General features: G+C 39.3%; 1 protein-coding gene across 4 annotated transcripts; it reads left to right on the forward strand.

The window, feature by feature from the left end:
- Positions 1-9,302: 9,302 nt before the first annotated feature.
- On the forward strand, positions 9,303-47,667 carry TAB3 (TGF-beta activated kinase 1 (MAP3K7) binding protein 3). 4 transcript variants are annotated; one of them, XM_048929709.1, is made up of 8 exons: positions 9,303-9,566; positions 33,681-33,869; positions 35,377-36,508; positions 36,653-36,826; positions 39,903-40,063; positions 41,352-41,445; positions 42,133-42,216; positions 46,878-47,667. In XM_048929709.1, exons 2-8 carry the CDS (start codon positions 33,768-33,770, stop codon positions 47,024-47,026), a joined length of 1,896 nt encoding a protein of 631 aa, XP_048785666.1. In that variant the 5' UTR covers positions 9,303-9,566; positions 33,681-33,767; the 3' UTR covers positions 47,027-47,667. The 4 variants fall into 4 exon arrangements, with proteins under 4 accessions (XP_048785666.1, XP_048785672.1, XP_048785673.1 ...); XM_048929715.1 differs by having other exon boundaries at positions 36,689-36,826; XM_048929716.1 differs by having other exon boundaries at positions 36,749-36,826.
- Positions 47,668-72,089: the final 24,422 nt, after the last annotated feature.

Consider the following 72,089-nt stretch of genomic DNA (forward strand, 5'->3'; position numbering starts at 1 on the left):
TGGAAATCTGCACACTGTCATAATTCATGGAAGAGAAAGCACAGAAAGAAGTAATTTAAGGAAGAAAGGTATGCATGTTTATACACTTTCAAGTGAATGTGTCTTGCTCTTGATTCTCAGACAGTAAGAGTCTGTGAGCCTACATACACCTGCTCAGTGGGAAATCATCCAGTTTTGTCAGGTTTAAACGTGCTCTGTAAAAATCTAAAGGCAAACTCATAGGTGGCAGGTGTAAAAGTTAAGTTCTGGAGACTACGATTTTTTTTTTATAGTTACATAAAAAACAAAAATAATCAGCGCTGCTCCCATTTGATTGTTGTCTTAAAATCTGCCTGATCCTTAGACAAATCAAAACAACAAATCCCACAGCTCCTGCAAGTCCTTGCAAGCTCATTGACTCCAGCAGCACTGATGTCTGAGTGAAGCCGCAGGGCTGACAGAATTCAATAGGACAAATTCACTCCTGGATCCATCCCAGCCTCTCTCTGTATACCTTGGCAGGCACATCTGCTGGCCACAAGACTGCAACAAGATAGGAAACAGAAGAGGTAAAAATCAGACCCATCCTCCCCTCCACTGACAGGTCCCAGAAGATTTGTGGTGTTGCTATGAGAGGTCCAGGGCCAGGAGTCCTGCAGAGGCTCAGCTCCAGGGAGACGGGAGGAGTTTTGTCTACACTCTGCAGCTGGCTGCCTTCCCATGCAAATGATGCATGAGGATTAGCTTCTGTGCCAAAGTAAGCACAAATAATTTTGCCTTGACTTGAATGTTAACAAATGTCAGAGCCTCTGTGAGGTTTGAATGGTAATTTTAAAAAGCAGCTATTTAGGAACTTTTGAATGAGACCTACTAAATATGGTCAGCTTCAGAGTTTTCTGTTGTGAAGACAAGAGCATCAGTGCTGATGTCCTCCTTAAAGATTGTTTAATTTAAATCTTTGCCTATCTATCTTCCTTTTAATAGTTATATATTTCAAATTTTCTTTCAACTTCAGTATACTAATTACTGTAAAACTGAATGGCCTCACTCAAAACCAGACCCAGTATATCCTGCTGACTTGTGTGACAGTTTTGGAGCAGGGTGCCAGTTCACAAGAATGAATAACATAGTTGCAGCTATTATATGGCTGGAGGTACATTTCCAAAGTTGTAAGCAGAATGTGAAACAAACAAAACATTTTCTTAGGGACAAGGTAGACAGAAAAGTGATGCTCACAGAATCACAGAATGGCCAGGGTTGGAAGGGACCTCAAGGATCATGAATCTCCAAACCCCCTGACACATGCAGGGCCACCAACCTCCACATTTAATACCAGACCAGGCTGCCCAGGGCCTCATCCAACCTGGCCTTCCATACCTCCAGGGATGGGGCATCCACAGCCTCTCTGGGCAGCCTGTTCCAGCACCTCACCACTGTGTAAAGAACTTCCCCCTGGCATCCAATCTAAATCTTCCCTCCTTCAACTTCAAACCATTTCCCCTTGTCCTGCTGTTATCTACCCTTTCAAAGAGTTGATTCCCCTCCCGTTTGTAGGCTCCCTTTAGGTACTGGAAGGCTGCAATGAGGTCACCCCACAGCCTTCTTTTTTTGCAGGCTGAACAAGCCCAGCTCCCGCAGCCTGTCTTCATAGGGGAGGTGCTCCAGCCCCCTGATCATCTTTGTGGCCCTTCTTTGGACCCTCTCCAACAGCTCCCTGTCTTTCTTGTACTGGGGGCTCCAGACCTGGATGCAGTGCTGTAGATGGGGCCTCACAAGAGCAGAGTGGAGGGGGACAATCACCTCCCTGTCCCTGCTGGCCACCCCTCTTCTGATGGAGCCCAGGATGCCATTTGCTTTCTGAGCTGCAAGAGCACACTGCTGGCTCATGTTCAGTTTTTCATCCATCAGGACCCCCAGGTCCTTCTCTGCAGGGCTGCTCTCAAGGACCGCTCCTTCCAGTCTGTATGGATGCCTGGGATTCCTCCAACTCAAGTGCAAAACCTTGCACTTTGCCATGTTGAACCTCATCAGGTTCACCTGGGCCCACCTTTCCAGCTTGCTGATGTCCTTCTGAATGTTATCCCTTCCTTCCACTGTGTTGTACTCAAAGACCATTTAAACCACTCAATGGTGGTGCCTCAATGGTGGTGCCATCAGCCACTGTCTAAGGTGAAAAGTGTAACCCATGTCTATAATACTGTGTTTTAATGAAATAAAGAAACATGTGTCTCCTCCGTGGCAGTGCATATCAACAATATACAGCCTTCTGTGTTTGGAATAAGTAGCCACCTCATTTCACACAAAATTGAAAGGATGTGTGGAAAAAGCAATTCTAGCAATTCATAACACCAATCCTATCATTAATGACGAGTGAAAAATTTCATTTGTTTACTGTTTCACTTACATTTCTGATATTATTTGTCTGAATACAGAGTATTGACTGGCTTTTTTCTGTGAACTGCAAAGCAATAATGAACATTTTCATACTTCTAATTTGCATTCACTCTGTTTGCTATTGCACTAGCACAGATTTTGACACAAGCAAAAATGCATTGGAAAGAATATTCCAGTTTCCAGTGGAAAGATGCGTGTCAGATTAAAAGGTTATTTAAAAGGTATTCCTTTCCTGAATTATGTCTCAATGATCATCCTCCAATCCTGCCATGCCCATGAATCTTCCTTAGGTTTTGAAACTACTGACATGAAGGAAATCACTTAATTTTGCTCACTTACACAACTGAAGAGAATTGTTAAAATTCTCTTTCTTTTGCTTGTACTTATTTCTGGAGTATGATAGAGGGTTAATCAGAACTATTTTCTACACTCTGATAACTGTTGTAGAGAAAACTACATGAGGCTCAGCTGTGACAGCCTTGAATAGAACATCAGATTTGCATCTAAGCTATGTATTTTAGAAAAGTTGCCCAATTCCATAAAGTCTGACTCTTCCATACCAAACTGTTAGCAGTAAGTTCTCTGTCTTCAACGATTTTGCTTCCTTTCATTAAGGAGAAAAATGGCTACATTTGAGGAGTATTTTGCTTTTTAGAGAGGGAGGAGATAAATATCTTTATTACGAGTGTCTCGGTGAAAAGACTGTGACAGCAGTGTTTGCTTCCATCTTTCATACGCTATCAGGTCCTGCAACCAGCTTTTCCCAAGATAACAGAGGCTCATGGATCATAATACAATCATAATTGCTTGACTCATCAAATGCTTTGAGATTGTGACCAAGAAACATGTAGCAGTTATCAAAAGGAGAAGATGATGTAAGGAGATGAAAGATGGATATAAGGAGAAGTGGAGATGGTTTTTGCAACAGCTGTCTTCACATTCAATTCAATTAGTGTAAGCCATACTAGAAGTGGTGGAAATACTTGCTGCTACTGACCAGCATCAGGAAGAAAGAAGTGACAATACTTCTAAGCTGGCAAGAGATGAAAGGCATCTCACTTGGAAACAAAAGCAACTCAGCAAGCAAGTCTGCTAAGAAGTCAAATGCAATGTGTGATTAGGCATTACTTTGACAAATAGAAGCTACATGCTTTCAGCTCTACATGAGACATGAGGTTGTAAGTGACACTGCAAAACTCCTGCTGTCACATACTAATACCAAGGCCATGGAAAGACACAGAGGTTATACTACTTGCAGTCCTTAAGAATCACCAGTGCTGTCGCGTGCTCTGCTCTTACCTTAGATAGTCATTAGACATTTACAATATTTGCAGCTGTACCAGGCCACTAGGAGTTTGGTGCTTTATTGATGGTTCTCCTGAGGTGGAAGACTGGAATAGGGAACAGTTACAGGTGTCTTTGCAACTGTGAAGTTTTATCTTCTTCGAAATCGAGAGAACAATTTCAGTTAAATATTGCAGCTTCAATTCCTACCAGTAAGTATTCAACTACTCCAGCCTTCACCTACAAGCAGTCCTACTGGTGTACAGAACTACTCTGATTGTAAGGACTTAGTTAGTACTAGAAAGGTAATAATGAACTGAAATCAATGTTGATGACCTTTTTAACTATTCATTTATGGGGGTCTACCTTGAGTTGTCCTTTCCAAGGTCCAAGAATTTATAAACATTGTCCAGTAACTTGAGACAGAAACCTCCATACTACTCAGCAACATATGCAGGTCATAAATTAAATTCACCTCTGTCTATCAACGCAGGCCATGTTCTGACACCATCGCTGCAGCCTCTTCGTGGATGTCTGTACAGCACACTTGGTGGCAGTGCAGTTGGCAATGCTCCCCTTTAAACTAGTTAGAATAGCAACAAGAGTAATGCAGACAGCAGCATACTCTGTGGACTGTACAAACCTGATGAAAATCCTGGATATATATGTGTGTGATGGTTGTGAACCCCCCCACTGAAGCCTATAGTAATATGTTTTTATGACTGCTGAACTGCACACCACTTAGATTAAAGCTAGTTCAGTTATACTCAATCATTTTCATTTACTTTTTTAAAGATAGTGTAAGTGCCAGCTCAAAAGGTTGAATGCTAAATGTGTTTTCCAGATATCTAATGCCCTACGGTATGATATCTGAGCAAGAACAACCCCCCAAAACTGCATGCAAATACTTACATTTTCACTCATATTCTGCAGCATGGTTGCAACTTTCAGTAGTAATACAGAGTATGGTTTAAAAATAATTTATTATAATGGTGTATCTTTCAAGGAATATAGCAACAGATATTAAAAGGAAGCATTTGCATAATAGTCAGAACATACTGTTTCTCCCCTCCAGAACAAACGCAGAGCTCTGATACCCTTTAGGTCTCTCTTGTCTGACAAACACGAGTAGGAAAGCAAGCAAGCAAAAACATACAAAACATCTGATTATCAGAGAGTATGGCTTCCTGCATGTTGCACAGGACTTAGGCATTCCTATAAGGAATACTGTTTCTACAGATTGGGTGTTTTAGACCCAATCACTCTGTCTGCACTTACTAGCAACCGTATCTAATGCGATGTGGTAATCTGCTATCTCCCATATTCTTGTTCACAGGAAAACTGGCATTGAGCAATGACCTGGCCAATGGCAGTATGTGATGATGAGTTCAGACAAGCAGTCAGTGCAATTCAGAGGTACTATCTCCCTTTCAAATGTCACACCCCAGTGAAAAATCTGGGAACTGGAAATACCACTCTGACACAATCAGGTAGCAGCAAAAATATTACTCCCATGTTGAATGAACTAGAAACACATATGCAATCTTCTGCTTTGATGTGTCTTCTATCTGTAGACCTTTCAGAATCCTTTACCAGCCATTTTACGTGCCACATACTCACTAACCTGGGTGTATCTATGTCGTGCAAATCAGTAAAATGAACTTACAGAAGTTGTGTTCTCTGCAGAAGTATAACCACATCTAAGATAAAAAAAAAAAAGACAGCTAAATTTACAGAATGCTCTACTTCTGCACAACAGCACTGGCACAGAACAAGCAAATGACATCGTTAACTTAAATTCCTGCTATTACACTGGGAACTCTACATGTTTAGAAACTGACCAGAGCATCAGAGTTAACTGCGATGAAAAATACCCCTAGAGGAATTACTCCTACATATCACCAAATGGAAAAATATGGTCTTTCTGTAGCTTTAGAGAAAAATATCACCAATTCTCTTTTAAGTGCATCATTAAAGTTTAATATAAAATAAGCACGATCGTAAAGGCATATATACAAGCACAGCTCTTCACTTTTCTCACATTATATGCCATTCAGAGTCAGAAAACACTTTATGACACTGATTTTATATACATTACTGACTTGTCTCTTCCAAGTAGTTTTGGTGCCAAAGATTGTGCCAAAACTGCAGCTATTGCAGAAGACTCTACAAAGGAACACCTGAGTTCTTCATATGCTTTTAAGCATGCTAGCAGAGAATCTGCATTTCTGTACAATCTACTTCTTGCACATCACAGGTTAGAAACTTCAAAAGCAGAAAAACTTACTTAAGGAAATTGCAAAGAGAAAAACTGACAAGAATGTAAGCCAACCCAAAGGTGTGCACTGGCACTAGCTCTAATGCTATTTGCACTGTCACTGTTGTGCTCTATGACAAAAGACTGCTCTCCAAACAGTAGCAGCATTCTGCCCCTTTCTGCTGAGAATCAGCCACAGCACTTGAGAATACTAAGGCACGCCTTGAAAAACTTCCAGTGTAAATGCAATTGTGTTTGTACCTCAAGAGGGGAACAACAGACACTCAGAAATTACCATTGAGGGATAACCCCCCCTTGTCTGTTAGACACGTGCCCATTTGCCCATATACCCAACGCCCATCAGTTCACCAGACCATGTCAGCTATCGCCCTCCAAAGGATATAACTAACAAGTGACAGTTGCTTGGGTTTGTATTTCATAAAGAATTAAAAAAAACAATTTAAGACAAAGTAATACAATTTTTGAGTGCTCTCTCCTCACAAGTTTATTTTGACTTCTCAACTTGAGCATTGCTGTGTTTGCTTTTTAATGCCACAGTACCTTCACTTGGAAATAAAATTCTTCATCCATAATCACTGTGAAAACAAACAGTGAACATTTTATTCTGTTCTCTCAGGGTCACATGAATGACACATCTTTGAAATAAAAAAAGCAACCAGTGTACCTAGCAGAATCAAAACAATCCTTTCTCTACAAAAGGAAAAGCACAAAGGGTGATGCATAGGTCTCAAAAGTTTTAATTAAATTTGGAACCTAGTAGATGAATTTAGTTCTACATACAGTTTTCAGGGGATAGAATTCACTTTAAGATGAGGAAAAACCAAGGATATATTCCTTAAAACATAATGAAAGTGAGAGAAGCAAGGTGATCCTATAAACCAGTGATGTGGGATTTACAGCTAGGTAGTTTGTGACCTTTAAACTGACATATCAGGACCATAATGTTCTATACGTAATTCTGTGGGCGGAAGTAGAATTACTGCAGAAAGGACATTCTCCATTGTGAGCTTTGGTTCTACAGGATTCTAGCTACATTAAATCTGCAACTTTGTGTGTAAGAGTAAACTGTAACAGGAGTCAGCAGGATCTGGCATTAACATGAGGTATTATTACAGATTCCTCTGCTCAGACTTCATCCCAAGCCAACTTCTTTCCACGTGAAAAATGATATGAAAAATGGTACCTCCTTACTCTAGATACAGTTTCTTGGATTTTTTAATAATACTGTCTAGTTCTATGTCTAAAAAGACAGACGTATTACTTCTGTTTGTAAATAAAACTGTGACAGATGGATGCGTGCCTAATGTGTACCTTTCCTTATGCATCTACAATTAAAACCAGTAGCATACTTCAGTGACATTACTGACCACACATAACAGGGAAAAAGAACTCTGCCTTTTTAGATCAAGACTCAAGTTTATAGTGCTTACATTAAAAAATACCACTATTTCAACTTGTAAATGGAACTAATTCAGCATAGAAACAATTCAGACAGAAAAAAATATGGAATATTAGAGGATCACTTTATCACGTTACTTTTTTTGGCTGCAATTCTTAGGCTTTGCAGAATTTTGCCTTATTTGTCTTCAAACTGTAGAAAATTGCCTAATTCCAAAATAAGAAAATTGATCTCCTAGACAGCTGCTCATAAAGAGACAAAGAGGAGCAGAACCAACTATAGTTCCTTTCTGTTTAAAAAGGAATGCAGCACAGTCTTTAAACCCCAACTTGAGGCCTTTTGAAGATGGCTAACAATAAATGCCACAAGCATCAAACAAAATGAAAAATAAATAAAACCCATGAAACAAAGAGACATTTTCATCTACAAGTTACTACAGAAGTGAGTTTAACAATGAATTCCATTCTACTTTGAGTTACGGTTACAGCAGCAAGGATTGAGGTCTATTTTTCATTTTTTTTCATCACACGTAACTCTTTTAACAGTGATGCAGTGGTTCTCACACAGCTGTCTAAGAACGGCACTGATTACTCAGTGCAACTTCTCCTTGTTTCCAGCTGCTAAGCCCCATTAGAAGCAGCTAAAAATACTTTAAATACATTCTTAACAGTATGTTTTTATATAACCAGTTATTGCAGCTGCCACGTGGATAACAGGAGATGAAAGAACTGGATCGGCAATAAAATGAACTTTCACAGATGCGTTCAGCAAAGCTAAAACATGCACAATCTTTGATTTCTTTGGTTTGCAGACTCCTAAGAATCATATGGATATTTTTTTTCTAAATTCTTAAGCATAGTATTGGATCTGCTGAGATTAATTGTGAAGTTACAAAGCTGATTAATTCGCCAGTAATGCAATCCCACTCTGAAATCTAAAGGCTGATGGAAAACACAATACCAAGTCTCCACAGTTTCTGTCAGAACTCTCCTGCTCTCAGAGTGACGCAGGGAAAGATAAATCAAGCAATTGCTAGACGACAGTCTTCTACAACAGTCCATGCAGAGGAAAAATCCTTGTTTTCAAAGAAAAATAAAGGACTGGTGGCTGCTAAGCCGAAGTGGAGCTGCAGAACTTACTCTTTGACTAGCCTGTCTGCATCACAGTGAGCTTATGGACAGAGAGAAACAGCAGCAGGGAGGTTTGACTTACATTTCAAGAAAGTGACACACAATGATTAACTAGGTCCAGAAGCGCTCATTTATATTTATTTATTATGGATTTGGGTTTTGTTTTTTTTTCTTTTCTTTTTTTTCTTTTTTTTTTTTTTTTGCTGAGGAACGTGCACTTCAGGATCTTGAAGTCCAACCAAAGGGAAAGAACAAGTCTCACATACGGTTGCACTGAGATCCTGTTTACTCCTCTGCCTTCTGCCTCCCCCTAAATGCACCGGTCAGATTTGGCTGGTTTCCAACGCAGGAATCAGAACACAGGAATTCCGTAATTAACGTTACACAATCTCTGACACAGGAACAAGGCCTCAAGCCTAAGGAAGATGACGTGAGCAGCGAGTGATGGCAATACAAGGTGCGTGCCCGCTCCTTCCACCGCTTCGCCCTGCTTTTCCAGAGGCTTTTCCAGAGAAACAAGGCACCTCTGTGCCTGCTCCCGTTACTTTCGACTAGAATGGGGCTGTGAACGAGGCCGCCCGGCGGTGAGAACAGTCCTTTTACAGCTCCCGCCGCGCTGCCCTAAGGTTGTGCATAGAGGACGGCGACAACGGCCGGCTGCAGCTCCGAGAGAACCCCGCGCGGTCACCAACCATCCCCACACCCCCGCGTCCGTTTCTCCCCGCGCGCGTTCAAACCCCGGCCCCGCGCCGCCAAATCTCGCGAGAGCGAACGCCATGCCGGAACCGGGCCGGGCCCCTCCCCTCCGCCGCGCGGCCGGCGGCCTCAGCGCCGCGCACTGAGCGTGCGGCGCCGCCCGCATCCCGGAAGCGCTTTACGGCCGCGCTCCAGGCCCCCTCCCCCTCTCCCTCCTTCCCCCCCTTCTCGGAGACCCGGGGCAGACCGGAGAGCGCCCCCGCACCCGCAGCAGGAGCGGGGGGGGTGCCCCCCTCCAACGGCCGCCGTCCCGACTCCAACGGCCGCCGTCCCGGAGGCCCGGGGCAGAGCGAGGGGCCGGGTGGGCATGCAGCCGCCGCTGGAGCCGAGCTCCCAGCGCAACACGGTGAGGAACGGCCGGGAGGGAGGGGAGGCTAGTGAACGGGCCGGGGGCGAGGCCTCCGCGTCGCCTCGCCTCCGCCCCGGCCCGGGGAACGTGGTGAAAGCGGGCCGGAGCGGACGGCTGCCCTCGGCTTGGGTTGGGGTACGGGGAAGTCAGGTCGGGGCCGCTGGGGCGCGGCGTCGGGAGCTGCGGGAGGCGGCGTTGGCTGCCGTGCACCCACGCAGGCGGCGGGGAGAACTTTGTGTTTTGTTTTGGGGGCTCTTCGTGCCGGGGCGAGAGGGTGGGCGGCTTCCAGGAGGGGCTCCTGGTCTGCGTGGGCTGCTCCCGGTGTGAGATATAGGGGGTGTAAATAAATGGGAGCGCGGGTAAAAGGGGGTGCTGCTGTCTCTTGGACGGGCTGACTGCAGCATGATGTTGCTGCTGTGGTGGTTTGGCTCTGGAGGTAGCAGGGCCGTGGTTATGCTTATGGTGGTGTACTCAGCAAGACAAGGGAGGCAACCGTCCCTCCGTACTCAGCACTGGTGAGGCCTCCGTTTGAGTACCGTGTTCAGTTTAGCAGTTTTAGGCCTCTCAGTACAAGAAAGACATTGAGTACCTGGAGCGTGTCCGAAGAAGGGCAGTGAAGCTGTGAGGGATCTGGAGCACAAGTCTAATGGTGAGCAGTTGAGGGAACTGGGATTGTTCAGTGTGGAGAAAAGGAGGCTGAGGGGAGAATCTCTGCAACCACCTTAAAGAAGATTGTAGCGAGGTGTGGGTTGGCCTCTTCTCCCAGGTAACCCTGATAGGATGAGAGGTAATGGTCTGAAGTTGCACCAGGAGAGGTTCAGGTTGGATATGAAGAAAAATTTCTTCTCAGAAAGAGTGATAAGGCATTGATAGAGGTTGCCAAGGGAGATTGTGTGGTCACTGTCCCTGTGGGTGTTTAGGGAAAGGATAGGTGAGGTGCTGAGGGGCACCAATTAGTGAGCATGGTGGCAATGGGTTGACAGTCAGACTAGATGATCTTAGTGGTCTTTTCCAACCATAAATTATTCTATGATTCTTTGCTCTGTCCATAGTCTTCTCTTGAGGTCTACAGCAGTTTTCCTCTTTCCCTCTTTGTCCATTTCACACAGATACTAAAAGTAGATAGACTGACCAATCTTGTTGGTGTGCTGATAGGTGCCCATTATTTTTAGTGCTGATATCTACTATGATTGAAATTGAGTAGTAAGTGTTCATTTGTAGGCTTGTAAGATTCACTTGATCAGGGCTGTTCTCAGATGACTTAATAGAAATATGCGTAAAACTTACCAGGAAAGCCTGAGTGATCAGAGGTTGATAACTGCTTGGATAGCTTTGATATATGTGTATATATATATATATTTTTTTCTTCCAGACCCATGAGAAGAGCACTGCTATCTTCTGCCCCTTGTCCAAGCATATTGTGTGTTAGCATATTTAATGTAAAAAGAAGAAACGTCAAATTCATTTCCTCTTACAATGAGAGAGGAACAACGTTCTTAAAAATTAAGTATTTCACAACACTTTTTAAAGTCAGCCCTTTGTCCTGCCCTGTGAATTAGTGTCGGCTGAGGGCAACGGTGTAAATAATCATCTAACAAAGTGTGTATAGGCTGTCTCATTTCCTCTGTAAAATGTATCAATTTTTACACGTGTTAGTAAAGGAATATGCAACCAGCGTTTGTCTGTCTTTAATCTTAAATCTTTTGTCTTAAGCACGGTGAGATGGATAAGAGTGATAGATGCACTCCATAAGTTGACTGCAGTTTCGGGATTTATTTTCATCTGGCTCACATCATAACTTTTAATACAGGTGACTGCAGATAAACGTGAAGAGGATATTGTGAGATCTGTGTCCATTTTCTTCTTCTTTCCTAGATCTCATTGAGGCTCCTTCTTTCTGTTAGTCATCACCGTGAGAAAGATGAGTTGAATAGCTGTTGTGAAAACCTACCTTCTTTTCCACCTAGTTTTTGCAGTATGTCTGTGCTGATGCCTATCTGATGCCACTGAGTGGTGGAGGAGTAACCCTTTCTAATTGTAAATGATTCTTTTGCATTCTTTCAAAAGGATAATACACAGTTCTTAATGTTGCGTGGTAACAGCTTGCCTCTGTCACCTCTTGAAAGCTACTTATGTAGATCTGAAACAAAAGTAAGTTTTTGTTTGAGCTAAGCTGTAGATGCTTTCTCCTAATTTTGATCCTGTAATGATTTATAGTGTGTATTTGAAATAGGATACGTAGCCCCAAAAATATTCTTGGTTGGATGTAGATTTGCATATTTCTATCATGTCTGCTTAGTCATCCAACTCTACTATAGCATGACACATTTTGCTCTAGGAGTGTCTGCATAACACTCTTTCCACTACTGTGAGCTGAAGCAAGTGCAGTGTCTATTGTGTATGTAGTTGTCTCTACACGCATAAATGTAAGTAAATATATCTACAGAGAAGGACTTTATTTGTTGCATTTGAATGACAGGTGACAAGCTGAAACTAAGAGAGAGTTGTATATAGCCTCAGATTTTTTCAGAAACATCTGTTGGACTGCTTTTGTAGGCAGGTGTTTCAAGTTACAAGGTAGGAATATCTGCTACTTGTGGTTTTGCAGTGTTTTCCTGTCCTTATTATTGTCTTTACGCAAACAGGGAGGTCCAAAGCCTAAACTGGGAATTGGTAGTTATCTATGTAATGTGGATTTTCTGTTTACTTGTTTCTGTGAAGGCATAATATAATAAAATATTGTCTAAAGGGTGATGTTAACTGGCTTGTGAAAGACCAAGTATCATATTGTTGAGATTGCATGTGTGGTAATGTCACAGTGGCAGTTTGCACATGGGAAGCAACTTCTTCTACGTGGAAAGATGAGAGGGAGTTCAGAAATATTTGTTTAGAGTCATTTATGCAAATGTTAAAGGTGTTGATTAAAAAAAAAATTTCCAGAACAGCTTCTTAAGTTCTGCCAAACCTTGAACTCCTTCAGAGTTACCCATGTGAAAGGCTTTCAAATTAAATATGCAGTCTGCAAATTCATCTCCAGTTTAAGGCACAAAATGTTAGACCTGATGCTGCTCTGGTAGGAGGTATTGTGGTACAAAGTATCCTTTATGATCTCCCATTCTGTGAAGGTACATAATCTGTCAGCAAGTCCTGTGCTGTATCAGTCAGTGCTTAAAAGATGGCACTGTAGTATCAGTATCCAGAAGACTCTTGGATGCTGAACCTTTTTTATTGTCATGAGAAGCTGCAATCATCTGGCAAAATTCAGTGTGTAATAAGATGGTGAGACAAACTGTAGTGTTGCTCATAAACGATACAGATCAAGATTGTCAGGGAGTTCTTAATGTTTGTTCTTTTTCTCTCTTGAAGGATAAATTATACTATATAGATCACTCAGGGTGAGTCTCAGTTTCATGTCAGAGTGGACCTAATGTTTCAGTGTTTGTGCATCTCCTTGATTGTGACTTCAAATGTTTCTCCTACTTCAAGTGCTGTTTTGTAGCAGCCAACATATCAGTACAGTATCAAAGTGAAGAATTTCATCCCCAGTAAGTTTTTGTAGCACAGCTTTTTGTTCTTAAGAAGCAATTGTTCTTGGATTCCAGTGGGCTTTATTTTACCAGGGCCTGAATTTGAAGTGATGGTATTTGAAAAACATCATTAATGTGTTACCAGATTCTGCCCTGACATAACTCTTTCATAAGAAAATTACTTCTCCTTTCATTCTTTTCAGAAGTCGTATAAAGCAGTAAGCAAACAGTAAAGCTACAGAGTTAAAGGTCGTTGTGCTATAGCAGTGTTCAGTAGCCTATCACAGCTAGAGTGTATGTTTTGCTACTTAGTGTATGCTTGCTGATGGATAATTGAGAATATTTTCTTAAAAATATTTTTTGGCTGATTACATTCAGTCAATCATGTTCCGCAGTCAATATGCTTTAATTAAATGCTTGCAGTCAAATGAAATTGTATGTCCACTGAAGTGGATATTAATTTGAAAAGTGGATTGGTTTCTGTGAAATCATAGTTAAGGATACTTTTAGAAAAAAGAAAAAATACTAATGCTATCAGCATTTGTCTCATGTATGAGGCAGAAAAAATATGCATGCTTTTCTAAAATGTTTTCAGTGTTGACCGTTCAAATTTGGTGAAAAGATCCCCAGCCATGCTCGTGTTTTAATCTGGTTGTGACTTTAAGCTTTCCTTTTTCCATTCCTTGGTTATATTTGGAGGTATTTGTCCTGAAGTCTCATCTGTTAAAGGCATTTTTACTGGTTTACAATGTCTTAGGCTACTGAAAATAGCTTGTGAAAGGCTTCTCTTATTCTTCATGTGTCATTGAATTTGTCACACTGTGTATAAAACCTTGAGTGTGATTATTTCTGTTCTATGGGGAGCTTGTATTGGCTTAACTCAAGCATGAATGTTTACTCCTAACACTTGGAAGAGTCAGGGATTTGTTTTCTTCTTTTTTTTTTTGTATTGAGCATGCAATAAGTAATAGTGTAAGAGAGCATAGAGGGTTGTTCTTTACCTGGATTTTGTGCAAGTTTTGAAAGGAACTTAAAATTTGGCTTTTGTACGTGTGTTCTTGAAGATGAGCTTGCAGAAGCTGTGGGCTGGGTGCTAGAACATTGCTGTTGTAATGTGCTTGTTTTTCTTTGCTGAAACTCTTTAAGATCGTCTTGATGGAATGGTGATTCTTGCTATTGTCGGATCAAAAGTGACTTATGTAGTTAAGGCAAAGTGGCAATTCTGTACAGTTGTTCAGAATAAGGTTAATAGAGTATATTGTTACTAACTAACATTTCTATGTCAAATATCATCTTTCTTTCCACTGATGCCTTGAAGGCATCAAAACCTCGATTTTTTTTTTTATTTTTTTCCCCTTAGCAATTTTACAAAAATGCCACTTGTACAAAACCAGGTTTTTGCTTCTGGGTGATCTGATGGTGTACAGATGTGACTTTAATAACCTGGGCATTGTTGGCTGCGTTTCAATTGAACTCATAACACCCAGATTTTAAAAAGAAATATTTTAATGCTTTTGTAGATTGATGTGTGTGTTTGTAGCTCGCTATCAAGTGGGCAGTATTGGGCAACTGTTCTTTCAGTGAGGATCTCTGCTTTGTTTCCTGCTGTTATGACAACACTGTGAAAGAAGTGGTCATAGGAATTTTCTTACTTTTTTTTTTTTCCATCAGCAGCAATGATCTGTGCAGTAATTTCAAAACAAATCTCACTGCTTGTCTGCAACTGTTGCATGTGTTCTGAGTTTATGAGCTTTTGAGTAATTCCTTTGGGTTGATGTATCTAGTGTAGTTTCTTTTACTTCTGTGCTGGGGATACTAACCTTCAATGTGTACCTGTTCCACTAGCAGGTAATGACAGTGAGATGAGTCTCCGTTCATGTCTTGATTCCTTTTGTGTTTGAGTTTTTTCTTTTTTTTCTTTTTCTTTCTTGGTGTGTCCAGTTTACAGGAACAGAGGTCTGTGAGAAATAAGTCTCTAAGTTATCTTCTGCAGTGGTATAACTTTTAAAATGTCAGAGTGACCCTCTAACATGAAATCTACCTCTTTGCTTCTGAAGCCCTCGCTAGATAGAGCAAATACTTCTTTTGCTTTAAAGAAAGTTCCAAGTCAAGTAGATGTTCCATCTGCCAATCTTTTTTTAGATTTGGGAGCTAAGGTGAGTGAGGCTGAAGAAAGCCTTCAGCCTAAGAGACCTAAGTAAGGTCAGTTTTTTTATCAGTCTTCAGAAGTGACCTTCTACTATATTGAGGAAAAAAGGAGAGAGAGGAAATTAAAGGGTCAGAAAGTAAGCGAAGCTGTGTTGAAACCAGAGTTTCATCTGTGAAGAAGGGTTCCATGAGAGGGGGAGTTAAAGTTGTCCTTTACAGAAGTCACTAATTCTTCCAGTTTACCAACTACAGAAATGAAACTCGCGCTTAGCAAGTTTGGAGCAATCCTGCTTGATGTTTTTAGCACCACTGAATGGATAACATCTCCCTGTACTGATGTGGACATTGAGGGATCTTCACTGATCTTTCAGAGATCACTGTCTTTCCTCTCATTGCTCAGCAAGACGTTGGAACCAACTGCACAGGCATTGCTAGTAGTGTGACAAAAAGCACTTCTGTTTCTGGAGGAGCCACCCAGTCACTTGAAAGCTGCTTTCCCTAAAACTCAGACCGCTTCCTGTAAAAGTTGTAACAAAAATGCCTGACAGATCTCTGAAGAGCATATGTTACCCAAGCTGTGATCTAGGCAGGGAGAGGACGGCTTGCGGTATGTGTGCAACTGAGGTCTCTGCTCTTCATTTGCAGAAGTCCTGGTGCAGTTTGTTCTCATGAATGGCTGTTAGCAGGAGGTCAAGAATTAGTTAGCATAATTGGCCAGGTTGTTAAGTCTGATGGATGATTTCCCTCTTGGAAGCAACTGAAAAGATAGCAGAAGTGCTCCTACTTTTCTCATATTTTAAGTAATTCGTTTTTTCTCAAAGGGAGCTTTCTGCATGGTATTTCTTTTTCAGGACTGAGAGAAAAAGCTTTTTTATTTTATTTTTTAATTACTAGTCTTGTACGCATTGAAACCGTCCCCATGGGGGTTGCTGTTTATGGACTTACTATTTCTAAGAACTGGATGGAAGGACAGTGGTGTTAAGGAACTGGCAGGAAAGTATCAGAAGAATTTGCAACTCTTATCTTGCATAAATTCTATTTAAAACAAAACTAAATAAGATTTTCTTTCCCCCTCCACTGCATTCCTGTTAAAGTCTACATATTTTTAGTCCTTCTTACTCTTTTTTTTTTTTTTTTTTTTTGGTTTGTTCTGTAATGAAGTCTAACAAATTGCCTTAATATCTCATAGTTTCTGAAAGGCATGAAAGAACTGATAGAATATGAAAGAAAAGATTTAAATATTTATCATTTTTGATTTTGATTGATTGATGGTCTTTGAGGAGGAAGGAAAAGTAGTTCTGACTCAAATGTTTTTTTAGCTCTTGGTCTCATTCTCTCGTTATGTGGTAGGATATAAGACCCAGGGAGTACAGACATGTCTTAACAATGAAAACTGTTCTTTTCTAACAGTGGCAAATTTCTGTTTTGGGGATACTCAGAATAAATTTGCTTGAGTGTGATCGTTGGTGTAGCTTTGATAATCGTATCCTCTTGTCCATTTGCAGAGTATTTGTTTAAGATTCGTCAGTAGCAGTTTATAGTAAATCCCCCGGGAATTTCGAGTTAATTTTTAGATGCTATTTTCTGAACTATGTTTATATACTTTTTTTTTTTTGCCTGTGTTTTTGCTATCAGTAAAAATGCTTATGGTGAGTGCCACGTGCTTATGTAAGCTGCACTCATTTTTAAGTGAAACTATTTATGGCGCAGGCTATTTAGTCTGCTCAGAAAATGAGAATTCCACATGCTTTGGTTGGAGGGGGAATGCATGTAGACTCGCAGAGGGTCTTTTGGTCTTTTTTCCTGTTTATTTTGTTGTTGTTGGGTTGTTTGGGGTTGTTGGTTTTTTTTTTTGTTTTTTTTTTTTAGTCTGGAATCTTTTTCTTCTATCTTTGTTTTTCAATGTTAAATGTTGGGCAAATCATTTCTAAGTATTGTAAAATATGTGAATTAGGTAAACATTATATAATTGTAAATAATCTTAATTATTATTGAACTGTCAGAAGTTGCAGGCAATCAGAAAACTGACCATGATACTTTTGATTATTTATTTGCAAGTTATGTTATCTAGTTAGAATATCCTTGTTGGTGTGTGCATATAGCATGACAGAATGGCTATTCAGTAGACAGGTACTCTGCAATTGCAATTGTTGTGGTTATTTCAGCAATATCTTAAGAAAATGGTGAAACAGTGGAATTGCAATTGTATTAAGCAGTGTTCAACTGGAGTTCCTGTGGATGTTATTTGAGTCAGTGACTATGGAAAAAAAAATAATGCTTAAACATGAAATGAGCTTACTAAGTTGCAAACTTGAAGATTGAATTATAACAGATTATAGCATATGTAATTTTATGAAATATGTTAGACATGATGGATAATTCCTGAATATTTTAAGGTAATTTTAACACTTGCTATTGAATACCTTTTTAACAGTGATATTTGAGGCTCGCAAACATGCTTTTAGGTGTTTAATTCTTTCATGACTCTAGATTAAACTCATTTCACTTCTGTGTATCTCATAAAAATACTGACATTTTCCCAGCAATATAGTTCGTACAGTTTGTCCCCCTGTGTAAATTATCTTCTGTTCTGTGATTCTTGATTACTTCCTTCTCAACTCACCTGGGTAGATAGCTATGACCACAATAAAAATCAAGCTAAGACCTCTTCCTGATTCTTTCAAACAAAAGAAAACGATCACTTGGAACAGAAAGTTTTAAGGGAGCTGGAAGCAATCAGCCCCTCTGCAAGCTTGGCTTCCTGGCTTGGCTGAATGTAGGTCATTTGGATGTCACAGGATACTGACTGCTCTATCACTTAGCCTTGTAAATAAGATTTCTAGTTAACAATTTTCTTCTGTGTCTAAAGCACTAGTATAACCAGTCTGTCACATCACTCTCTTCAAACCTACAGCAACCATGAGGTGACAATTCCAAACAGACAGAAAGCTGCTACAAGGAGTGAGAAATGTGTGGCTTTTGCTGATCTAATAACGAAATAGTCTCATTTGTTGCCCTGCTTTCTGTCTTACCTAAGGGAGGAGTCTGCTTCTGAGATACTCCTGGCCAGATCTCCTCATGATCGCTTTGGTCTGCCTCTTCTCACCCACGGCCGCCTGCCTCTGGCCCAGCGTTTTGTATCTATTCTTGCATAAGGTTTCATGTGCTTTTGAGATGAATGAGGGAGCTGATCCATGTAGTGTTTGGTGTTTGTAAATAAAAGCTTTGCTTTAGTAATCAGTTTTAGAATCAGTTCGCTAGTTGATCTTCAAAATCTGTTCTTGTGCATTGGGAGGAGTAAGCATACGGGAAAAAGGAGAAGCAAATTCTCTTTCCAGAATTGTTGTATTAAAGTTGTTATGAAACAGTCAGACCAGACTTCCTATGTGATAGTTGGCTCTTGTGCAAGCACCTCATCCAGTTGTTAGCTTGTGCTATAGTATTTTGTGCTGATAAATACTTGCTGAGACAAAGGGTTTTTTCACTCCAGAACTGAATTCCTCAAATTAAATATTGTTTTGTAGCAATTGGAGGCTGTGGATGCCCCATGCCTGGAGGCATTCAAGGCCAGGCTGGATGTGGCTCTGAGCAGCCTGGTCTGGTGGTTGGTGACCCTGCACATAGCAGGGGGGTTGAAACTAGGTGATCATTGTGGTCCTTTTCAACCCAGGCCATTCTGTGATTCTATAATGTTTCCAGAGTTCAGCAACAGCAGAAGCCCATCTCCTTTTCTGGGATTTTTCTGGGGTTTTTGCTGTTTGCTTGTTTGTTCATTTTTTGTTCTCAGTTATGATAACACATTCTAGAGAGAAAATAAAAACGTTTGGATGTTCAGTATTCCTTTCATTTAAAAGTTAAACGTAATCATTTGAATTTTAATAGTTGTTTGCTGTATTATGTTATTAAAATTATTCATGTTATTAAAAGTCCCCGTCCTGAGTCCAGTTTAAAAACACATGTTATTCTTGACAGTGTTCAATTTTTGACAGCTGTTATGTAGTAAATATTTTGGTATAAAGGAGTAGTCCATAGTGTGGTGCTTGAGCTTTCTTTGTATGCACTGTGTGGCTTTTTTTCTTTTTGAATCAGTTGGTCTGAGTGCATGTAACTGCATGAAGAAAGTTTTTACTCTTATGCATATTTGGAAGTGTGTTGATTGTTAGGGCAGTGACTCACTAGAATTATTTTTTGTCTCTAGTTTTTATGTATGTGGAAAGTTGTTCTGATTGAAGTGCGTGATTGGTCATGGAAACATGACAATTATCAGGCAAAGTAACTGGTATCCTGTATTTGGGCGTGTATGTACAAAGAGTTCAGCTTATATTTTCTTTGCGAATTTTCACAGTGACTGTGAAATCTGTTGAATTAACTTGAAAATCTGGCAAAATACATAGTAAGAAGGATAAGCTGTTCACTTAACAGAGAAGAGAATTAGTGGCCATGAGTGTCTGAAGAAGTCATCGGGGCTGTTTGGTTAAGTAGGGTGTGTGATTATTCACACTGTGATTTCAGAATCAAAATGGTAGGTTACAACGTTAATTTTATGTATTTTTGCTTTTTCAGCTCTTTTGCTTCTGAAATCTACAAATGTGCAAGTGATAGGATGATAGTTTGCACATGGTGGCAAGCTAAAAGAAAGTAGGTTTAGGTTAGACGTGGGGTGGAAATTCTTTACCTTGCAGGTGGTGAGGCAGTGGAACAGGTGATCCTGAGAAGCTGTGGGTGCCCCATCCCTGGAAGTTCAAGGCTGTGTTGGATGGGGCCCTGGGCAGCCTGATCTCTAGAGAGTGGCAGCTCTGCCCGCAGCAGTGGGGTTGGAACTAGGTGACCTTTCAACCTGAGCTATTACGTGATTCATGCTGCTTGTTTCTGTGGTAGACACTGTTGATTCTTGGCTGCAGGGGAATACTGGTGGCAGTGTGTTTGGCTGATGAGAGGTGACTGCAAATTATTTTAAGCCTTGGATTTTCCTGATGCTTTGGCTTCTGCTGTATACAGGACTACATTAGTCTTGTGGGCAGTTATGACACTGATGTTTTTTCATCTGCGTCCTCAGCAAATGATGCTTTTCTAGGACTCTGGGGAGTTAGACCAAGAGACCTGGCTTTCAGATTCAAATTCTTTGGAGCTGAGTAAACAGCTGGATGTGTTCCATGCTGTTTTGCTCTGGAAAACATGCATGCTGCCACTTTAGAAAAGTAAAGAAATAGGGAGGTTGGTTAAAGAACTACTTAGACACTTAGCATTTAAGTGAAGAAATCACTAAACCACACCAAGTGAAAGACTTAAGCTCTTGTAGCTTGCATCTGCAACTATTCAAACTATTGGTTATCTGTTTCATTCTGGTATTCTTCTGACAGTGAATAGCACTAAGCACAACACAAATTTTAGAGTAGTGTAAGGAATGTTTCAAGCAGTTCTTTTGCTATTGTTTTACTAAGTTATCTGCCAACCTGACATTGAAGAATGGAGAGGTCTGACACAACAGAAACAAGTGTCACATTCAGAGAACACACCTACCTTGAGATGCTGGACAGCACCATATTGTTGTAGCAAAGTGAAATAATCTAAACATCTAGAATGCGTTATAATAGAATGCGTTAGTAACAATTTTAACTTTGAACTGTCTTTGAGCATCCCCCCCCTTTTTTTTCTTTCTTTCTCTAAAGCAGGATTATAGGGATAGCTTCCTCAAAGGGGAATGAAATCAGAGCAGTTTATCCTACCAGCCTTAATGGAGTACAGTAGGGAAGATCAGCATGAAAACAGTCTAGCTTTAGAGATGTACCGATTGCTGTGTTTAACATGCATGTTCAACTCACATTTGGAAGAATATTTTTGATGTAGAATAAATGTAAGATATTATAAAAATTGAAATTATGAATGCAGACTATCCTGATAAGTTACTTATTTTACTACTACTGGAAGTTTCAGAAAATGCACTTTATCCATTTATCTTGTATTAGATTCTTTCCCATAGCTTGATTTGATGAAAGTGAAATTTGCTCATAACTTTTGCCATCAGGCAGCCATGCAAAGTCAACTGCTGAAAGACCGGCTACTAGGAAGGGACCTCTTTCCTTCTGATGTTTTCTTGTAAGCCTAGAGGTGTAGAGTGGCATTTGTTTAAAATTTTCTTGGTAAAACTCATGATTACAGACAGAGGACTCAAGCTGTATCATCACATAATTGGCCTTTTTATACTCAGCTATTCGTAAAAAGTCATGCATCCTCAGCCAGGAATTGTGTTAATCTTATCTTCTGGCTCTGAAATTTTCTGGCCTGGTACCAGCCCAACAGAAACAAACGTGGCCTGACTACTAATAACCTGTCTTTGCATACAGTGTCAGGGAATAATCAAACTATACTGCAAATATAAATTTTCTTGACCTACCAAAGTCATAATGTGTTTTAAATGAGAGGCCAAGCATGGTCTTCAGAATCTCTTCATGCTGGTATGTAGCAGAGTGCCTGAAATTCATAAAGCTTCTAATACAGAGGCTATTGAAATGTCAGAAAAAATTGGTTTCCAATCCTATGCTCTGGCTGGAGCGCACAGAAAAGCACAAAAGTTATTTGCAATGGGAAATTGAATGGGAAAGTTATTTACAATGAGAAATGGGAAACATCATTTGGGAAAAAGTTCAGCATTGGTTGCTGTCCTTTTAGTGCTGACATCTGTGGTCTCTCAGCATGCCTTTTTTTGATATTAAAACACCTGATTTAGTGCCAGTCTCTTTGTATGGAAAAGGATGCTCCAAAGCTTGAATCAGGGAAAGCTGTTGGATACTGTTCAAGTCCTTTGAAGCTGTACAGTAATTTTGTCAGGGATGCATTAGTGCTTTAAGATGAACAATTCTATTCACGGTCTGATCTTTCCATTATCTATATTGGTTTTCCTGTTTATGACCTGTGATTGGGGAACAAGAGTGTCCCAAGTATCTAGACTTCCTTACAGAGATTTGCTACTGAAGCAGTTCCACAAATAAGACACCTGCATCTCTATCTGGGTGTTGATTAGTCAAACGTTATCCTGTACTACCAAGATTTCTTTCTCTGATAACTGGGGTATAGAACTTGCTTAGGAAAACTCTTAAAGCTTTCCATGCACCGGACCTATTTGTATCTTGTTAATATTCATTATAGAGAAGGCTGAAGAGGAGGTAGAATGAAACTGCTGTTTTAGTGAAGGAGTGAAAAAGGAGTGCCTTAGTATTAGATATTTGTTTGTGCAAGACCTTTTTTTTTTTTTTTTTTTTTTTTTTTTCCTGCTATGGTCACATTCATCTGTTATCTTAAGATGAAAATTATCTCAGCTTATCCCCCAACAGACTTTCTGGGGAGATATCTCTGTATACAGACATTTTAAAAGGTTTGATCAGGAGTTTTATATGACAAACATACAACATCTGGTTCTATCTATTTAGGCATATAAACGCTGGAAGACTTGCCTTATTTTAAGGTGTCTTTTCAGTTCCACTAGAAAATTGGGCAGAGCAGGTCCTCATCTGCAACACACACTCAAGCATCTGCATTCCTATACATGTGTATTTATAATCATATCTATACATACACTTATACTTATTATTGTATTATAATCACACAAAAATGAAAATTAATAGGTAAATATAATTAATGCGGTGCTGCATATTATGTAATCTCTGGCATGGCATCTCTTTGTGACACTTTGAGGGTAGTCATGCAAAGAGTTTGGGTGCATCACTGAACGGGCAAAGTCTTTTGGTTTCTTAACCAGTTCTCCTGCAATGATGCAAAAGACAGGCATGCTGAGCGACTTCCCCACTGTAGTTTGTAGCAATTAGATGTGTCAAAGAAATTCCTGCATTTGGGAGGTGGAAACTTAATTAAAAACTTCAAAAATGGACATTTATGTTTTCTGGTGATTAGAGAGTTCGCGTTTCTCTGCACTGTTGTTAATCTTTGAGCAGCTCCGTATAGCCTCTTCTCTTCCATGTTTTTTCTTTGTCTGCCCCCTCCCTATTTCTGTCTTATTTTTTGTTCCTGTTTGTGTGTGCTTCTCCGCTTCCCTCCTCTGTTTCCTCTGTGTAGAGTCATATCCTCCATTAGTGTGTGTTTGCTGTGGCTCCTGAAAGGAGATTTTCTTATCTTCTCACTTGACTGCGTATTTTTCTAATCTAAGATTTTCTTCTACTTTCAAGTGGCCAGAGTGAGACAGGGCTAGAAGCAGGCAGGCCTGAAACAGCATTCCATTAGTGTTTGTAGCACTTTTTTCTCTTTCTGCTTTGTAGTCTTTTAACTGCTCCTCTGGATGTAGGAGTTCTAGCAAATACAGTACATAGGCAGCATTTATAATAGATGTTGCTCTTGACATTATTGTCAGTTATATGAGCTGATTATAAGACAGCTCATTTAAGTTGAAATTAGTGCTAGTTAGTGTCTTGTTTTATCTTTGCATGAAAAGGAATATTCTGCACAAGTATAATACGTTTTTCCATCAGTTTCTTTGCGGTGTGGTGGAATGAAAAAGTTTGAGGGCGGTGCTGTTAAACAAAAGTTGTCTGCATTGTGTCCTGTAGTGTTCTTTTATATGTAGTTTTCCACAGAATAGTCTTTGAGTTCAACTGGTGTACTTAACACAGAATATATTCAAGATTTGTCATATAGAAACCTCTGGGATGCTTATCAGAAGACTTCTGCTCATCTGGTTGTTTTTAACTGTAGTTTATGACATTCTTGCTATTACCTCAGTCAGAATTTTGTTATGGCTATTTCAGAAGCAGTAAACTGATGATTTAGGTGAAACAGTTGACTTAGAACTTTTTTAAGGTAGAAAGAAGAGAAAATGGCTGAAATCTTAACTTCATTGTGAAGCTTTTTGCTGTGAGCCACCCAAATAAATCAAATAACTGACGCTATACCACTGAATGCATGAAGTGCAGCCGTGTGCCTTTGTGGAACTAAAAGCAGTCTCAGACAACTGACCTGATTATGCAGCTTTTACTCTGCAAATGGACAGTAGCTTCTTTCAGATTTCTTGACAGCAGCTCATTTACGTAGAGTGGAGCAAACGTTTTAGTAGGGAGGAGGCCGAGGAACAGTGAAGGTGTAGAAGAATGAGGCATTTAGGTTTATTGTTTGAATATCAATTTGCATGTGAAGCATTTGATTTCTGGATGTGGTTAACTCTAATATATCACTGTTTGTTGTTTGTGGGGCTTTTTTTTGTGAGACAAAGTGATACACCGGTATTTTTCAATTGCGGCTGTTGTCTTCAGTCTTCTTGAAACTTCTGGGTTCGGTGAATGCTTACAATGAGCGCCTGCAGAAAGAACAGTTTTCATTCTGTGGAAGTCTTGTAGGAGGTCTCCTTGTGTTTTGACACGTGTAAATGCATCTTACAACAAAGCCCACTCAGAACGTCTTACAAGCGAATTCAGTGTGGCCATCCATTTGTGATGCAGGAGCAAGAGTTGATCTGAAAATCACTTGTTCTGTGTACGAGCTGTTGAGCATCTCTTTGGCTGGAACAGCATTAAATTCCTCTGGTTGAGAGAAATGCTGAATAGAGTCAAATTGGTAAGCTGTGGGTAATTCTCCTTCTATTGCAGTACTCCAACATATATTCTGTGAGAAAATTTAATGTCACTTTTGAGAAGAAGGCTCACTTTCTGGAGTAATTGTGTATTAAACAATGTTCCAATATTTTTTCAGTTTACTGGCAAAGTTTCAGCATAAATCTTGGCTTTCAGTAGCTGTTAAACTTGGAAGTAGGAATAGCAAGCTACTTCAGTGAACCCATGGATTTGTAATACGCTTTTTTCCATACTCCTTAGTACGTTTGATTTAATATATCCTCTTAAGGGAATATATATATCCTTTCTGACTCATTTTGACTCTCAAAGTAGGATGTAACCGTGCATGTGTTATCAACTGGTTTACCTCAAGGTTTTTTTCAGCCACAGCCAGCCTGCAGTTCACAAATAGTCAGTAATCACAGGTGATATTTCCTTGCAAGATTGTCAGTCTATCATCCTCATGGCTTTTGCTACTAATGTTATAATTATGATCAAGATTATCTTTTTGCCATACATGTTCAGTTGTGCTTACAGCTTTTAGTTTCACCTGATACCCTGCAGAATGCTCCTGGGAAGTTTGTATTTGCTGCTTGGTAGTTCCATTCCTAACTGTATTGGTGCATTAAGAATTTGCTGTGTTACACTTATCATGTGGTGAGCGCTGCATCCAGTTGCTTAGTGGAGCAAGAGAACCATAGATATCTAATAAAGCACTTAGTAATACTTAGTTGTTAATAGAATTAGTAGCCAAGATGTTTGCTTAAAGGATGCTTGCTAAAAAAAGTATCACTTTAACGGTTCTGTAGACTTCTCATTATCATTCAGTTTTTACCATCTCCTACTGCAGTGTTCTGTGGAGTACCAATAAGTATACTCCACTTTGTGGAGATTCTACTTCTATATAGAGAGATTTTTTTATTCCTTTTCTTTCCAAAACAGTGGAACAAGTAAGTTCTCCAGTTGTCAGAAAATGATGCTGCTTTACAGGACAGACATTGATTGTGAGCAAGGCCATAAAATAACTTGTGACTTGTTTTGAAACTGTCGGATCTTTGCAGGAAATACTTTTCTGTACAAACTAAGTCCTTTTCCACCTTGCAATGTGGTGCCTATTGTTTTTGTTTCTTTGTTGCAGACACCATGGCAGGTGTTTTGTGGGTTTTTTTTTTTTTCATGCCTTGTATGGGAGATGGAAGAGGAAGAACAGTAGATAGCATCTAAATGGACTGGTGTTATCTGGTGGTTTACAAGGATGACAGACCATAATAAAGAGCAAATAATAAAGTAAAGCAAATACCAAAGTGCACAGAGCAGCACAAGACGTATCTAAGAGGAAATTGCATTGATTATAGCTCCTGATTTTTTTTGTAGCAACAGATGTTGTTAGCGTGCTTGCCCATGCCTTACGCTTTAGTCCTATTTCGTGGCAGTCCCACTGTTGTGTATAAAAGATCTCCTCTATCCTGGTTTCTCCTGCCTTGAGATTGTATGTTGCCCTTTGTGCGATAAAGGCAAGCTATGTTGCATCTCTGTGTTCCTCATCTACAGAAACTGTTAAAATTATTTTCAGTTGATCATTGCCTACATTTAAGCAAAAGAAAAAAGAAGCACAGAAAGAATGTCTTCATTGTTTTACACTCCTGTTTCATCAGTGTGAGCTAGCAGTATTGTTGTCGTGCTTGCTTTAATGAGTTATGTTCCATCTTGGTATGCATGGCTGTTGTAGGCCATCAGGTGACACACCTGTGTAACTGCACAAGGAAATGGAGCCAAGAAGTTGCAGGTGAACTTGCACAACTTCACCATAGTGTAAGAAACCAAGTGGTCAGCAATTTGTCAGCTCTATTTTTAGTTTTAGTTTGCTATAAACTCCTTTGTATTTCCCACTGCCTTCCTGTTATCCAGCTTTTGAATCTGTTGATCTTTTATACTAGTGAATGAATGTTCATAAGACAGCTTGCCAAACTACTCAGTTGTGGTTTTAGTAACTTAGTCACTTCAGATCAACTGACAGCAGCAAGCTAAGCTCGGCTTTAAACAGACTACTTTTCTTTTGCTTTTGTTGAGCTTAATACATCTTTATGAACTGATGAAATGTCTTGAAGTTGTGCATTATATTTATTTCCAGCTCTGCTTCCAGACTGTGAGGCAACATACTCCAAAAGCTGTGATGTGCCTCACACTGTAAATAAAAAAGCATCTCTGTTACTAATGATCATTGTGATTTGTGAGGCATGAGAGAAACTCTTCGATATACGTAATCCTAAAAATTAATTTAGGTGGACTATTGTGGGGAAAAGTAATTCTTGGCTTTTGTGATGCAGTATGGTTTAACAGTGTGACTTTGTGCCTGGACAAGAAAAAATGCTGTCTTGGCAGTGCTGTAATAGTTTAGTTTTTTTCATTTCTGAGATTTTGAGATATTTAGGCTAGTAAATCTTCATAGTTGTCACATTACCATAAGAGTACTTGCCTTGCTTAGCTAGATTGGTGACAGCTGTGGGATGGGTTACTTGTTTTAGTTCATTAGGATAGTTAAATGGAAATTTAGTGTATAAAATTGTTCATTTTATTATTCCTATTAGTAGTAGTAGTAGTAGTAGTACCAGTATAGTATGACGACTTTAAACCATTTATAGTCAGTTTAATATTCTTCTGCAAACATTTTTGATTTTAAGATAACTGTACTTCCAGAGGCTGCTCAAGGATTAGAGGTGTGGTTACGTGATTGCATTTGCAGCTGGGTCACATGCCAGGCATGTTTACAAGGCCATAATTGAGTACACATGCCTGTTGAACTGTAGGTATGTGTGGGATGGATGCTGTTAAAATACATATTTTTGTAATGTTGATCCTTGGTGTAAAGAAACTCAGTTTGAATGATCTGAAAACTTTATGGTCTTTTCTTATGCAAAGCGTATTACTTATTGGAAAAAAAAATTGTTGTTACTTGACAGCTTTTCTACGGTATGTCATTGTTGGAAGCACCACTGTAATTATATACCTCAGCATCGCCTTCAATGCTTGAGTAATGAAATACAGAAGTGGAATAGGGATGTGATCACATGCCATTGTAGAATTCACTTGCCAAAACCACATTTGTTTCTTAACACCATTAATTTGTTAGGTAAAAACCAAGATGTATTAATTCGTTGTCTAATTCACTGCTTTCTAAATCTGTGAGCTGAGCTAATTCCTTTCTTGTCTTCTCATGATTTACTATTGGCATGCAGTGTCTGGAGAGTATTCTAGTCTTTGAAAGCAAGTAACCAGTGGCATAACAGAGATGAAGAAAGTATAATCATGGCAGTAGTACAGAGCTAGCAGCCTGTGATCAGCTGTTCCTTTGTCATTTTCAGAAAGACTGCTTGTGCAGAATAATACTGAGAGGACCATGGGGTGGTGACTTGGAGTTGGAAGCAGAGTTTCTTTGGTTCTGACCTCTTGCTTATAGTGTACCTTATGAGCTGAGCTGCCCGTCAGCTGTCTTGCAGCACCACAACCATGTTCTCTAATTCCAGTATGGTCAGAAAGCTGTTGTGAATGAGTTGTAACATAGTGCAGTGAGACTGATCTCACTGCTTTTTCATGCTGCCTTGCAAACAGTAAATCTTGGCAAACTTAGAGGATGGAAACCAAAGCTGCAGATGACTCTGAGGTCCAGTGATTTGCCTATAGCTATTCTGGAAGCTAAGTTGATATCCACCAGTAAGCACTCTACATGTAGGGTGACTTCTTTCAAGAAACTGTAACAAATGTGTAATTCACTGAAGAGTTTTCAATTTAGTTATGCGTCTGCAAATAAAAGCTTTACAATTCTTTGCTAGCAACACAGTCTCTGGGAACTTGCCCATGTTTTTTATTCCCAAATAATAAAAAAAATGCACTAAATGCTGAATTTGAGTGCTGAAGATGGTGATGTTTTACTATTACAAGATGTTGGAAGTTTTTCGCCTGGGACGTCTTCACCGTCTTTCTTCTGACTTAGGTTTTAATAAAGAAACTTCTAGTAAGTAGGTTAATCTCTTTAGTGCACCTTAAATATCTTTGTTTATGGTAATAAGTCTCGCAGTGTTGGGAAAATGATAGATGATTTAGAAAATCTGTTATGCACTGAAACTGTTGAAGGTGATCTCCACAGTTCAGTACCCGGATGACTTTTGGGTAGGTTTATTGCCATACATCAGACATCTTGAATTTAGGCAGCTAGAAAGAAATAGTCATGAAACAAGAATGTAGATGTTTTTTATAAGCAGCTGTTGTTTCTAGTTTTGAATGCTTTTATCTATATTAAATATATATATTTTTTATTCCTAAGCACTCTGTGTGCTAGAAGCTTGCCATGTACTTTAGTAATACTACTTTCATGTAGATTAAGTGTAATAATCCTATTTTTTCGTGTGTGCTAGGGTTAAGAATACTGAGTTCCTCTAAAAGGCATTTCAGATTAGAGCAGGGTTGGTTGATTTTTTTTTTTTTTTTTTCTCTTTTTAAGATGGAATAAAATAAGTAAGGAAAATGCAACAACAAAAATAATTTCAAGAACTGTTCTTCATTTATCATGACCTAACAGAGAAACATGGTTTGAAATTATCTCACAGGTTGAAATCATCTCAAGAAGAGGGAATGTGATACATAACATATGCTCAGAACTTCTTTCCATTTAACAAACTGTGGTGAGTTGAAGGACTACATGCCATGTTCCCACCCTGCTGCTCTGTCACTCCTCAGGAGTGGGGAGAGAATACAGTGGAGGAGCTTGTGGGTTGGGGTAAGGACAGGAAGATCACTCAACAGTTAGCATCACGGGCAAAACAAACTTGGCTTGGAGAAGATTAATTTATTGCAAATTAATAATAGATAGCAGTGAGAGTTAGAAGCGAATTAAAAACACTCTTCCTCTCATCCGCCCTTGTCTGCCTCCTCCCTCTGAGCACGTCAGGGGAACAGGTCAGTCTATAATGTTTTGTCTCTGCTGCTCCTCTGTGGTCACACTGCCCCTGTTCCATGTGAGGTGCCTCTCATGGGATGCCATCCTTCCTGAACTGATCCCCTCTGGGCTTCTGATATGCTGAAGCTCTCCCAGCACAGCTCCATGGCCCATTCTTTGGGCACTGCTTCACACAGATCCCCAAGGGTGGCAGATCCTCCAGCCTTGAGCTGCTCTGGATGGGTCACTGTTCCCTGCCAGAGACCTGCTCCTGTGGGGGCATCCATGGGCTGTGCCTCCTTCAGGCCTTATCCACTGCTGCCTCATGGGCTCTTCCATGGCTATATGTAGAGATCTGTTTCACACAGTGTCTGTGGGCTGCAGGGGGATGGCCTCTCCTCTGTGCTCCTCTCCTGCTCTACAGGGAGCTGCTACTGTGTGCCTGGAGCACCGCCTGTACAGCCCTTGGTGCCTGAAGGGCTGCTTCTCTCTCATTTCTTACTCCTCTCCCAGCTGCTCTTGTGCAGCAGTTGTTCCCTTTACTACTCTCCCAGTGCATACCCAGCGTTGTTCATGGCTCAGCTCTCACAGTGGTGAGTCTCGTTGGAGCCCCTGGAATGGCTCTGCTCTCACATGGGGCTCTGGGCTCTGCTCATAGAGGCAACTGGGCAGCCCCCACACTGCCATGTAAGTACAATACATAAATGCATAAGTACAACAGATTTTAAGTGTCACTCAGATTTTTATAATTCAAACTAGCACAACTCATTGTGTAAAGTCGATCTAGCATAGCTTTGAAAAAAAAAGTGCATTTTAGTGAAGTCGTTACAAATGAGTGTGAAACTTTGCTGTTTTTCATTTAAAGATAACTATATTTTTCTTTTCAACATAATCCCATTTTTCTTTTTACTTCCATTTTCTTTTTGTGTAAAAATAAACTCCTGTACTAATCTAAATTAATGAAACTTCGTTCTAGAATTTGATATCTTATTTTGCTCCATCAGTCCCTGTTTTATCTTTTCAGTTCTCTATCTGTCCAACATAAAAAGATGTTGGACAATGCTGAAGATGTTATGTATGCTTATTTTCTTTTTGAATAGCGATCTGTATCAAATACTAATTTTTTATCTGATATTAATCTAATATGAATTTTGTTCTAAAGTTTCTGTAGTTTAAGAATTTGGTGTTTTGCTGTTGTGTCCACTGAAATTTCATGGTCCGTACTCAGGTTCTAGCAACGTTCAGATAAAATACAGCATTCAGCTTTGCTCACTTTCTCTGAATCCTCTTCTGTAGCCTGGTTAAGAGCCTCTCAGTCTGGTGCAGGTGTTTGAAAGAAGTGCACCATGAACACTTAAGTAGAAAAATACATGTATGTATTACAGTCAGTACACACTGCATTCATGCATTTGGAATGTATACGAATCTTATCTTTGATGCTTTGAGCAACAGTGGTGAAAAAAGGAAGAAAAACAGATTACATTTACAAATATTGGGTTAAATGTATATAAATGCCATTCAACAAATCTGATTTTTAACTGTCAGCCTGCCTTTGATTAGAAGTCAGAAAAGAGGAAAAATCAACCTACCCAACTGTAATTAATCTTGTTTTCTCATGATGTCTTTAAATGGTTAATTTTTTATAAACTCGTTTGTTCACTATTGTGTTTTGGTTTGGATGTAGTTTTCTTCAAGGCCCGACTGCTATTCCAAATGTTGAAACAATTCATTTTAAACTGATGAGTCCTGCCTGAGAAACTGTCCCAGATAACCTTTTTTCTGGAATTTCACTCAGTCATGATTTCAATTGCTACACATATTGGAGCTGTGCAGTGCAATTGCATTGGAAGTGCTGGCCATCACGTAATTTATTAACTTTAACACTGTATGCATATACCTAATCTATTTTGCAATTGGATCTCGTTAGTGATGTTTCATTTATTTTTATTTCAGGTGATTTAGTTTATAACAGTAGTAATATAGATCTCCTTCTAAATGTATTTTGAACACGTCGTGGGGTGCAATGGGACTGGAAATGTTGGGTTTTTTTCATTCCTTCTTTCAGAGGAGATGCGTCAGTTGACTGACAGAACTGTGGACTTCAGTTCATTTTCTCAGCTTATAAGACACACAACTCAACTTTAGGGAAAAAGATTTAAGATTCTGTCTTCCTGTGCATAAAACTTGATCATATAATATGTGTTAAAAACTGATTGGTGAAATTGCATAGGATGGGAATGGTGCTTTGCAAGATCCCCAGTTTTACTTTTGGCTGCCAAGGTCATTTATGTCTTACCACAGCAGGGCCAGTTCTGCAACATCCTTTGATGTCATTGCTGTTGTAACTGCTGTGTACATGGCTGAAAGTAAATTCACATTGCTAGGATTCGAGTATCCTCAACTTACTTTTGGAAGTTGTAGGTGAAGTGACTTGCTTTCATTGTGTCTTTTGAACTGCTCTGTGAACTTTTGGTAATTACAGGGCTGGTAGTGTAGTGTACCTCAGCGTGTTCCCAGTCTGTGCTTGCTATGAAGGAGATGGTTTGGAGAATTGCTTTTCTAATCTCTTGTGACTCAGCAGCAGCTTGTTGTATCCATTCATGTCTTAGCTCCATTGTCTGCACCATGATGTTAGCCACTGGCTCTCAGCTCCACTTGCTTTTGCATTTGAAGAGAGACATGATGCTCTGATGATACAGTGTACGTTTATTGCTGTGTATCTTAAATCAACAAGATAATTGAGATATCTCACTGTTTTTCAAATTGGAGATGTATGATGTAACAGGTGTAACACTGGATACTAGGATGGATTGGATATAACAGCAGCCCAACCATGCATGTCGTTCAGTAAATGACAACGTCATTTAAGAGCTGACGACATACATACTAGCTGAATGGTGGAGTGGGCTTCTATTTCATGTTCCTGATGCTGTTTTGCTCCTTTTCAGTACAGGGAAGTAATATTCCAAAAGAGCTGGGGGGAAAAAAAGAAAGGTGTGAGTGTTGAATATTCAAAATACAACACACACACCCCTCTCTCCCCCAAAAAAAGGTATTTTTACCCTGAACCCGACATTCTGTATTTCTATGAAGATGTATGTTTTATCTTCTTGTTTGTGAGACTTTCTTAGTAAAGATGCAGGGAAGTGTTGGGAATTATTATGTAAAGGTGGACATATGTTTCTGACTTCAGCTATCTGATGATTGCTTCTGTGATGGTGAGCCATGAATGAGAAAAGCATTTACTGACTCAGATGATTTTTGCCTTCCTTTGGTATTCAAGTTCAGATGGTATCTTTTTGCTCTACAGTACGAGAATCCTAAAAAAGAAAGAGGTTGGCTTTTGTCACTAATTGTGTTAGTAATTAATATAGTAACTGCTTTACAAAAAAACTTAAATGGATTATCATAGTCCTAAAAAGGATTTATTGAATTATGTTTAACTCCTTTTGTGTTTTGCAAAAAATGCTCCCAACTCTTTATATTTGTAGTGATGCAGAAGTGTTTAAGTCCCATTACTAAAAAAATATTTTTGGATTATTATGCTACTTAATTTTTCAGCCTTATTTTTCTGACCTATTGTAAAGAACAAAGGCATGCATGCTTTGTGACCTCAAATGTTCTGCAGCCTCTCCAGATTTTCACTGGGAATAAATTTGTGACAGTTCTGTTTTGTACAGGTCAGATTAATTTAAGCCATGTCTATGTGGTACTGCAAGGGAACTGTACAAAGAGCCAGCACATTTCAGTGAAATGTCATGTCGGCAAACCTGTGCTAACTGTTTAGTGATTAGAATTTGAGAAATGATGATTCTTACTGTTATGTTTAAGCCGTTCTCTCCCTATATATATCTGAACCTATAAAAGTCATTTATTTATACGTGCAACTGGAGAAAGGAAGGAAAATTGTTGGCAGTAGCTTAAAAATGTATATACTTTTTTCTTACAGAAAATGCCAGAAGCCTCAGAAGATCATAATCATTGGAAAGTCTGTTGACTTCCATTTTTTGATAATCTGGAACATCACCTGTCTGGCATGGCTCAGGGCAGTCAACAACTCGATGTGCAGGTACTCCATGATCTCCGACAACGTTTCCCTGAGATCCCTGAAGGGGTGGTATCTCAGTGCATGCTACAGGTATGATGCAGAGTTTTAAAGAGTGTGTAGTTCATTATTGTAGTTTGAAAACTTTCTACTAGTCTACTTAGAGCATCAGTTTTCATTCTTCTGGTTGTATTTTGAAGGGATGGGAGACTCTGCTTCTTGCATTTTTTACAAACAAAGATGTTACCATTTTTCTTTGCATTTATGGTTTTATTTTTCTGCTGATTATTCATCCTTGCCTATGTGATACTTGATTGTATGCACACAGGAATAAGGCTAATAGGGTGTTCTTTGATGGTAGCATCAATAGGAGATTTAGCACAATGGCACCTTTTCTCCATAATAAGGAACTGGGTTTACCTAGAAGTCTTAAGGTGTTTTTTTGTCTACATGGCATAGATGAAGTCCTCTCTTTATGAAGTCTTTCAGATGGCATGGAGCTGATGGTAACAGCTGACTTTTTTTTTTGAGGCTGTTTTGACACTGTGGTGCCAATTGTTACTACATTTCCAAATGTTCTGTTTTTAAACGTGTGTGATACATCTGGGTATTCCCATCAACCATTGGAGTCTGGCAGGGTAGCTTAGCATGGAGGAGAAAGGAGCTAGTATAAGTATCTGCACAGTGAATGTAATAAAAATTAAAAGCAGGACTGTTCTCTCTTGTTGTACTCAACGGTATGTTTTCATCTGAATAGATGCTGAATGTCTGTGTTAGTCACTCAAAACTTCACAGAATTTCACTGTCATCTTCACTGTAGGTTAGAAGATGAAGCTAAAATGAGTAGAGAGGGCAGGAAGGGGAAGGGAGTGTTCCATTTTATATTTGCTTTGATTTGTGATTTCATGTCTGTATATTCAATTGCTGGCACCACAGAACAAATCAAGCCCTTACAAGGGTTATTTAGTTTCCTCACTGATTAAAACGAATAAACCATTTTTAGCTTTGAGCCTGGAATTCATCAAACTGTTGAAATTTAGGTCATAATTGTAAGGGGCCTTTGGGAATTGCCAGTCTGCTTTCAAGCAACGCTAATTCTGGCTTGATGTAGTTCATTTTAAGGTGCTAAATTCTATCTCGAGAAGCTGACTGAAAATGTTGGAGTTCTAAACTTTCAAGTTAAGAAATATACTTAGGTAAACAGTAAAATGTTATCTGTGTCCTTGTTTGGACTATCCAGAGTTTGCAGAGTTTTAGTCTAATTTAATGTTGTGTTGTTAAAAATAGTTAATTGTACATTCCTGTTCTTTGCCTTCTCCCAAACTAGACTTGATTTGATATTTAAGTGTCATATTGTAGGCAGTGTTACTGCGTCTAGTCTTTTGCTAGATGTAATTGTGGGCTATATACTACTTGCAGACTATGACCTGGTTGGTATTATCTTTATTTGAAAATTCTTATCTGTGTCATCTACAATGAGATATTATGTCCATATTAGACTTGATTGCAGCTCCAGTTGAATGTATGTTGAACTTTGAACAGTTTTTTGTTTTTGTTTTTTCCTTGCTATTAAATTGTAATAAGTGTCTCTTATTTGTAGAACAACAACAACCTGGATGCCTGTTGTCGAGCCCTCGCACAAGAGAGCAACAAATACTTATACATGGAGTACCATAGCCCTGATGACACCAGAATGAATAGAAATAGCCTTTTGCACATTAATCTGGGTATTCATCCTCATACCAGCTATCATGCAGGGGATGGAGCTCAACTTAATGGTGGTCGTACACTGGTACATAGTTCAAGTGATGGACATATTGATCCACAACGCACAGCAGGTAAACAGCTGATTTGCTTAGTTCAAGAACCACATTCTGCTCCCGCTGTTGTGGCAGCTTCTCCTAATTACAATCCATTTTTCATGAATGACCAGAATAGAAATGCAGCTACTCCTCCTCCACAGCCACCTCCACAGCCATCTTCCATACAACCAGGAATGAACACGTCTGCTATGCAAGGCCCTCCTCCCACGTTTATGCACATACCTCGGTACAGTACAAATCCCATTACTGTTACAGTATCACAAAACCTCCCCTCTGGACAGAGTGTACCCAGAGCTCTACAAATTCTTCCACAGATTCCAAGCAATCTTTATGGGACTCCTGGCTCTATTTATATTAGGCAAACATCTCAAAGTTCTTCAGGACGACAGACTCCTCAGAATACACCGTGGCATTCATCGCCACAGGGCCCAGTTCCACATTATACTCCCCGTCCTCTACCTGTGTATCCACATCAACAGAACTACCAACCTTCTCAGTATTCTCCTAAACAACCCCAGATCCCTCAATCAGCCTTTAGATCACCACCGGCATCCCAGTGCCCCTCTCCCTTTGGCTCTCCTCAACACCAGGTTCAGCCTCAGCTGAGTCATCAGAGTTCACATGTTTTTATGCCTCCTAGTCCTTCAAATGTCCCTCCTCATCCATATCAGCAAGCATCACAGACTTTTCAAAAGCAAGGCAGTCACTCTGTATCGTATCTTCCTCCTTTTGCTGGACCTAGTTTATCCAAAGGTTCCATGAATAAAATAGAAATTACAGTTGAACCACCACAAAGACCTGGGACTGCAATGAACAGAAGTCCTTCACCGATAAGTAATCAACCATCTCAACGAAACCAGCACCCACTGTATGCAGCCACTACTCCTCCTTCAAGCTCTCCATCAAGAGGTATGTCGGGTCAACCCAAACCTCCATTTAGTGTTAATCCAGTATATATTACCTACACTCAACCAACTGGACCTACAGGTGCACCAACACAGTCTCCTCGGGTAATGGTATCTCAGCCAAACCCAACTATTTTTAAAATCACAGTAGGTCGAGCACCGACTGAGAATCTTTTAAATTTAGTGGACCAAGAAGAGCGTACTGCAGCACCAGAACCTATTCAGCCTATTTCTGTAATCCCAGGATCTGGAGGAGAAAAAGGAAGCCATAAGTATCAGAGAAGTTCTAGTTCTGGGTCGGATGACTATGCTTACACTCAAGGTAATTGTTCTACTCTGCACATTGTTTTCTGTGAAATGCATTTTCAGCTTGATTTTTGCCTCTTACTAAGTGGGAAATACTGAACCAATACAGAGAAAAACACAAATCACAACAAAAATAATCTATAATCAGCTTACGTTCTGTTTTTAAAAAATGGTACCAAGTATTGATCTGATGCATAAAGAAATTCTGAAGCTTGGTAAATTGCTATGCTTTTGACAAAATAGGTTTCCTTAAGAGAATGTTACGGCGGACATATGCCACATGTCTGGTTGGTAACTTCTGCATTGAAAAACTATGTTATAGTTTTATTATTTATTACATAGTTTATATATTTTTGTTTGTTTGAAGAACTTTGCAGCACATAGATTTGTTTGGTACTGCGTCCATCATAAAAGGTGAAACACAAACTTCTGTAAGGAATTTTAATCCAATTTATCTGGTTTAGGTTGAAGAGTATGAAATGAAAGAGGAAGAATTGCAATTAAAATTACTTCTCAGGACAAAACAAATCCTTTTTTTTAATGGACATGTAATTGTTTTGATGAACTTCTTGCACTTAGAAATCTCAAAGAAAAGCTAAGCAGACAGGCTTTAGGATGTGTATTCTGCTGCATAGGGACAAAATGTAGTTAGCTTTAATGCCATATATAGATAGAGAATTAAAGAAAAGTAGTTGAAAATAAACAGTAATAACACTTTTAACCTTTAGCTGAAAGTCACTTTTCTCAAGGTAACTTGCTTTTGAGATTTGAAACATTTAAAATGGAATTAAGTGAATCAGACTGCAAGCATTCAAACCAATCAGTTGGGTTAATGACACAGTGATTATCAGCAACAAATATTTGAAGAATGCTTTGTTTCTAAATCTGTGTTTGAAAAAGAATCTATTCCTATATTGCTCCTTTTAGCCTTCTCAATTTGGGAGATCTGAAGCAATGCATAAAATCCGGTGCTTTAGTTGTTGATTTGTTTTTTTGCTTTGTGCCTGTTGAGCTATTTTATCTTAGCAGAGCTGTCCTGTACCTGGTTAGACCCAATTAGAAGTGTTACTTAGAGAAAACACTGGCAGCTCTGTACCTCATAGTTTGTATGCTTTCTTTGGTAATTTTTGTATTGCAACTTCATTGAAGGCAGTCAATTGTGTAAGAAAACTGTAAGTAGCTTCATGTAATTGAAGGTAAAAAATGTTCTGAAATAGAGAGATCTGTTTTTGACTTTTGAAGCTTTAGTCTAGATTTCTGTATTTTGTAAAAACAATGAGATTTGCTGGTATGTACTCTTTGGGCTATCTGCTTTTGTGGTAATGCCACTGCCAGGTTTTCATTAGCGTTTGGTGTTGATGCACTGTGAACTCTTAATAGAAATAAACTGTAGAAGAATAAACATTATACTTTTTGCTACCACAAAGAGACTTAGAGAGGACTATCCTTGAAAGCTTACTATAGGGAGCAAGACTTAATTTCCTTCTGAATATGAACCATTGTGAAAACAGTTACCAAAGAACAGTTCTGGTGTCTGTTCCTCCAGTGTTTCTTTGCAGCAGGAGTCAAGTTTGATCAGTTGTATCAAGGCATCATGCCACTCTATGAAATGCATATCACTACTGAATTGGAAAAGTCATGGAAAAACAGGATTTCATTCTGACATTGGCAAATCATACAGCTGATACCTGTTTTTCTTTTTGTATCTGTTATCTCTCGAACTCTCTTTTGAATGACTAACATACATTTGACTTCAAGGAGATGATGATTTTGTTCAGTAATTTTGGAGCATGTGTTATAAAAATATCTGATGTTATGCTTCAAGATTTAGTTTATTCTTTGAATTGGTGGATCCATACAAGTCAAAAGTAAGGTGCTGTTGTTTTGCAGAGTACTGACATCTGATAAAAGTACTGTTTTTTTTTTGCCCCTGCTTTTTTATCCTCCTCTAGTAAGCTGCATCCATACTATTGTTTATTTTTTATTTTTTTATTTCTTGCTTTTTTTCCCCCTAATATGCAAGTACTTTTTTTTTTTTAATTGCTTGGATAGAAGTGAAGAAAAGGACAAATGCTGGCTGGTACATAATATGAAATAGTGTTTTTCAGATTCTGTGGTGTCTTCGTGTAATGAATGAGATTGCTGAAAGATTGTTACTTTACTAGCCTGCTGGTCTGAATACTGGCAGCAAATTGATCTTATTTTTCTTTGTTTTGGTAGGCTTTCATCAGGTAAAAATACATGGGTCAGAAAGTGCTAAGCACAATAATTAACTTAGCTAATTTTGCATCATGATGGAATGCTGAGAAATATTTTCCTGCAAAAAAATGAATATCATTTTCTAGGTAGTAAAAATTTGTTTATTTCAGCAGAGAGAGATGAAAGGGCAGCAAACTATAGAATTAACGACTTTGAAGGACCTGAGCTCTTCCCCAGCTATGGTTTTTTGTTTGTTTCCCCTTCAGGATTCACATGTCTAGTTTCTTTCATTGACATTCTGCAGTTCTGCCTTTGAGCAGTGGTGAACTTTGTAGTATTGAGAAATTTTGTACACTTTAAAAAGCTAAAAATACTTAAAAATATTATTGTATGATCTGTTAAAAAAAAAAATAAAATATCAGCTATTGAGGACTGCCATTTGGCTGATGTCTTAAGGCTACTCTGTCAGACACTGCTGAACACTGGCTATGAAGTGTGTGTTATCTTCTGATCTTACATCTGGTATTTAGTTTCCTGTCAGTATAGTATTAACATAACTAGATTGCTGTTTCATTCCTGAGAAGCTGTCTCCTTGTACAGGTGCCTTTCTATTTTTGAGAAGAGAAAGACCAAAAAAAGAAGCGTTGACCAAAATGGTAATATCAACTTCAAGTTACTAAAATGAATTTTTATTCTGGAAGAATCTTGTCCAAACCTGTAGTTCATTTGGCATGAAAGCATCTTCACACTGGTATTTGGTTGCATGTTTATGATCACATTATCTTTTTTTTTCCAGAAAGGTCACTTGTGAATATTACATATAAACTAGAAGTTCAGTGTTCCAAGTTGTTTGTTTTTTTTAATGTTACTATTTCTTCCATGTGAAAAATTAGCCTTGCTATTACATCAACGAGCAAGGATGGAGAGATTAGCAAAGGAACTGAAGCTTGAGAAAGAAGAGCTTGAACGCCTGAAAGCTGAAGTCAATGGTATGGAGCATGATCTAATGCAGAGGCGACTTCGAAGAGTTAGCTGTACAACTGCAATTCCAACAGTAAGCAATTTGTTAGTATTTTAATTCAAGGTACAAATTTATTTCTTATCCTTTCATAAGCTAACGTATAAGATACTCCCAAAATCTTCAATATTTGGAAATGGTTTTTTCTGTAAGTTCTTGGCTTGTAGGAAACCAGTTCTGATGATTTAAGAAATCTGTGTCTGGCTTTTTCAGGTTTCACAACAGAATTTGTGAGAATCGTTTGTGTGCTTTTTTGGGCCATGGAACAGTTAGTTACTTTCTTAACAACCTATGGAAATGTACATCCAAATCTGTTTATTATAGAGTCTGAGTCGTATCCAGCTTGACATAGCAGAGCTTCATGGTTGTTTTTTCTTTTTTAAACAGTATTTCACTGTATCAAGGTATTTTGCTGTTTGGGTAGCTGCATCTCTTAGACATTCCATTTCCCGTTTGGCATGTGTGTGATGTGCCAAGTAACGGTTCAGTAGTGGTGTTGACTGAAATAGCTGCTACCTCACTCCTCTTTTGCTCTGTTATTTCTTCCTATCTCTGTGACTTCTAACTACTAGTGGCTCTAGCCCAGATGTCTGTATGACTCTGATAAGAGAGCTCATCTGACTGAAAAATAGCTTTCAGTGTATGCAGTTGTTAGCCAAATCACTTCAGTCTTGTTCACTGTGCTCTCATAAACAATGCAGACAGATGTAGGCAGGAAAGCATACTATGCTTGAGTAACAGGCTGTTAGCTGCTGAAGTATGTAGCTGCTGTGTGTCTCATCTGTCTTGGATATTCAGAGAGGTATCGGGTATGGTGCAGGCAGGATTACAGAAGACACTGTCTGAGCATGCAGAAATGAGGTTAGGGAAACCAAAGCCCAGCCTGCCCAGAATTGAATCTGGCCAGGGGTGTCAAAGATCAGAAGTTTAAGTGAATTGCAGTTGATACTCCTTTTCCAAATACTTGTGATGTAAACTGATGTAGCAAATCATAATTTTATATGGATTTTTGTAAGGTGTGTGATTATTTTAGACTTGTGTCCACAAGACTAGTGTTTTACAAATGGATTTTAGTATTGTTCATCTTCTCTGGATTGGTTGGTTTGTTTCTCTTATTACCTCTTCAAATGCCAGTAGGAGAATGTTTCTTGAAGAAAAAAATTGAGTGGCAGGGAGGGGTCGACAGTGTAATCTTGGTTGTTCTGTTCAATGCCTTCTCTATACTCAGTTTCCAATAAAGCTGTTCACATAGATATAGCGATGTTATTTATACATTGGATAAGTTGCTGACTCTCCTACAATTGCTGTGGTTATTTCTTCCTAGCCTGAGGAAATGACCAAATTGAGAAGCCTCAACAGACAGCTCCAGATAAATGTTGACTGTACACTGAAAGAAGTTGACCTCCTTCAGTCCAGAGGTACAGAACTGATAATTTTTGAGAAACATAATTTAAATATGGTGTATATTTAAATAAGGTTATCCTTGGACTCTTTAATTAAAATAGAACTTTGTATTTTTATTTATTTATTTTCCAGTAACCTGGTAAACTTGAATTGCAAATTTTTCTGTTGGCCGAATTTAATTACATTCCCAACTAAACAGTGATTTTGTCAAGAGTGAATCTAAAAATAATCCTTACTTAGTGAAGGTTCTTTACTTAATTTGTTTGCTTTACCTCTGGTAAAGTGATATAAATCAGAAATACTGGTGGCCGCCAGGAAGTTGGCAATTCTGTTCAGGTATTTAAAATTCTTTCTGTGACCAAAACTTGACATAAATACAGTCAAATAGAACAAAAATGCACATTCCTCCTTTTTTTTTTCTCCTCTCTTTTTAACTAAGACTATCATACAGAAGACTTGAGATTTCCCAGGTTTTTAAAACATTGCAGAATGTTGAACAGGAGTTGATTGTTCAGTATGGAATGAGCTAAAAATTAGTAGAATCAACACAAAACTGAAGATATGTGACAAAGGGGAAAAGGCTGAAATAAAGTGTAATAGTGAAAAGATGTGTAAAATCTGAAGACTCTAGATGTTCATGTCACTGGTTAGGCGTGTAAGTGACATTTACCTTATGCTTTCATACTTATCTTTTCTGACAGGCAACTTTGATCCGAAAGCCACGTGTAACTTCTATGATAACATAGAGCCTGGTCCTGTTGTGCCACCAAAGCCATATAAAAAGGGTAGGCAAAAAAAAAACAAGCATCAACTTGCCCTATCTGCATTGAGAAATGTGTTTTAATTTTTCTTCTTTGTATAAAACAAACCATACCTTGTTTATATAACTGCAGTCATCAGGCAGGTTGTTTCCATTGTGAGTTCTGTTACTGTGTTTGTGAAGACTGATATTCACTATTAGAAAAGACATTGTAAGTACACAAACTCTAGCTTTAGCTAGAGCTTCCTAATTACATTTTTTTTATACTTTTTAGATTAAAACTTCTACACAAGAAGTTCTTTCTAGCTGACTTCTAATACATGCTGTAGGATTTAATAGTTTAACTCCTTAAAATTTGCATTTTTACTTTTATTTAATTTTCCTGGCTATGCTTTAACTTCATGTTTAGAATATGAGTTTCACAGTAGTAGCCCTGAAGTTTGTGCTTTTTAGTGCAGCAAAGAGCTTCACATAATGTAAGGACTGTGATGAAGTAAGTTTTCGTACATGGGTCTGCAGTGTCCCACTTACACAGGTTCATTATTGGTCTCAGAAATTTTCTGTACAGTTTGAATAGCATATAGAATTTCTATCTAGCTTAGGAGTTGAGTTTTATGTGCACACAGGAGCTACATATTTAGTCTTAGTTTTGTGGAGATTCAATCAGTACATCAGTGATTCAGCTCACACTAAGTAGACACCTAGTGGCTGCATAGCTCAGTAGCACTCTGGACGTGAGTGTATGCAGAGGTGGTTTTGGAGCAGAATCCTACCTTTTGTTTCAGTTATATTTTGCTCAGTGTTTGTCTGCTTTTGTTTTTTTCTGTTGAAAGAATTAATTTCAGGTGTTAGCAAATGTTTTTATATGCCTTATATTACCGCCAAAACAGCTTATCCAGGATGCTGTGCTCTGTGCTCTTTTCTCTGAAAATGTTGTGTGATGAGCTTATAATACAGTCTTCTCCTGATGCAAGTAGTGTGTACTAAAATTACTAGTGGAAAAACTTACTTTTCTGATACAGTAGTTATGTACTCTGCTTGAAAATCCAAATTTTATTTTTAATAATAATGATAACAGTAAGTAATCTAGTTGCAAGTAAGCAGTCCTTTCCCTGTATCTTCCAAACCAAATATTTTTCCCTTTCATGTTTTAAAATGTCTGTGGAAATTTAAAAGATAGGCCTAGAACTACTGCTCACCTGTATATCAGCTTAAAAAAAAAATAATAAAAAATTGGGATATGGTCCCTGTACAAGTGCTAGTGCACAGTAAAGACAGGTGGAGCATTAGGTGAGCAGTGGCACAAAAGCAACTACTTGAATTCATGTTAAATTGTAGTAACCATATGATTGATTCGAGGTACTTAGTGATGTTTAGCAAGATGCTCTTAATTACACTAGTCTATTTAATTTGTTCTAAGCAAAATAATGTGCAGGACTTGCACGAAATGCATGATTTTACTGACAATTAGAAACAGCATTATGTGATATTTGTATGACTTAAGACTAGCTTCGAGGTTTTGTCTGTCAACATGACAGGTGTGTTAGGGTCAGTATTTTGTATTTTGAGCTCAGCTTTTAACGTAGATCTGCCAAGTTCATTTCTCTCCTAGAAAAATGCATTTCCTTAATACTCAGTTATTAAGGTATAGATATACAAGGTTCTACTCTGTGCTTCAGGGTGGCTAGTTAACAAGAATGAAGGCTTGTGCCTGCGCAACTTGCTTGCTTAGCAAGAATCTGTTTAGGCCACACTGCTAATGTGATTATACTGTATCTGGACTGGATATTTATACTGTATCTGGACTGGATATTTAAGCAAGGAAGATACTTTTTTTTTTTCTTTCCTCTTTAAGTATGTCTTTGAAAACAAACTTAGGTGTTATTTGCACTAACATTATTGTCAACCATCTGTTAGATTTCTGAGCAGAACATATTGATCAGTGTTTGTGTTTTGAACCACAAATCGCTGTTTGTTTTTTTTTTTTTTTAGCAACATAAGTTGATTTTGTTTGCTTTAAATCTGTTGATTTCTTTTTAGCAGACGGATATCTTAACCTTTACCTTCTAAGTAATTCTAACATTGTTAGATTAATATTAATGTTTTGTAAAATGTTGGGTTTTCCCATCTTAGAAAGTTTGGTCATTTTTTCACCTGAGATATCCTGAGGTCTTGGAGAGTTGATAGGGTACATCTTGGTTCCTTCCATGGGTTAACATCTAATGCATAATCATACATGTATTAATATGTACTGATGTTTATGAATGAAAACAGATTTAAGTACTGCTTAGTACATGCACATGGCTGCTGGTAAGCTGTAAGAGAGCCATTTGGCCTTTTCAAGGATCTACTTGGTGGAATCCTGTGGGATAAGGCCTTGGAGTCCAAGAAACCTAGTTTAATGTTCAATTATCACCTCTCCCAAATTCATGAGCGATGCTTTCCAATAAAGAGGAATTCAAGCAAAATTGCCTGGAGGCCTGCCTGAGTGAGCAAGGAGCTAGCCAAACTCACACACAAAATGTTTTCATTCAGAGGATGGAAGCAAGGACTGGTAACCATGGAGGAATAGAGACACTGTCAGAGCCTCTAGGGATGAAGTTAGTGAAGCTAAAGCCCAGATGGAATTGAATTTGACCAGGGATGCCAAGGGCAACAAGAAGGGCTTCTGCATGTACTTGATAGAATGAATGCTTTTGATTGGAAGGGAACTTAAATATTGTCTAGCTCCAAACTTATGTCATGGCCAGGGGCTTCTTGCACTAGACCAGATTGCTCAAGGTCCCATCCAATCTGGCCTTGGAAAAGTCTATATCAGTGACAGAAGGAAGACTGTGGGAAATACGGACTCTCCTGAATGAAATAAGAGAACCAATTACAGAAGATGGGGAAAATGCTGAGGTACTGAATGTGCTCTGTGTCTCAGTCTTTACCAGCAAGACCAACATTCAAGAGTGCCAGGCGGCAGAGACCGGGAGGAAAGGCTGGAGCAATGAAGCATGTACTGTTGATGGAATGGGCCAGGTCACAGAGTACTTAAGCATGCTAAACATTCATAAGTGATAAAATTCACCAGTTTATTTGATTGTGAGGCTGCTCTGTATGATCTTTGATGGATCGTGGCAACTTGTAAAAGTGCCCAACAAGTGGGGGAAGACAAATGTCATTCCCGTCTTCGTGAGGGAAAAGAAGGAAGACCCAGGGAACTACAGGCCTCAATTCTTGAGGAGGTGATGGAAAAACTCATCTTGGAGACCCTTTTCAGGCTCTTGAAAGACAAGAAAATAATCAGAAGTAGTTAGCGTGGATTTACTAAGGGGGAGTGATGCCTGTCCAATCTGATAAGCTTCTGTAATACCATGACTAGCCTGATAAGTGATGTGAGAGCAGTGAATATTGTCTTCCTGGATTTAATAAGGCCTTTTGCAATGCCCCCCCATAACATACTCAAAATAGAGTAGCTGATGAAGTATGGGCTGGCTGAGGAAATAGTGGAGTAGATTGAAAACTAGCTAAAGGGCCAGGGCAAGAGGCTGGTTATCAGTTCCAGCAATGTGCCCATGGCTCTAAGAAAGCTAACAGTACTCTTGGCTGTATTAGACAAAGTTTTACCAGCAAGTCAAGACAGATGATCCTTCACCTCTACTCAGCATTAATGAAGTTGTACCTGGAGTGCTGGGACCAGTTCTAGACTCCCCAGTAGAAGAGAAACTTAAAAATACTAGGAGTGCAATGTAAGACTGAATATTATCAAAGGACTGGAGCACCTGTCCTGCAAGGAGAGGTAGACACAGCTGAGTTTGTTCAGCACAGAGAAGAGGAGGCTCAGGAGGATCTCAATGTGTATAAATATCTGAAAGGAGGGTGCAAAGAAAGCGGAGCTAGGCTTAATGGTGCCAAGACAAGAGGCAGTGTTCCATCTAAACATTAGGAAACAGTTTGTCACTGTGACTGAATACTGGCATAGATTGCGCAGAGAGAGGCTGTGGAGTCTCCTTCCTCAAAAGTCTTCAAAAGCTGCCTGGACATGGTCTTGAGCAACCTGTTCTAGATGTCCATTCTTGAGCACAGGGTTGGACCAGATGATGTCTAGAGTTCCCTTCCAGACTCAACTGCTCTGTGATTCTGTGAATAAAGAGTAATCACCCTGTTTTGATGTAGGCCTGTCATTTTATCAGGCGAGTTGGACTCAATGCTCTCTTGAGGTCCCTTCTAACCCCCACGATTCTGTGATTCTTCCTCCTGGATAAATGCTAGAAAATACATAGAAAGTATATTGTTTGTCAAGCTATTTGAAGGAACTGATTTTAAAGTCATCTTTCACTTTGGATAAAAGTAAGATTATTGGAATTTAAAATGTGGTAGGAGATTTATATAGATATCGGGTCACTCTTAACAGGATGATATTGGAGTGCTAGTAAGAAATTTAGTCTATTATGTTTTCAGCTATTAAAGCTTCAGCAGTATCTGGGGCCTAACAGAAATGGCTTGTTTTTGTTTTTAATTTAGTATGGTTAAAGTGACTCTTTACAGAAGTAAAATACTTAAACCAGTTTGTGAAATTTGATTATTTTAGATGTGCTATATGAAAAAAAAAAAAGTGTTGTCTATGTAGGAAAATTACCCATCCCCCTTCTCTTCTAAAATAAGAAAAAATAATTTTCCCCTTTTTTTTCTTTTTTTTAGAACATCCAAACAATTCCAAACAGACTGCACGGACTCAGCCAAGAGATGAAGACTTTGAAGGAGCTCCATGGAATTGTGATAGCTGCACCTTTCTAAATCACCCAGCACTAAATCGCTGTGAGCAGTGTGAAATGCCACGATACACTTGAAAATCAAGAAGGGGCTTCATTGGGTTGAAAACAGGCTCTCAAGCCAACAGCTGTAGGAGAAGGAAACATGGGGAACCTTTCAGTCCATTTGCCCAGCCTTTGCTAGTCTCCAATCTTCATAGTGCAAAGGGGTGGGGGAAATGTGTTAAGATGTTTCTGCTTTGTGACACACTAAGAAAGAAATAAAGATGAAATTCTTTCTTATCCTATTACAGTGAGCAAAGCAGAAAACAAAACCTGAAAATGTAAAAGGATTAATTTCAGGAGGAATGTATGCAGGAAAGCAAATAACGACTGGTGTTTAGTCCTGTGGTTGCAGTTACTGCTTAGTAGCTCTTAAAAAAAAAAAATATAATAATAATAATTTAAAAAAAAATCAAGTTATAGGACTCTTAGTAATGGTGTGAAATGTTACACTGATCACAAAAAACTGAAGAGCCAGAGTTAATTTAACCTGGCTTTACAGCTAGCTGGAAAACAAAGGCTCCCTGTGCTTCTAGATTGTAAGCTAATGAAAAAGAAGACAGGTAAATGCAAACATAAATTTTTCAATGTATAGAAAGAGAAGGGTAAAAACAAGACATAAAAATACCCCTCTCCTTGTTGTGTTTTTTTTTTTTGTTTTGTTTTTTTGTTTTTTTGTAATTGCTGCTGCTTTCAGGGTAATTTATGTCTACAAAAAATTACTGTTTGAAATAGTGACCTAAGGTGACTAAACGAGATACTGTGTGAGTGTTACAGAGAGTTCAAATCAGAGGTAATTTTTTACAATCCCTTTTGCTTGTACAGTGCTCACCTGGCTGTGTCAACACTGGTAATAAACAAAGAATGAATTCTACCATATTATGAATGAAAATGCTACTGCATGCTTTCATTAGACCATTGTGTTTAAAAGCGAAAAGTATGCTTTTATATACAACAATTTTGTAAGACTGTGTTGTAGCAGCACAGTGACATGCCAAACACAGACTACTCCAGATTTGGTTTCAATGACTTGAGCTCAGCCATGATGATGTATGAGAAGTGTTTGTACCCAGTTTCTTAGGCTTTTTCAGCTTCCAATCTATGAGGAATTCATGATGTTTACAGCACAGAAGGTACCTTCTGTCCCAGTTCAAAGTTAGCTGAAAAATTAATTAATCAATTAGCTCTTCAGTTCAGGTTTATTTGCACATTGTTAATAAACCAGCCTGTATAAAGTAGCAGATGGCGGATCTTGGGGAAAAAAAAATTACACACTGCATTCTTTTTATTTTGATCAGGAAATATTTGCCGTAGGTTGAATCACACAAGACTTGCAGCTGAAAATCATACTGGTACTTTCATGCATACGATCTACTGTATTATAAAGGTGATCTTCAATTTGTCTGAATGCTTCAGATTGCTGTAATAAAGCACTCATTATTTTTGGAATTGAACTTGGTTTTGGGCAGCTGAATTGATTGTGTTTCAAAACTGCGACTGAATAGGATGTTTTGTGTACCATTCAGAAGCCAGAAGAGTGCATTGGAGTTTTTATGGTGTAACTTCTTCAAGAATCAGAGATGAAACCAAGCATGTCAACAGAGTTCTGGTAATTGACTTCACAACTGTGAGGCAAAACATGCTAGCTGAACCTCACCAGGAGAGATTCAAACTATTTAATTGTAAATTCTTCATGGCAATCCTATCCATGTGATTAATTACCACAATTAATTTGATGTGTGATAACATTTTAAACTGTGGTAGGACAATCATGTCTGAATCCTTATTTAAAAGCAGGCAGCACTTGTAACAGGCGAGTGGAGGAAAATTTATCTTGACTTGCTCAATTTGGTGTCTACTCTCCCCGCAGTTTATAAAGATGATGGTAAAAAAATAAACTGTGACCTTACATGAGGAACCAGTATTTGGCATTTTTCAGTATGTTCTTGCACTGATTAAATCTTCAGCATAATTTTAAATAAGCTAAAAGAACTCCAGCAATCAGTGTGCACTGCTGATGAGCAAAACAAAGTCAAAGGCATCAGAGATAGTTTCTCTCTGCTCCCTTCTTCTGTTTTATGCTACATGAGGAGCTCATCACGTGAGGGGGAATCAAAAACAACTATTAATTGTGTTCATGTAAATGGACATGTTGACAGTACTGATAACTAGAAAACAGATGAGCAGAAGCATTATATCTAGGATAAGCAATACCACTGCTGTTACTGACTGTATAATGAATTACTCAGAACAATACCAGTAACTTCATGACTTTTCTATCATGATGCCTTTGCCTTTGTATTACTTCAGTTTTCTATTCATTTGTACTTCTGTTGAAATTCTAGAAGCATTTGTTTGCTGGAATACAAAATGACAGCAATTAAAATGGCAGTCAGCAAATGAGAGTAGGTGTTGTGCATCATTATGGTTGTCATTTTCAGACAGAGTAGATGCTACTTTTGGTTAAAAATAAAAATGCGTGCAGCCCAGTAATTCCCTGAACTGAAATAACTATAAGTGCACAGTGTCTGGTGTTAACAGAGACGTCTTAAGTCTTAGCCATAGCTGCACCAGAAGGAAAAGAAGGCTGCTTTGACACCAAGATACTTTTTGGAAGACTGAGTGAGTGCCATTAAAATGCAAGTGAATTCCATTGTACCAACAGTTTTATTCCAGTCATTTACTTCTCTCATTTGTTGTTTGTACAAAAAACAAAAACAAAACGAAACAAACCCCTCCATTGTTTTCCTTCACTTGTAAATGCCCTTGCAGGGACGTTAATAGTGAAAACTTTTCATGGTGCTTAAATATTTTTGATTTCTTAGAATGTAAATTGTATTTTGAATGATGATTCATTTTCCTTCTGAAAGCAGGTGATGCAGGTGATTTCACACCCGAAATGAATTGTAGATTATGCCAAAAAAAAAGAAGGTTGGTTTGTGTAATATTTATTGAATGCACATAAAACCCTGATGTCGGCTGGCATATAAAAATGCACTGTATTGTATAAAACTTCTGTGTGTGTGTGTGAATGGTGGGATGCTGATGCCATTGTGTTAATGCACTACTTGTTTTTTCTTTGTTTTCCTTCATGACAGAGTTCTCCCTCAAACATGTTACTAGATGGATAGAGTTTGTAACTGACTGGGACATTTGAATATTCAAAGTGATTTCATTGTTCACTGAAATTTTATAAAGCTAATTTTATATTTACTGTGCTATTAAGATGAAATCCCTATAAGTATAGAATACTACTGTAGTTCCTTAAAAATTTATTTAGAGTGGGGCTTGTGGAAAATGATTCAGAGTATAGTAAACCAAAAACAAAACAAAAAAGAATTCTGAACTTTCAGTCTACTTTTAATTTGATGTAATTATTAGTCTTGTTTGGCTGAAGAGGAAAGGGGTGGGAAGTCAAGCAAAAGGAAGTACTTTGTAAAATGTAGTCTTAGATCAGATTGAACTGTGTATCTGTGTGTCTGTGGTATGTGTGTGTTCCTCTTGAAACCTGGGAGGTGTGGTGAAAAGGTGTAATAATTCTTAAAAGAGCTGGTCTCAGTACTATGTTATGCTACTAAGTCACATTTTTAAAAATACCCCTTTGGTTACCTTATCTCTCCCAGTTATACATCTCTCATTTCAATTTCCAAATACTTTTACATTTTAAATCGATTGTAAAAACCCTTTGAAACTGAAATAAAAATACTTGAGTTGAAATGGAGACAAGAAAAAATGAAAACAAAAAAGAATGTTTTTTTTAAAAAAAAAGAATGTGAGAATATTGTCATCGGGATGATAGTTACTGTTTAAAATTCAGTGATACACCCTAGAATGTGAAAATGACTATCCTTACAAGAAGTGGACCGTTGGACATAAGCAATTCATCAGCTTCTTTGGCACAATAGAACTTATGTGCTCTATACTACAACGACTCTCCATCCCGTGAAGAAAGAAGACGTGCACAACTACACATCTCATAGTCAGTACTGTTCCTATGTGCTGCTGCATTTGTTTTGTTTCAAAATGTCAGCGTTATTTGAAGCTGGCCATGACTGAATTTTGCCAGATCCTTCAGTTTCGGGCTTTCATTGCTGTTTATGTCCATCAATATTAATGCGACTATTTTCTTGGATTTGAATAATCATGAGTCGGTGGAGTTAATGCAATATTATAATCCTGGACTTTCAGTACCTTTGAAACAATTTTAAAAAATTGTGTTCTTGGAATTTATTTATTTATGGTGGCACCAGTGTATCTAATCCATATTTCCTGCTGTGTGAAACCCTGTTAAATTTTTTTCATTAAAACAAGAAGACACAATCTTGTTTAATCCTGTATATATGGTGTCTACATTCTAGATTTGTGTATGCTGTGAATGAACTTATTACTAAGAGATGAAATTGTATAAAGGCATTCAGAGGCTATGCATGCATGGTACCTCCAGAAAGTGCATACTCCGAGTTGCAGATTCCTGCAAAATAAATTAATAAAACTAAGCAAACATCACATCCTGCATTTGTTCTTGTATATAATAGGGAAGATTAAAAAATACAGCCTTTTTGCTTTCATCATCAAATTGTCTCTAGTCTTCTGCTTGATCCCGCAGCTGTGGCAAATTTCTTTCAGGGGGTGGGGATTTTCTTCTTGTGGTCAACGTGATTCTCATGAGGCAATGGCTGAATATTGAACTGAGATTCAAATCCTGTTTCTCTGAATATCAGGTTGTCCTAGCAGGTGTCCCACTGAGATGGTGAGTATGCTGTGCAGTTAATGGTGTAGAAACAGGGCTCAGCATCTTCTGTGTTGGTAACTTTTTTCTTATTTCTGAATGGAACATTGTTATTGGAGAATAGCTTTGTACACCTACAGCAGCTTTTGTTTGCAGTTGTGATTACAGGCATTCTGGCTTATCCTCGGCAGTACGGAGTATATGGTAACAAAAGTCTGTCTTCAGCTACAGTCTCTAAGACAGAGGCTTTGTGGCAGAGCGGAGAAGTTGTGTAGCATAAAAAAGAATTGTCTGCATACCAATTTATTAGTATATACTCTTAATAACCTTGATGGTAACAGTTCACTGTACCATAAAGCTTGAAAGCTCTATAGCTGTATTACAGCTGTATTTTTATTCACGTTATGATTTCAGTCATAAAACACATTCTGATCTAACAAAACCACTTTTACATGTAATTTTTTGTCAACAAGTGTGTAAGAATGTAGTTGTGCATTCCTTTTGCTAAACTGAATTCTGTATAAATTCCAGGTTAGGTTTGTATTTGAATCAAGCATTCAATTCTTTCATTTTAGAAATCGCTGCAATTGAAAGATTCTTTTTTTTTATTATTTATTTGGAAGTAGGCTTTAAAATGTTAAGGTTCCTTTTAAAGTATGCTGTATTAACAGAGAGAAGTCCAAACTGAAAGGCATACATCTAACAACAGATTCTGACAGCTAATTGTTTTCCACTGAAGTATCTATATCTTTACATAAAGCTGTGTCATTCATAAACTTTGCTTGGTTTTGACCTGTGAAGTTTTGAGAGACAATTTCTACTGTTACGTGGTACATCTTCCAGGAATTACATTCCAGTTCTTCTAACTTGTCAAGGTGATCCATAGTGCTGGGTAAGTAGTGCTTTTTTTTTCTTTGTACATGGAGGTTGGTGGCTCTGCATGTGGCAGGGGGGTTGGAGATTCATGATCCTTGAGGTCCCTTCCAACCCTGGCCATTCTGTGATTCTGTGTAATTTGCACACTGTGGTTGTCAGTACACTGTTTAGAAGGAGGAAGCTTGGATGAACAGTTTCATCTAACAACTGGTCTCAAAATACATGAAATGGGTTGGCTAAAACTTTGTAGAAACCCTGTGAAGTTGTTTGAGAAGGGGCTGTGCTAATTTTTAGATTGATAGTAAAAAAATGCTCTTGCAGAAGTGCCATTGATTTTACACCATATTCTTCCTTGGAAATAGTAGTTGTTCATCAAAACACTCCGTAGATAATTTATTTCCAGATAATTTATTTTGCAACTTAAAACATTTGAGATACTTGGCAATTTCTCAAATTCAGCTTTGAAGATTTTGACAGTTTAATTATCCCTTATTTTCACACCATAATAACCTTGTTGATGTCAGCAAAGTCTACCTTGATAGGTTTGCTTTTAAAAACAAGTAAATACATGACTGCTTTTAGAAACAAAGCCAAAAGCTCTTTAAAACTTGCAGTACAGGTGACACATGATTTTTGATTAAAAGCTCAGTAGTTTTCAAAAGTGTTTTGAGAAAAGTTGAGGGATGCGGGTGGGTGTTTCTTTGTGTATGTATTGCTGTTACCAATATGCTGTTAACAATTGGTACCAAATTCTGATGTGAAGTTGCAAAGGTGTGGGATAGCAGTCCCTGCAGCTGCTGGTGCCTGATTTGGCTGAAATGACATACACGGTGCCTTTGGGAAGCATTGAGCAGCCATGTACGTAGGTCACTCCAGAAGTAATACCTCCGTCCAAACTAGAAGAAAGAGCACAATAGCACAGTTTGACAGAGCAAATTCTGAGCTACAAAACGCTTTGCTTCCTCACCCTTGAAGAAGGGACAGTTTTGGAGCTGCCTGGGAGTCAAGGACTTGGATCAGCCAAAGCTGCCCTACGTCAAGGCATAAATCACAGCCTGGGGAATGTTCATCATAAGCTTTCATGGCCTCATTTACTGATTTGTTCTGAAGTGTCCTGAACCAGCCTTGCAAATTGCTGTTATTAGGGAATATTAGGGAATATATATCCCCTTAAATTTTCTTCTCTAATTATGAGTCCATTCAATTGATTTTTAGCAAAGCTGAAGTTACCTTTGGCAGTAATGTAAATGTACAGTGTGCTTGGGAGAGTGCCTCACTGCTAATGAGAGCGACTCTGCCTGAGGTCTGGATCCATGGGTTTGTAGCCCTCTAACCCATCCTGCATGTAGGGGATAACACTCAGACAGATGCATAGCTTTGGAGTAAGCAAAGTCTTTATGATGTATCTTTATGATGATTTGTGAGTTCTTTCCTCTAAATAGATGTCTGTATAGACTTTGCTTTCATCAGGATGAGCAGCTGTTCAGTGAAAGGCATCGGTCATCTTTTGTCACCACAGGCATGGAGGCCTTACTGATTGGTTTAGTTGCTGCTCCAGTTGTTCTTAAGCCAAATGGATATTCTTGTTCTTTCCTTTTTTCTTTTTTATTATGACCAATAATGGAATATGACCATGATTCTGTTGCTGATCATGAACTTTTACAAACTGAAAACTCAAAGCTATTGAGCGTTGGTAATAAGTTACCTCAACAGGCTGGAATGGTGGGCCCAGGTGAACCTGATGAGGTTCAACACGGCAAAGTGCAAGGTTTTGCACTTGGGCCAGAGGAATCCCAGGCATCCATACAGACTGGAAGGAGCGGTCCTTGAGAGCAGCCCTGCACAGAAGGACCTGGGGGTCCTGATGGATGAAAAACTGAACATGAGCCAGCAGTGGGCTCTTGCAGCTCAGAAAGCAAATGGCATCCTGGGCTCCATCACAAGAGGGGTGGCCAGCAGGGACAGGGAGGTGATTTTCCCCATCTACTCTGCTCTTGTGAGGCCCCATCTGGAGTACTGTGTCCAGGTCTGGAGCCCCCAGTGCAAGAAAGACAGGGAGCTGTTGGAGAGGGTCCAGAGCAGAGCCATGAAGATGATCAGGGGGCTGGCGCACCTCCTCTATGAAGACAGGCTGCGAGAGCTGGGCTTGTTCAGCCTGGAGAAGAGAAGGCTGCGGGGTGACCTCATTGCAGCCTTCCAGTACCTAAAGGAAGCCTACAAACGGGAGGGGAATCAACTCTTTGAAAGGGTAGATAACTGCAGGACAAGGGGAAATGGTTTGAAGTTGAAGGAGGGAAGATTTAGATTGGATGTCAGGGGGAAGTTCTTTACAGAGTGGTGAGGTGCTGGAACAGGCTGCCCAGAGAGGTTGTGGATGCCCCATCCCTGGAGGCGTTCAAGGCCAGGTTGGATGGGGCCCTGGGCAGCCTGGTCTGGTATTGAATGGGGAGGTTGGTGGCCATGCCTGTGTCAGGGGGTTGGAGCTTAATGATCCTTGAGGTCCCTTCCAACCCTGGCTGTTCTGTGATTCTGTAAGTGTACACTGATACTCTTTGCAGTTACTGATACCTCAGGTCACTGTTGTACCACACAGAACGATCAAGAAAAATAAGTTACAAACTCACAAGGCAAATCCTTATAAGTATGTTTTTGAAACTTGCTTCAGGCTTTACCATTACTTAAGTGAAACTATTTGAGAAGCAGACTGACTGGCCATGCTGTAGCCTTTGTAAAGAACTCAGATCAATGCTACTAGTAAGAATTGGCATCGTAGGTACAACACTAGCTGCCAAACAAAATTTGCTTATCTTGTAGAACTGACATTAAATACATAAAATAATGTGTATTTTAAAAAACCAACTAATGATCTTGTCACAATTTGATTAAATAGAATCCTGTGTAATCTGCCTGCACAATGTCCTCATCTATTTGTTCATGCATTAATTACAGTATTAAAACAGACAACCATCAGATTTTTCAAGAGACTGATAACAAGATCCTTTTTATTTTAAATTGTAGCAATAATGAGCTTACCAAACATGATGCTATGTTCATAGCAGTGTTCCATCATGTTTTCCTGGCTCACTGCCCTCTAGTTCTACTCCAAGCTGAAATATATCCTTTGACGAAGCAGTTTCCCCAGGTATTTGATGGTTCCTTGACTGATCTTGTTTTCTGGATTTCAAAAATCTTCCAAATTTCCACTTTTCAAGTCTGTAACACTTCTTAGTGCAAATGATCACCTTGTGAGCAATGCTTCTGTAACTGAAGCAGATTGGGAAGAGAAACAGTCCAGCTAGATCAACTGTGAACTTCTGTTGCCCTTATCTGCTAACTCTGCATTTGAGCACTTAACAGCTGCACGCATACAGGATTTGTCATGAAGAATACTCTTCACCATTGAAATGTTATGCTTGTGACATTATTCCATCGGTGGTAACGCTTGAGGCAGCTTGTAGTTTTGTGCATAAGCATCTATCTGGATGAGCATCTATCTTCTCATCTAGGTCACGTGTGGTTCCCTCTCCCAGTTAAATCCTTTAGAAAAGCAGAGTAGTTTAGCAGCATCACTGTGCTTTTTTTTTTGACTGTATCCTTTTTAGGTGGCTAGTGAGTTCCTCGGTTTGAAAGATTCCATTCTTCAAGCAGTGAGAATGTGGTGCAAACTTCTGGCATTTAAGATTCTTTACAGTATCTATTACTTTTTTTCTAATAAATCCTTAGTAGGAATTCTGTTTTTGTGAGGTTGTTTCAAACACCAGCTGCATGTTTTCAATAAAGAATTGAGAATCATGGTATAGAATTGTTTGAGTTGGAAGAGACCCTTAAAGATTACTGGTCCAAGTCCCCTTGCAGTGAACAGGGACACCTACATCAGGCTGCCCGGAGCTCCCTCCAGCCTGGCCTTGAATGTCTCCAGGGTAAGGGCTTCTACCACCTCTTTGGGAAACCTGTGCCAGTGCCTCACCAGCCTTACTGTTATAAAAACAACCTTTTCCTTATATCTAATCTCAATCTCTTTTCTTTTAGTTTGAAACCATTTTTCCTTGCCCTGTCACCACAGACCCTCATAAATAGTCTGTCCCGTTTCTTCTTATAGCCCCCTTTTAATACTGAATAGCGACTCTCAGGTCTCTCCAGAGCCTACTCCAGGCTGAACAGCCCCAGTTCTTTCAGCCTGTCCTCATACAAGAGTTGTTCCATCCCTTTGATCATTTTTGTGGCTGTCATCTGGATGCACTCCAACAGGTCCATGTCTCTCCTGTACTGAGGACTCCGCATCTGGATGCAGTACTCCAGGTGATGCCTCACTGGTACAGAGTAGAGGGGCAGGATCACCTCCCTTACCTCCTGGCCATGCTTCTTTGGACTCAGCTCAGAGTACAGAGGGCTCACTGCTGGTTCGTGTCCAGCTTGCCTTCCACCAGCACTCTTGGGTTCTTTTTGACAGGTCTGTGCTCCATCTTTACATCCCCCAACTTATAGTGGGGATTGCCACAATCCAGGTGCAAGACCACACTTAGATTTGCTGAACCTCATGAGGTTTACCTGGGCCCGCTGCTCAAGCCTGTCTAGGTCTCTTGACATGAGAGCCAGGGTGCCTGCACCCATCAGAAAGGATGCAGAAACACTGACGGAACTCCTAGGCAAATGTGCAGCTGTCCTGGCCTCCTGCTGCAGAATGTCTGAGCCTTTCATGGGCAGATCTGGGGCACGGAAGCACTGCACCTCATCTCTGCCAGGCTGTGGGTCTGGCAGCACCAGGGGGCTGCTGGTAACAAAGCAGTGAAAATGCACATCAGAAGATACAGTACCTCAGGAAGAGCACTGCAAATAAAACTTGGGAAAGAGGCATAATGATAACATTGACCACAGAGTAATAGCACAACATTACATTAAATATGGCTAAGCTATTTAAGAGTATTCTGGTTGTGACAGAAATTACCTAACCGCCAAAGGAGGAAATACAGATGTTTTCATGAACTATAAAAATCACCAAGGGTGTGAAATTCCCACATGCTGTTGCCTGGCTTTGAAAATGAAACTGGGTTTATTGCAGCAGTGAATGTGGGGAATATAAATGTTTCCCAGTGGTTTTCAAAGCTGTTCCTTAAAGCTGGAAGTGAAAGATAACTGTGTTGCTCTTTCTCTGGCTCACAAATTCTGCTGACATCAAATTTGTTCAGTGAGAGAAACCACTTTGAAAGAAGTTCTCTATCCAGGGACCTGTGTCTTACCCCAAGGAAATAACTTATCGTCTCCTATTTTATATGACAACACGCACGCACACAAACACACACACACACACAAAGTTTTCAACAAATGTACATCTAAAGGCATACAAAAAACATAATCCTAACTCTTCAGTCATAACAGCAAATAACATGCTGAACACTTTGTGCAAGTGCATTTAAAATTCTCTCTTTTCATTGTTTTCCCAAATTCTGGGAGTAGAGAGGTAGAGGTTCCGTTTCTTCAGTGACCAGAGTCATCATTGTGGTGGTGTCAGAGAGAAAGGGCCGATATAGGACCTTTCACAAGAGATGGTTAACGCACCCAAGTCTGTGATTCACATATGAATTCAGCTACCTCAAAGCTCATCATACTTTTAATGTTACATCTCCCTGATGTATTTCTTTTTCTTTTTGACGTCGAGACTTTGTGCTTAACTTCTTAATAAAAACACACCTCTCAAAAAGAAGAGCAAGGAGCCTACAGGAAAGCTGGGGAGGGACTCTCTTCAGAGAATGTAGCAACAAAGAGTAATGACTTTAAGTTAAAAAATAGTAGATTTGGATTAAACACAAGGAGGAAATTCTTTCCTTAGTGGGCGGTGAGGCACTGGCACAGCTGCTCAGAGAATCTGTGGTGCCCCATCTCTGAAGGCGCTCAAGGCCAGGTTGGATGGGGCCCTGAGCAGCCTGAGCTGGTGGGGGGCAGCCCTGCCCATGGCAGGGGTTGGGATAGGTGGGCTTTGAGCTCCCTTTCAACCCAAAGCATTCTATGAATGTTCCTTATATTATGGAAGAAATGTTTTTGTTTTTGAAATATTTACTATTCATTTATTTATTTTTATTTATGTTGTTTGTTTCCTCCTAATTTTCTCACTTTGCCTGGTAGAACTGCATGGCTGTTCCCCGTCTTTGTACCAAAGACCAAATGCACAGCTTGACAGATAAAAGAGTTTTTATCTCACGTTTTCCTAATCTTGTCATCTGTCTGAAGAACTCAAATTATCTGCCCTCTAAAGTGTTTCTCTGCACTATGTCAGGTTTATGTGAATGGCCAACAAACCTCTACAATGGAGAATCTTCAGGATATGGGCAAGGAAAATGTGCTTTTCCTTGTGTAAATTATAGGGAGTGACCACATCTATTGTAAAGGAAGACGAACTTAGCACCATGGGGTCTGGAAGGTGGCTTGTTTTTTCTGTGTAGATAAGTATCTCTGTCAGTTGAGTTATTCAAGGGCTGTGAATAACCTCACTTGAGTTCACCAGAAGAACATGAATGTCTATGTGACAGCCAGACCAGCATGGGCCAAGTGGCTACGTGGTTCAGCCCAACACTGAGTGCAAAAGCCAAGCAATCTGCAAAATTAGCTTGGAAAAAAGCAACAGGCTTGAGCTGGCTTCAAGCAACTTGCTCCTTCCTGGCAATTAGGATGCCTGACATCCTGACAATGAGTGCATAGAGGTCAGTAATGGGAATCATGTTTTTACTGTCACTCATCCGTACTACAATTGCTATACTGAGTTGTGATTACAGTAAGTTTATCTGCTACGTGAAGATCCTCTGCTTCATCAAATACCTTCAATCAGGTAAAATGAGTATTGAAACATTAAGCCCTCCACGTGTGGACTATCTGAAAAGGCCTGGCCAGAGAGTGCTGGGCTCTGGCAGCTTGCCACTCCTCTCCCCATAGGGCTGCTAGCTGTGGGGCTGTTTGTTGCCTCAGCACTAACAAATCCCACTCCTGATCAGAGCTGACGGGTTACTTACTAAACAAAAATACAGGGAAGGAGAGATCAGCTGAAAGAATTAGAGTTGACTGTTGCTGCACACAACAGAATTTTTGGATCTGCTTTTAATATTAATTTGCAATAAATAGCAATTTAAATACCTTATTTTGACTCTCTCTTTCATCACTTGACCATAGTTTCTTTATTTTTCCCCCCTACCTAAGTGGGTACAGACTGCAACCAAATTAGTTTTCTAATAGTTTAGGGTTTATGTTTCTCAGGCACTGACAACATAAACATTCTACAAAGAGGTAAAATGGATTTCAGATGTGCAAAGTGGTGATGAAGGTGCAGTGCATACCTTCTAGTCTCCACAGGATCTACAGAATCACTGATATTGGAAAAGACCATCACAATCATCTAGTCTAACCACTGATCCATCATCACTGTGCCCACTAACCATGGCCTTATGTTTGTGAATGCATTGGTTCATGTGTAAGGGCTCAATTACCGGTAAAAGGAGGACCAGAACAGAACCAGGAACAACTGGCAGAAAAACTCTGTTTGGACAGGTGCTGCAGCACTGTCCCAGCTTTGGCTCTTTGATGCATCTGAGGTTACTGCCCCCACAGCTGGCAGGGAGTCCAGATAAGGTCAGCCTACAGTACTGCTGAAGAAACAAAGCGTTTGCCAAGTCCTGTCACTTCTGAAATGGCCATCTGAGCACGCGTTCCCCAGATCACCGAGAGGCAGGAGACTGTGCTGGTCTCTGCAGGAAGCGCTTTGCTTTCCTATGGATGGAAACAGTTGGAAGACTGAAAAAATGAAAAGCAACAGGTAAGGAAAGGACGCGCAGATGAAGAAATGGGGGATGGCATTGCTTGTTTTATTACATTAAGGGTATCATTTATCTCACCTGAGCTTGGATAGCTGCACAACTGATGTCTACATCAGAGCTACTCATTTTGGGTCCTCTTTAAAATGGAGAGCAGCAGGCACAGGAATGGGATCCATCTAGCCTGTGTTAGCAGCCTCCTGTAAAACAACACTTATTTCACCCCAAGAGCACCTCTTTCCCTTTGCAAGCAGAAAAACAAGCCACCTTCTAACAAGATGAAGAATTCTACCTTATGACCAAATTTATATTCCAGCTACTGTAGGCTGCTTCTTCAAAGACTGTAGCAGAGAAATGTTGTGATCGATTGCACTCAATGCAGGGCTGTGAATGGGGAGCAGAGTGAGATGGAAATACTGGGAGCATTTGGTTAATTTCTGGTGCTGAGTTTGTGTTTGTAGTCACCTGAATCTTAAATTCAGGCACTTCTTATGGATGTGGCTTAGTTTACATCTAATGATGCTTAGTTTACCCCTGAACGTGTCAGAGCAAAGAAATAACAGCATAATACCAAACTCATTTACTTGCCATTGCTCTGCTGTATGAACAATCACCTCAAGCAAGATATTTCTTTCTGTGCTCAATTCAAACATAGATTTACTGTGAAAAATGAGAGAAATAAGTTTAGAAACTGCTATCTTTCTGTTTTGTTATCTCTTCTGGAAAAATGAAAAGTAGTTATCTGCCTGCCTCTTATTTGTAAGCAATATTGAAGAAAGAGCACTCTTCACTGCCTCTTCCCTGTCACTCCAGACCCGCTATATGCTGGAGACACAAAAAGGACCTGTCAGAAATACATCCTGCTTTGTTCTCCTTCAGGGGCACTGCATTCTGCAAGCTAATTATTCTACATGGTTAACACAGGCTTTGTAAATGTTAAAAAATAAATAAATAAAAGAGGAGGGGCATGAAGATGATCAGAGGGCTGGAGCACCTCCCCTACAAGGACAGGTTGAGGGAAATGGGGCTCTTCAGTCTGCAGAAGAGAAGGCTCTGGAGGACCTTATAGCAGCCTTCCAGTACCTGAGGGGGGACTACAGAAAAGCTGGGGAGGGACCTTTTTATTAAGGGCACGTAGTGACAGGATGAGAGAAAGCTTTTAAACTGGAAGATGTAGACTTAGACTAGATATTAGGAAGAAATTCTTTACTGTGAGAATGGTGAGACACTGGAACAGGCTGCTCAGTGAGGGTGTGGATGCCCCTTCTCTGGAAGCATTCAAGCCCAGGCTGGGGCTTTGAGCAACCTGGTCTAGAGGGAAGTGTCCCTTCTACAGCAAGTGGCTGGAACTAGATGATCTTAAAGGTGCCTTCCAACCCAAACCATTCTATGATTCTACGAAATGGCAGACAAGCTGATCTCGTAGCGAGAGGAGAGCGGCTCCTCTGTCTTGATCTGTAGACTGTAGACTATGATCTTTAGCTTTCCACTAGCTGAAAAAATCAGAAATGGAAAGTCCATGTCAGATGAAGACACAATGTATGCTGTCCAAAGAGATATAGGCCATAAATTTCACAGCATTGCTGGAAACCTCATGAAATTTTGGTGACCAAACGTGCAACGCTTATCACTGCCAACAGGTGTGCTAATTGCATTAGCCCTGCATGACTCAGTTTTGCCTCTCAGCCCTGAGTGGGCTAAAGTGCTGATGAAAGCCCAGATAATCCTTTGATATGTACCTCTTAGTGATCATGTTACATTTGTTCTCACCTTGCGGTAGTACAGAATTTCTAACAGGTTCATCTCAAGGCCCTCTTCAAGGATTTCAACCATGTCCTACAAAGCAGATGTATTATCACGTGTGGGAATGATGGCCCTCACCTTCCAGGAGCAGGAGAACAAGGAGAACAAGCTGAGAGTACGATTCCTGCGGATATGGGAGCAATTATAACCTAATGTATATTCGTCTTTATCGCCACAACAGCTTGTGTAAGCAACAACAGTAGAAATTAATCTGTAGTGATGATGGTGCAGGGCACTTCTTGCAGCACATAACGTTTTGGTATTGTTTTTTGCCTTCCAATTTTCATAATTATTGCGTTTTTGTTAAACTGCAGTTAATTTAGTGAATTCAAAAAGAAAAGCTACCTATAAGGAAAAATTCATGGTACAACCCACAAGATGGATAATCACAGCTGTTCAGTTTTCATCTGACAGCACCATACGGATAAGCAGGCTGTTTGGCATGGCAGAGGGCTGTGTGTGTATGCACAGACACAACAGATAACTAACTTATGGCAAGCTTGTAGCTCATCCCTGGGGAGCCGCACACTCACATACTTACATGTGTTAAAACAATAAGAAATGCATTACGGTGGTGAACCTACCAACAGCCATAGTCACATATTGCATTATAACCACAATTACTCTTGCTTTGTATGCTTGACCAAACATACTACAGTGTATATTTTCATCTACTTTTGCATGGAACAAAATTAAGGATTATTTATACTTGCTTTTTTAATGTTATCTTTATGTCAAATCTTATAGCTATGTAATTCGCTGCATTGTGGTGAAGCTCTTAAAAACTGCAAACTGGCCCTAAGTAATTGAGAAACAGTTAGAAGAAAGATCCCAGAGCAGTAAGAAGGCTTTTAACACAAAATTAGAAACAATTCCTGTGTTTCCTCTGTAACAGTCTCTTCTGTTCAGTAAAAAAGTGTCTGGCCTTCTGGATCTGAAGGTAACCTCCTTTGTTTCCACCCATGTTTGAATGCTAAGAGCTCCAAGGCAGTGGGTGGTCAGCTCCAGCTTAATGACAAAATCCCTCAGGGAATGAATGAAGTTATCATCAGTTTGCGCATTACCATCTGCTCTAACTTTTCCAAGTGCCCAGACACATGCTAAAACATCCAGAAAACCACACTGCTCCAGAATACCAGGAAAGCTTTCCTTTCCCTTTCCCTTTCCCACAGCTCAGCCTTCCAGCAGTCCTGAGGTAGGAGAACAATTACTTTTCTAATAAAACAAGAGAATAGCTTTTGAGAAGCTATAGAGCTGGCCTCCACCAGAGTGGCACAGAAGCCATCAGCCCTCTCAGCCAGCTGAGCACAACTGCTCTTTCCACATAAGGGGCACAACCACAGAAGCCCCTTTTGAGCAGTTTTGGTGGAACACCAGCCTAGGCACCATGGAGGGAAACATCATCATTGTTTTCTTAATTGGTCCTACAAAGCAAAACCAAACTGACAATAAAATACAATCTTCACTATTAGTACTAATAATTAAAAAACTGGTGAGGGATGTAATTGTAAACAAGTCACAGTATTAATGTTAGTAAATTACTACATCAGTTAGGAAAAGCTATTCTGCTGAGAGCCAGCACAATGAGAATCAGATACTTTGCACTGTACATGTTAACTTACTAAATGAAGTGTTCACTGTAGGTAACAAAAGCCTTGGAAACTAGATTGAAAGTATAAAAAAGCTTTTTGAATGTTGTACCAATGCCAAAAAAAAAAAATCCTCCGTGTGGGCAGATAGAATATGCTGGCTGGTCTTTGCCAGTCTGAAAGAAATTTAGATAGGTAAATGGGAAGTCCTAAACACTGCTGAAGAGCCATGTAAAAGTTGTTTGCCATCAGTAAATTTGAGCTGAGTTCATTGCAGCTCTGTGGCTGCAGCTTCAGCACCAAGCCCACATCGACGTTTTTCATGCTGGAAAATAACCTCCTGCACAGAACTTTCTTTTGCTTTCAGTAAAAGTTCTCTGAATGAGTTACAAGGACAGCATTTCAAAGCCCAAATACAATGAAAAAAAGCTACCTTCTTCCAAAATATCTGCCGGACATACCCTCAGTGCTGCTGCCCCAAATCAGAGTGTCTGGGGAAACGAACAGCGATCTCTTTTCATGTTTATGAAACTGGGAGGTATAGATAACGACTTCATAGCTAACACGTACCTCAGAAACCTCAAATGTTATTATATCCCCTGATTTCTCTACACCCACTGTAAATGTAAACCATGTCTGCAATGAAATCTACATTGAAGAGAGTACCAACTCCAGATGTGAAACTAAGAACTCTGTATGATGTTCCATTGGAGAAGGCAGCTCTAGAGCATGGGGTTGTACCCAGGCCATTTCTCACTGTGAAGAGGCAGGAAGTTGCTCTCATAGCCTTGATTCAGCCAAGCACCTGAGCGTCCACCTGTGCAGGCACAAGCACCCCATAAGAAGGCCAAGTTTGGGTAGACACACATGAGCTCAATGGCAGAGCCCACAGCTAGCCAGCAGCACCAGCAACTGTGTGCCAGCAGTTACAGATAGGCACTGCCATAAGGAACTGACCTTGAGCTGTTTGATATGTTGGAGAAGCTGGAGACAAACACTGGAAGGTCTCTGGTGCTGGAGACAAGCTCTGACTGGTTTATCAAGTCATCCGATGATACCTGAATTTGTCACTTTATTGTAACTGTGCAAAACAGTGCAAATCAACTTAATGAATTTAGAATACTTATCAGCTACTATTGCTGACCTATGACAGTCCTTAATATACTTTACAGGAATACTTATGAGAACCCACTAACTGCAGCATTCAGAGGGGGCCCAACATGGCTCCTTAAACCTGCATATTATAGTGTTTGAAGAGATTTCAGTGTACAGGAGAAAAAGATATTTGATTGGAAAACATAGCTTTAAGTTGAGAAGTTAGTTTGATTTTACAGCAACGTATGGAATAAATCAGCCCCAACACTAGAGAGCAATTTCTTATTTCCAATTCTAAGTTACTTTTAGAAAATCAGTGAAGAGTGCTAAAGGAATGATCTTTTAGAGTTCATGTACACCCTTCAGATGCCTTTCAGTGAGAAAAAGCATTTCCATGTCTGCATCTTCCAGAGATACATACTTTTAAATCTATTTGTGATTTCTGGTGACTGTAAGCTTTGAGAAAGGTATTATACACACAAATCCTGACACAACAGAGTAGAAGCAGCAAATTCTTGTGCTGAAACACGGAGGTGACTTTATCTAGTAAACGTAATGACAAAGCATTTAGAACAAGATTGAACATCACAAAAGCAAATAGACAATACTTAGTGATCCACCTATTTTCTTCTTCCCATCCAAAATAATAACTGTTTAAACAGTCCTAACTGAAGGCCTAGTATTTCTAGGAAAGATAAACAGAAATGATCACATCTTTCAAAAATCATCAGAAATCAACCTGTAAAGATAAACATATCTCCATGTTTTTGGGGGGAGAACGGGGGAGGGGGAAGACAGTCGTATGAGACACCAAGTAGTTGTCTAAACTACTGATTAAAGGAGAAGTATAATTACTTTCCCAAGAAAGAAAGAAGAAAGATCTTCATGACAGGTCCTATGTAAAAAAAAGAAAATAGACAATAGAAGAACATAAAAGATGCTCTGGTTGCCTTCCAAGTTTGCTGTAACCCTTCCTCTTCTGCTGCTGTCCATGGAATTATTAAAGCAGATGCTCAGCATGGCCTCTTTTTATATTTTCCTATCTTCAGAGAATGTTCAAGTGCAATTAACTTATTTTTCCTCAAATGAAGCCTCCAAGCCACATTCCATTTCCATTAACTAGGACACCAAAAACTGAAATAAAAACAACAGAATAAATCATAGGTCCAATACTATTTTAAAAATTCTCATCTTTTACCTGGTAAAAAGAAGGAAATTGGAGCAAACCAGCAGTGGCAGTTTTATTTTTTGTCTTAATCTCCGTGAATCTCCAAAATAACAGAAAACTAATTCAGCTGATTTGGGCTTGCTCTAGTCCCAGGATGCAGCTGGAGCCACTCAATGGCACCTTCCCAGGCATAGCTGGGACTGGTGGGGTTTGGCACTCTATTATCCTCTCCTAGCACATTCCAATTAACTATATTCATGCACCCAGAATTTCTAGTAAATATAATATAGAACATAAAGGCTTACACTTTAAATTCCCTTAAGAATGCTTTTTTTTATCTTTTTTTTTTCCCAGCACAGGCATTTAACCCACACTGGGGAAAAGAAGAGTTATCTGGAGAAAGTAATCCTAATGTTGGTAGGCTGCTAAAACTGAAAGGAAATGAAGTTGTAAAGTAGCACTACACAGAAGGATTAATTTGGGGATTTCTTTATTCTTTATGTTCTACTGTATATTTAATATTTAGAGAAGATACCCTCTTCTGCATGAAGCAACAGATAATGTAAGCGAAAATAAGAAAAAATGAAGAAAAACTGAAGAAACTGAAGAAAAAAGATGCAGAAAGGGCAATGAAGAACTGGCACCAACATGAATTTGAGCTGCTGAAGGAGAGATGAAAAATAACCTGTGTATTCTAACAAAAACTTAAACTGTAAGGCTGGCAGGCAATATGATATAAGTGAGAAGCCAAATGAATCTTGTACTGTGGTGCAGTAAGTGTTTTGGCTTAGCCAATTGGATAGATGGAATAAAAACAACGTCCCAAATTCAGCCTTCTTCCTCAACATCACACAAAATGAAGATGCATCTGAATTGCCAATGCCAGCAGGAATAAAGTAGTTATTCAGACTCTTGTCCACCCAGAGGCTGGCCTAACCACCTACTAAGTTTTTTCCTTACTAAACACTACACTACTGCTTGTGTTTATTTATACCAGACTCCTACATATATATGCCATGGCTTTAACATCAGATGGTAAAAATGATGCTCACAAGTCAGCTGACAGTAGGATGTTAGTTAATAATCAGCTGAAAAGCTAAAATAAGCTAAGACAGAAGATAATGAAGTATTATTTTATGGTAGAAATAAAATTCTTTAGAAGAGTTGTGCATAAACACTCACAGGCAGTAATACAAACTTCAGATTTTTTTGCTAGGCACTTGAAACTGTTCTTTCTTATGAACAATGTGGAACTAATGGCTTTCCAAAAATAAACAGCTGCAGTGACCGTGAGTAACAAATGCCTCGCTTCTGAGGATGGCAACCCTGAGGATCTTCAGGGTGGCTCCATCTAATTCAGTAATGACCTGCAAGTGCCTTTGGAAGGAGGTATAAAAATCAATACCGAGTCACAGAAACTTTCTGGTACCTTTCCCATTATTGATGAAACTCTTTTTAGAATTTAAGGCAATTTATTACTTTTTCAAACTTTCTTTTTCCTGAAAAGTGCTTACTCCTTTTTTTTTGCAGTCCTACATTTACAGTTGCTAATTGCACTTTATTTCAAGGCGTTCCATATTTCAAAGAGTCTGTGGTGTATACATAGGAAGATCTTCCCTACTAAATATTTTATTGAGGCTTCTGAAAAGCCCATCACTTAAAAGATTACCACACCAGCTCTGCATATTCATCATTCTCAGTCATCAGGGAACCCAGACCTTCTTCCTCTATTGGCAAGGATTAAGCATGCAAATTGATTGGAATTGTTTTCTTAGTGTGGAAACACACCACTACATCTTTCTCACTGAAGTCTCATTGAGCATTAGAATACAGTTGAACACTTTTTCTAAATGGAAACATTTTTCTGATCAGAGCTATTACATTCAGCACTTTGTTCTGGGTATTATCTTTTTTTACACTTGCCTGCCCTGAAAAGATGAAGAAGAAATGGACATCATCAGTGGAAACTAAAATCTCATCTTTCAAGCTAAGACTCAGAGGTGGGAGAAGGACAAGAGAAAATAAACCTAATGACCAGAGAGAGTGTTATCCTCACAGACCAAGAAGACAGCTTTCAATGTATGGATATTTTGGTCAGATACTGGAACGCACTGCCCAGGAAGGTGGTGTAGTCACCGCCCCAGTTCAAGAAGTGTTTGATGTTGTACTGAGGGACATGGTTTAGTGGGGAAATACTGGTGGCAGGTGGATGTTTGGGCTGGATGATCTTGAAGGTCTTTTCAACCTTGGTGATTCTTTGATTTATTAAGTTGTACTTAAATTACAAATAAAACAGTGATAAACAGCTCCTTTCATTGCACTTCTATGAAGCTTTTATGCTCAAAAACAACAACATAGAGTGATAGTTTTGTGGAGTTGCAAAGTTGAAGTGTCCTATATTCACAATTAATGAAGACTTAAGATACCTGCCCCAATTTTTATAGTTCACCTTTCAAAAATTTATACAAATTTCAGCTGAAATAGACAAAAGTGCCTTCAGAGCACAGATTATGTTTTGTTCTCCATGCATCCATTTGTGCTACCATAAAAACTAGTATTGAAAACCCACACCAAGCTCAAATGAATTTTCCCATTCTCCCCACACCCAGCACAGTGAGCTTCATGTCAGCTGACCAGAGCAGACACCATCAAAGAGCTGTGTTTGTTTTAATCTCCAGCTTCCTGCCACACAAACGTGCAGCCATCAATGCTGGATGGAAGGAACTTGTAAACAGCGTGGAAAATGTTGATGTATCTGTCCAAATTAAAAGGCAAAATCTTTCTCAGTGGCGTGTAGTGTTAGGATAAGGAGTAGTGGCCAAAAACTTGAACAAAGAAAGTTCTGTACCAGCATACAGAAGAATTTCTTTATAGTAAGGATGATGAAGAACTGGAACAGGTTGCCCAGAGAGGTTGTGGACATTCCTCCTATGGAGATATTCAAGACCCGGCTAGATGGCTACCTGTGCAACCTGCCATAGGGTTCCTGTGACCACTCTCTCCAACCCCCAACCTGCTCTCCATATCCTATCTAAATCACAGGAAAAAAAAACAACTGTAGAGCAGCAGCTCTGCCCCTCTAGCTTTCCCTGAGCTACAAGAGACCCAATGGGCAGGCAACTCATTTCTTCCCCAAATTATACACTCAATGGTCTGTTTTTAATTATTGCCAGAAAATACAGATGTGCTTGGGCACTGTCAAACTCCTACTCCTACTGAAGAGACCAAGAAGAAAGCATCATATTTTTAAATTTTTCCCAACTTTCAGTTTTGGTAAAGGCAAAAGTAAACGATCTCTTCAGATGTAGTGGCAGTTCAGTCAATGTTTGAATAAGTGCTCAGGTCCTGAAATCTTCTCCACTTGTTCCTGAATATTTAGAGATGCCATCAACAGCCCACTACATAATATTTATACTGAAGGAGCTATGTAAACAGCACTTTGCTGATTTTAACTGATTAATCATGGCTTGGAATAGCAATATTCTCATTAAAAAAAAATGCTTCTTCCCAGCAATTAGGTACTGTGTTATTAACTGCTTCTGGGATACTGTACATAAGCACTGATCATTAGCTTCATCAGGGATCAGAATGAAGGCTATTTTAAAACTAAAATGAATGAGCAACGAATCAAACTCTGGGGCTGAACGCTTCAGCTGGAGCTGATGGGTCATCACAGTCAATACGTAGTATATCTCTGAAGATACAATATAAATAACCCAAGTACTTAGCCACCTACTCATAATTTGATTTCAGAGCACTTTGTGCATGTCTTGCATACTAATAACAAACCTCTTTATCCACTGGTTCTGCCCATCTACATTAGGAAAAACAAACAGATGATAACTGAGATTATTGTGGTTTTTTTTTTGTCATGTTAAAAGCTGAAATTACCATTTTATTAAAACCCCAAACCTCTTCATCGGTGATCTTTTCATTAAAACCTGGAGGTCTTTTTTTTTTCTTTTTTTTTTTTTTTTCCAGGATTAAAATCCCCAGGATCTCCTCACTGGTGGCATTTCTATCTCTAGTGTTGGAGGAACCTTATGTTGCAATTGCAGTGTAAGCATTCTCCTACACCGAAGGACACTCAGAGGAGCAGAGCAGAGCACTGGGCTCCATACTGAGGTGTATCCCAGCAGCATCTCAGTACCACACGGCCACATGCTCACTTCCTGCAAGTGGGATGAGGGAGAAAACTGGGATTGAATTATAACTTGTGGGCTGAGATAAAGGCTATTTACCAAGACAGAAGGGAAAAATGGAAACAGAAATGCAAGTATAACAGCATAGATACCTGCAATGCAATGCAATTACACACCACCAGCTGACCAGTGCACAGCAATAAATAACAACTGTTGCTGACTGATTCCCACCAGCAATGCAAGGACAGCCTCAGGGGTTTTGTCCATTCCAGGTGGGCTCAGCAGAGTGCTCCAGGTGTGGACTGAAGGAAGGATTGGCATGGCGGTCTTAAAAATGCGTTATTTCAGTACCTATCTGCCGTGAGTTCAAGTCAACCAAGAGAACTGTGCCTCTGCTGGTTCCTGAGCAATGTGCTGCATGCCAGTGGTGAACAGTGGGGCTGCTCTGAGCCTTCCTCCCTATCTGTAAAATAAATGCCATAAGCAAGCATTATACTGCTGCAGGAGGCTTTGCAGAGATATGTCAAAAGTTTTTCAGGCTCATAGACAAAGAAGTCTATGGATTCTGTGGGACCTGTGGCTCTTTTCATTACCTTCAGTAAATAAACTGGACCACCGTGGAATTATCAGTACTAAATCCTTAATGCTTTTTGTGTGGATGTTGGGAACTCACCGTGTAACAATCAAACTGAAATAGAGAACCAGAAGGGGAGGATACAATTCCTCAAACACACTAAAATGCATTTCCCTTCCTATAATTATGTTTCTACAAAAATAGTATGTATTTGATTATATGTTTAACCAACCCTCTCATTCTGAACTCTCTAGATACAGGATGTATCTCCCTTGAAACATTATTTTGTTGTAATTAGTTTTAGTTGTACTGTATGATGTAAGAGCTCAGGTTAGTGCAGAATTAAGAGAAATTGCTTAAATCCAGTGCAGTGATAGCCTCCAGATTCTCATGCAACTGCACCAATGCTCCTTAGTGTTTTCAATGCGGCTGTCCTGGAATTTTTCATACCCACAGCTGGAAGCACAGGTCTAGAGTGTGTGCCAATAGAATTTCAATTCTGACCCAGCGTTCAGGTAGAAAAGTGATAAATACTGGTATTTAGAGAAATTTGCCTTTTTTCTAATCTTATCATTACATATAGCAATTTCATTTATGCTTATTTTTAGAAGCATCTAATATCCAGTTTATAAAAAATACACGTGAAAAGCAGTTCCCTTGCCTCTGCTAATTTGAAAGTCAAACTGACGAACAGGATGAGTTTATGCGAGTTCATCTTCCTGTCATTCATTTATGGAGCACAAAACAGATTAATTCATTTCATAGAAAAGAAAAAGATAAAAAAGACAGCAGAACACAGTTTTTAAGGAAATTGGTAGAAAATGAACTCAATTTTAATGCATCTCTTCAACGCAGTGTCCACTATCCTTCAGGAGTAAATTCTGCAGTAAGTTGCCATAATTTATGTATGGAAGCTAGAAATTACAAAGATTTTATGTACTTACCCACCTTCAGAATTTGATTTTAGACTAGTCTGTGAATGCCTTATATTCTAACAATAAACCCCCTTATTCACATATTTCTACTGTAGGAAGCACTATGGCATAGGTTCCTATTTCAACAATTCACAAAGGAAAGCAGTGAGAAAGTAATTCCCTTCCAGTGGAATAATCCTGATGCATTCACATCACTCTACAGAGAGAAGAGCAGAAGGCATACAGAAAAGAAGATAAGCTGTGGGAGACCCAACAGACTTTCTGAGAGCTGCTTTCCAAAGCCCAGTTAGACAAGACAAATATGCTGCCAAGCCCAGCAACTCAAATATTCTTGATTTGAAAAATGTAATTATTTTTGTCTACTTCTTGCATTTGAGAGAGAAAAAAAAATC

Source organism: Lagopus muta, chromosome 1, assembly GCF_023343835.1.
Source record: "Lagopus muta isolate bLagMut1 chromosome 1, bLagMut1 primary, whole genome shotgun sequence".
NCBI classification, from domain to species: domain Eukaryota; kingdom Metazoa; phylum Chordata; class Aves; order Galliformes; family Phasianidae; genus Lagopus; species Lagopus muta.

What these genes read in the sequence shown, in the direction of transcription:
- TAB3 (XM_048929705.1), top strand. Translation starts at nt 33,768, where the DNA reads ATGGCTCAGGGCAGTCAACAACTCGATGTGCAGGTACTCCATGATCTC. An exon ending in TATCTCAGTGCATGCTACAG is followed by an intron (nt 33,870 to 35,376) that starts GTATGATGCAGA and finishes TCTTATTTGTAG; the next exon opens with AACAACAACAACCTGGATGC. An exon ending in GTACAACTGCAATTCCAACA is followed by an intron (nt 40,064 to 41,351) that starts GTAAGCAATTTG and finishes ATTTCTTCCTAG; the next exon opens with CCTGAGGAAATGACCAAATT.